Source organism: Arvicola amphibius, chromosome 12 (assembly GCF_903992535.2).
Source record: "Arvicola amphibius chromosome 12, mArvAmp1.2, whole genome shotgun sequence".
Lineage (NCBI taxonomy): Eukaryota > Metazoa > Chordata > Mammalia > Rodentia > Cricetidae > Arvicola > Arvicola amphibius.
This window is the reverse complement of record NC_052058.2, coordinates 74935027-75007115: the sequence shown is the minus strand read 5'-3', so window position 1 is coordinate 75007115 and position 72089 is coordinate 74935027. Positions and strand designations below refer to the sequence as shown.

At 35.7% G+C, this 72089-nt stretch overlaps 2 pseudogenes; one reads left to right on the top strand and one right to left on the bottom strand.

The window, feature by feature from the left end:
* The first annotated feature begins 31159 nt into the window (after positions 1-31159).
* Positions 31160-32330, top strand: LOC119827820 (annotated as a pseudogene).
* A 10742-nt stretch (positions 32331-43072) lies between these two features.
* On the bottom strand, positions 43073-43848 carry LOC119827976 (annotated as a pseudogene).
* Positions 43849-72089: the final 28241 nt, after the last annotated feature.

The following is a 72089-nucleotide window of genomic DNA, read 5'->3' as shown; positions in this document are numbered from 1 at the left end:
AACATATATGCCCTTTCCAAGTTGTGAGAGTATATTTATTTGCAGTCCTGATTCTTACTGACTATTTTTTTTTCTACATCAGATGATAGAAAAAGCTGGGTGGCTTTTAGCGGAAAGAATGTCTTTTTTTCCCCCAACTGAAATGTTTTTCAACATTTCCTGTTTGCATGAAGGTCTTTGCTATAAAGACATATTTTGGCATTGATGGTTCTCTTTCTGCAGAACTGTGAAGGGATTTTTTTTCTAATGCAGTTCCTGGGCAAAAAATAAATTAAATTAAATTTAAAATTTATAAAGGTGTAGAAAGGTTTCTCCATTCAAAGTCTATGAAAATCGTTTGTTTCTTATGCTTCATGGTAACATGCATAGAATCTGTACAATTTTGTCAAATTGTCTTTAAAATATTGCTAACAGCTAGTAGCTCCAAAAAATTCTGGTCTACTATGATGATCTAATGCGGCTGTTTAAGTATTCTAGTGTGAACTTTCTCTCAGTTTTCTATTTGCTAGTGGAAGTCACTGCATTTTAGTTTTCCCATAATTCTAGATGTTCCACTTAGGGATTGACAGAGAACAGATGCTTTTTCTTTCTACTTTGGTAAATATGATTTTCTAAATTAGCCAACCCTCTGTATACAAAGGAACTTCTCTGTTCCAGGCTGCGTATGTCTCTTGTCTATGATTTTAAAAATTAATATTCAGGAAGGGCAGCTAGGAAAATTTGTTCATTATAAAAACAACTGTTGTATGTTTTTCTCTTAGGCTAATGACCCTCCGCAGTCCTTGACTTTTGTAGTAACAGATACATCTTTCCTTCAGCAGAGCAGGCTTTCCATAATTACTAAGTGGTTGGTTACCAACAATGTAACTTTTTCACTATTCCACTAGTTGGCATGTGTTCCTGGAATCTCAGTATTATAGTGTATGGGGTCTATACTTAGATAATAAAGTTTATGAGGTTTCTACCCTAACAGTTTTGTAGCGTCCATGCACTGTGAACACTAGTCAGTAAGGAAAAATTTTTCAGCTCAGTTTTAACTGGATTTTTTTTGTGTGTGTGTGTCTTATAACCAAAGTGTCTAGTGTCTCCAGAAATAGTTCGTTACTATTAAGTTATTAAGTTATGTTTGAAAATCAATTGCAATGTCAAAATCCAGGTTACATTAGAAGTTTCTGGGACTTCACTGTATAACAACTTCTATGGAGTCATTCAAAATCTGGTAGTGACATTTTCTTTTCTTTTTTTTTTAATTAAAATTTTTAAATATAATCCTTTCTCATTTTACAAAGCTATCCCCATTCCAACTCCTTCCCCTCCTCCCGCTTCCTCCACATTCCCCTTACCTCACTAATGAGGAGCTCCACTCCTCAGAATAAGTAAGGCTTCCCATGGGGAGTCAACAAAGTCCGACACTTCAATTTGAGGCAAGACCAAAACCCTCTCCCCTGTATCTAGGCTGAGTATGGTATCCCTCCTAAAAGAATGTGCTCCTAGATGCCATTTCAAGCACCAGGGTTAAATCTTGGTCCCACTGCCAGTGACCCACACTGTTCAAGCCTCACAGCTGTCCTCCATATCCATCTCCCTGGGAAAGGGATACATAATAGAACTCAGAAAATTAGCAGCGGGAAGGAAGGGTGGAAGTGGAGGGGGGGGGAGGAAGAAGAACATGAGGGACTGGGATGCTCAAGAAGGAGAAGGACAATGAGGAGAGAGAAAGGAAGAGGCATCTTGATTGAGGGAGCCATTGTTCCATTAAAGGGCTATTGAGAAACTCAACACTAGGGATATTCCCAGGGAATCATCGAGGATGACCCCAGGTAAGACTCAGCAACAATAAAAGATGCCTAAATTGGCCTTCCCTGTAATTAGCCTGTGACTACCTTAACTGAAATACAAAACTTCAACCATAAAACTACAGAAATAGCTACAAAGATCTAGAATGAAGCACTGGGCCAAGCTACCTGAAATCAGCCCAAGAGAGGAGGAAACAATAATATGAGCAAAGGAGTCAAGACCATGATGGTGATACCCACAGAAACAGCTGATCTGAGCTAGTAGATCCTCACTGATTCTGGATGATAGCAGGGGAAACCTGCAAGGTACTTGAACATCTTTATTTAAAAAGTCCATGAGTTCTAGAAACAAAAATGTCAATCCACGAAAGATACTTTTGTTCCAAGCACTTTGTATTAGTGGCATTACTGTTATATACATTTGATTTGATTTAATTTTAGTGTGAAAAGTAGTGAAATGATATATACTTTTTCACATATCCTTAGTTGTCACTCTTCACTCATGACATTTATCACATCTGCCTACATAACCCTATTTACACAATTTCTTTCACTTTAAATTTTGTTAGCTAACGTTTTAAATCAATACATTATTTATTTATTTAACATCACAGCAGCACTTTGCTCTCCCTCCTCATTTCCCAGGTCCTCCCCCTCCCCCTACTTTGTTCCCACCCCACATCCATTGCTCCTCTATATTTCTGTTTAGAAAAGAGGGCAGGTTTCCCATGAGTATCAATGGAACATGACTTATAAAATTTCAGCGATACTAAGCATCTCCCATGTATTAACACTAGGCTAGGCAAATCAGTATTGGAGTAAGTTATCAGAAGCCAGTAAAGAGTTGGAGACAGCCCCAGTTCCCAGATTAGGAGTCTTCATTGAGGACCATGCTAGACAATTCTGATATATTTGCAAATGCCTAGTTCCGTTCTGTGTAGAGTCCCTGGTTGTAAGTTTGGTCTCTGTAAGACCCTTGAGTCCAGGTTAGTTGATTCTATGAGTTTTCTTGTGGTGTCCTTGAATCCTGTAGCCCCTTGAGAACAAGTGAGACAGGCACATTAAATGGGCCAGTTCTGGCTACCTATCTGCTATTACTAAGAGACTTAGCTGGGTCACTATTGTTGATTGCTGGGAGATTGATTACCTTTGTTCCAGGTTTTTTACCTGACACTGGAAATGCCTACCCTTTCCAGTAGTCTCTTTCAGTAATCTTCCCCTCCTACCCCCTCAGTCTGATTGCTTATGTTCCCATCCTGACATACTCTCAGTTCACTCAAAAAATCTCTTCTAGTTCTCTTTCCCAGAGAGGTCCAGATATCCCCATGAACCCTCTTTGTTACCTAGTCTTTCTGAGTCTGTGGCTTATACCATAGTTATTCTTTATACCATGTTATTCATGCTTTTCTTCTTCAGTCTGGGTACCTCAACCAGAATGATATTTTTCTAGTTCTATACACTTGTCTTTAAATTTCCTGAAGTTCTTATTTTTAATAGCTGAATAATACTCCATTGTGTAAATGTATCACACATTTTCTTTATCCATTCCTCTGCTGAGGAACATCTAGGTAGTTTCCAGATTCTGGTTATTATGAACAAAATTGCTATGAACATAGTTGAACAAATGTTCTGTGGTATGATAGAACATCATTTGGATATCTACCCAAGAACAGTATATCTAGGACTTGAAGTAGATATAGTCACATTTTTTTTTTCTGAGAAATTGCCATTTTGATTTCAACATGGCTGTGTAAATTTGTACCCCCATCATCAACGGAGGGCATTCCCCTTATTCCACATCCTGGTCAGAATCAGCTGTCACTTGTGTTTTTTATCTTAGTCATTCTGACAAGTTTAAGAGAGAACCTCATAGTTGTTTTGTTTTACATTCCCCTGATAGTTAAGAATGTTGAACATCTCCTTAAGTGTTTCCTGACCTTTGATATTCTTCTGTTGAGATAGTCTGTTGGTGAATGTACCCCATTTTTTAATTGTATTTTGTAATTTATTGATATATAATTTTTGAATTCTAGTAATAAAAGCCACATGGTATCGCCGGGCAGTGGTGGCGCACGCCTTTAATCCCAGCACTCGGGAGGCAGAGGCAGGTGGATCTCTGTGAGTTCGAGACCAGCCTGGTCTACAAGAGCTAGTTTCCAGGACAGGCTCCAAAGCCACAGAGAAACCCTGTCTCGAAAAACCAAAAAAAAAAAAAAAAAAAAAAAAAAAAAAAAAAAAAAAAGCCACATGGTATTGTAAGAAAAGCAGACAGGGGTAATGAATGGATTGAATAAAAGAATCAGACATAAATCCACACCTCCATGCACAATGGATTTTTGATATAGAAGCCAAAATTATACAATGGAAAAAAAGAGAACGTCTTTAACATATGGTACTGGTTTTACTATATGTTTACATGTGAAGAATGCAAATATATCCACCTCTATCTCCCTGCACAAGAAGTGGCTTAAAGCTCTTAACATATTTCAAGAATCTGATATAAGAAAAAAAAATGAAAATGACCTTGAACATATAGGCAGAGGGGACAACTTTCTTTTTCTTTTTTTATTGATTTTTATTGAGCTCTACATTTTCTCTGTTCCCTTTCCTGCCTCTCCCATCCCCATTTCATCCCTCCCCAAGGTGCACATGCTCCCAGTTTACTCAGGAGATCCAGAGAACTTAGAAAACAATAAGGACACTAAGAGAGATTTACATAGTTCTGATCTACATGGGAAGTAAAAAAAAAAAAAACAAGATCTCCTGAGACAACTTTCTTAAGAGAACCAATATCACTGACACTAAGACTGACAGTAATAAAATTAGACCTCAGGAAACAGAAAGGTATCTCTAAAGCAAGGAACACCATCAATTGGAAGCCTACGGAATGGAAAAGATTGTCACCACCTCACTTGGAACAGAGGACTGATTTCTAAACTTTTTAGACAATTTCATTCATATTTCTTGCTTCTTACTCTCTATTTTTAATTCTTGTCTTATCTGGCCCAATGTACCTACATTGGTGTTTCTAAGACTTATTTTCATCTGTAGAACCTTTCAAATGCCACTTAAAAATATCTACTCTTTCACTCACTAAGCATTTGTAAAACATTTTTGAGTAGTCACAACAAAGTTATCATATTAGTGTTTGGAGCTTGAAAGTAATATGGCAACGGCTTTTACTATCCTTAGGAATTACATTTTTGTACATCACAAAATTATAATTATTTAATTTATGCAAAAGAATTTGCTTTATTGATATACAAGTAAAAAGCAGCAAACTAACAAAGAGTTCAAGTCAAAGAACAAAGGAAACTTGAATCCAGAAGTAAATGATTCGGTAAGTAGTCCCGTAGCTAGGACTCTAATTTTCAATATCGTTGTCCTTGACCCAGACAGCATGTAGTAAAATGTATAAAAAGTCTTTCTCTAATGCAGATCATGGCAGAATAATTCTTTCTAGTGTAATTTCAAAGTGAAGAGTAAAAAGCAATAATCACAGTGGTTGGTAGATTGGAGACTGTGGGAATATAAGCACAAAGGAAAACTTTCCCTAAATGAAGAGAAATGAGGGATTCCACTGCAAACACACTTGCCCTTGTGTAGCTAGATCTGTTTTGACTCAGCTCATTTTCCCATCACTGAGAAGGGCAAGCTGGTCCATCATCATAGTCAGATCATTTTTCCCTGTGTTAAATGGACAACTTGTCAGGTAGGTAACTAAATATGTGCTATGCTCCAACAATGTCACTTAGGAACAGAATCAACACTCTGAGCATGACTTTCACAACACAACATTTCATTACCAAAACGGCAGCAGTTCCAATAAAGCTCTGAGGGCAATTTCCCAACAGCCAGTTCAGGGAAGTCAAAGTCAGTTGAACTTTACTAGAATGGAAAATGTTACTTGTGCAGAAAGTCAACCTGCTTGGAACAGTTTCTCTACTAGCTCATTTATTCGTGCAGAACTCTTAAGAGAGAGTAGTTTACATTGTTTTAGAAGCTAGAATTAAGTCTATACTTTAGACTTCTGATACTAAACAAGAAAATGATAATATAAACAAATAGATTTTCAAATGTGTACTGAATAGTAATTATATCATGCAAGCGGTGTGTTTGTATTCAAAGGTTCATATTAGAGTATCTACCGAGAAATGTCTTAAGAAATAACATCGGGACTTAATACTTTCAGAAGAAGAACATTCTGTATATTGTAATGATTAAGAAAACTCTTCAAGCCTGCTTCAAATAACGTTTTATAAATGATAGCATGAGATCATAGAGCAATCATATCTACAGTTCAGGAAACTGGATTAGATAGGAAAATATTATTATTATGAATTTATTATGAATCAAAATATATCTATTGTTATCAAAGGAGGATAAATATCTCCAAGAGGAATACACAAGATACTCCATCACTGTTAGAAACAACAAAAGGACTCAAACTATATTAGACAGCAGTAAATTAAAATGAACTTTCAACCAGAATAGTATGTTTTAGATGTTTTGTGTTTATGAAGTTATATGTGTTTGCTGGCCTTTGTTGAAACATTGTGTTGTAGTAACAGGCCTGATTTACTTCTTCAAGGTAAGAAAGCAGCTTTAAAACACATGTAAGCTATGATATGGCTTTATTTCTTTGTTTATGAGAAAAGTCTCTGCAGCCCAAGTTGGACTAGTGTTTTCTTTAGAGTCTAGTATAAGCTGAAACTTACAGTAATGCTCTTTTTTTAGTCTCAGAGCAAGGAGATTTTTAAGAAGAAGCCATCTCACCTCTTTGTGTTCCATGCAAAGGGTTTTGAAATCAGGGTTTTAAAATTAGGAGGTAGGCTCACTGTTTGTGTATGAACACAAAGCTTTACCTGTTGTGCTTTCCTTCTGTGTTTTCACATGGAAAGAGGGGAGACCCTTATTGAATGGGAGGTACAAAAAAACCATGGAGAAGTAGAAGGTGGAGAAATCATAATACAATAAAGAAATAAATCTAATTATCTGTAGTTATATTCTGAAAGCATATTCTCTCTCTCTCTCTCTCTCTCTCTCTCTCTCTCTCTCTCTCTCTCTCTTTCTCTCTCTCTCTCTGAGACAGGATTTCTTTATGTAGTCCCGGCTGTCATGGAAATGGCTCTTTATGTCAGTCTAGTCACAAACTCAGAGATCAACTTGCCTCTGTCTCCTTAGTGTTAGGACTAAAGGCACAAACCACCCTGCCCTGCTCCTAATAAAATTTTATATGATAGTGTACGTAAGCGACTCCAAAGACTCCACCAAAGAACTCCTACAGCTGATAAACTCCTTCAGTAATGTGGCAGGATACAAGATCAACTCCAAAAAATCAGTAGCTCTCCTATACAGAAAGGATAAGAAAGCAGAGAGGGAAATCAGAGAAGTATCACCTTTCACGATAGCCACAAATAGCATAAAATATCTTGGGGTAATTCTAACCAAGGAAGTGAAGGATTTATTTGACAAGAACTTTAAGTCTTTGAAGAAAGAAATTGAAGAGAATACCAGAAAATGGATGGATCTCCCTTGCTCATGGATTGGGAAGAGCAACATAGTAAAAATGGAAATTCTACCAAAAGCAATCTATAGATTCAGTGCAATCCCCATCAGGTCCCAACAAAATTCTTCACAGATCTTGAGAGGACAATAATCAACTTTATATGGAAAACAAGAAACCCAGGATAGCCAAAACAATCTTATACAATAAAGGAACTTCTGGAGGCATTACTATCCCTGACTTCAAACTCTATTACAGAGCTACAGTATTGAAAACAGCTTGGTATTGGCATAAAAACAGAGAAGTTGACCAATGGCATCCAATAGAAGACCTGGATCTTAACCCACAAACCTATGAACAACTGATTTTTGATAAAGGAGCCAAAAGTACACAATGGAAGAAAGAGAGCATCTTCAACAAATGGTGCTGGCATAACTGGATGTCAACCTGTAGAAGAATGAAAGTAGATCCATATATATCACCATGCACAAAACTCAAGTACAAATGGTTTAAAGACCTCAATATTATTCTGAACACACTGAGCCTGATAGAGGAGAAAGTGTGAAGTACTCTACAACATATGGGCACAGGAGACCATTTCCTACTTATAACCCCAGCAGCACAGACATTAAGGGCAACATTGAATAAATGGGACCTCCTGAAGCTGAGCAGCTTTTGTAAAGCAAACGACACTGTCACTAAGACACAAAGGCAGCCTACTGACTGGGAAATGATCTTCACTAACCCTGCAACTGACAAAGGTCTGTTCTCTAAAATATATTTTAATAAATGTTGATACTGAATGAAACATTGCAGAAGTCATATTTTACCATAATAATTTAAAGAGGATTAAAATATTTTTTAACATCTCAACAACATACTCAAGAATGGGATACCACACAAGGCAACTATTAATGAAGAAAAGGATGAACTGCCCACTTCAAAGAGTTTGTGCTGCAGTATTATACCAGTTTTGCCGTCATTATTATACTCCTAACATACGATCCTATTTAGCACGAGGGAACCTGTTTTCACAAAGGGCTCTTGTACTATGCAAGCTCAGAATACTGATGTAGAAAATTCTCATATCAACTTATTTGTCTTAAGAAACATAATTATTGTAATGGCCCAGAAAACTAAGAAGTATGATTAGCATATTCTTTTAAAGGCTGAAGCTGCAAGAGTCAAATAAGACAAGGGTTGTTTGATGAGTGTGAGATCATTAAAAACTTTGAATACTGAATCTCTTCAAGTTTATTCATGCTATGTTCATCTCTAGAGTGTGATACGAAATGCCAATGAACGGTGATTATCCAACCATAGCCTCCTCTGATTAGTTCCATGTTAGAATGCTAAATGTGTACACAATTTTCTAAACAGTCAAATCTCACTGTTTTTCTATTGTGATTTTACAAATCTCTCTTTTGCTTCTGAAAATCAATCAGACTAATTGTGAAGGGTTGACTTAGTAAGTTTGCAAATGTTAATTGAATTTAATGTGTTTGTCACTTTCTCTCTTGAAGTATAGGTAACCCTGACAGTTTTCAACTTGTCTTGGGTATTATCTGTTGTCAAACATCATTGTGAAACTAGATGAATAAAAACAAAACTTAGAGTAGAAGGCAAAGAAAATCAGTCAGTAAATGATATCAAGAATCTGCATATTCACAGCTAAGTAGCAATAGTCCTTTCAGTGATCTTCATTATCATAAAGGTAGTTAGTTCATAGAACAATGAATCAGAATAGAAAAGCCACAAATAATTTTAAGTATAAATGATCAGCTGATCTTAGAAAGAATTCCAAGGGTAAATAAGAGAAAAGAATATTCTCTTCAATAAACAACATATAAAACATTGAATATGAATATGCAAACAAAAATACAAATGATCAATTAGAAGCCTCACATATCATATTCAAAATAAATTTTTGAACAAAATGCATTGACTAGATTTATAAAATTTCTAGAGTTGGTCAAGCTATCTATGTAATGGTGTTTTGGATTCATCATACCAAAACAACAGGCAATAAATTAAAAATGATCAATCTGTAAAAATGAAGCTAATGTTTCTCATAGAACAGAAGACCAAATAGCAACCAGCATGTAACCAGTTATGTAGGAGAAAATATTTCTATGCCATATAATTGGTAAGATGTTAATTTGAAAAGCATCTTAAGAACTTCTCCAAATTAATAGTAAAAACAATGGCAAACACTCAGAAGTGTCCTTATAACTTGAGCAACTATTCCTCAGAAAAAATACATAAAATTCTTAACAGACATATAAAAAATGATCAACATCCTTTGGATAAATAACCAAAAGTGGTATTACTGGGTCTTGATGAAGGTTGTTTCCGAATTTTCCGATAAATCGCCACACTGAAATCCAAAGGGGCTGTACCAGCTTGCATTCTCACCAGCAATTCAGGAGTGTTCCCTTTACCCCACAACCTCTCCAGCATAAGTTGTCATCAGTGTTTTTGATATTCAACATCCTTCAGGTATAAGATGGAATCTGAGTTCTTTTGATTTACATTTCTCTGATGACTAAGGTTGTACCACATGACATGTGCTCAGCTATGTTCATAGCAGCATTGTTTGTCAGAGCAGAACCTAGAAACAACCCTCAACCAAAAAATGGATAAGGAAAATGTGTTGCACTTACACAGTGGAGTACAACACAGCAGAAAAAAATTATAACATCTTGAATTCTGCAGGCAAATCGATGGAGTTAGGAAACATTATTTTGAGTGAGGTAACCCAGTCCCAGAAAGAAAATTATCACATGTACTAACTCATAAGTGGTTTTTAAACATAAAGCAAAGAAAATCAGCCCACAAATTACAATCCCAGAGAAACTAGACAACGATGAGGACCCTAAGAGAGTCACCTTTGTATGTGTATGCTTTGGCAAAACAAAAGAGAAAGTAACTTGTCTAAATGAAATGTAACCCAAAAATGGAGTGTAGAAAGGAGTGAGCAGAACATAAGAGAAGGAAGAATTAACATTCTTCAAAAATATTGCAGCTTTTAAAAGTACTTTCCAGGTTTAACTTGCATAAATTTACATTAATTTGTAAGAAAAAATATTTTATTTATTACAAGATGACATTAAAATTAATATGTTAAATAGCTCTCTGATATTTGGAATGGGATTTAGTTATAATATCTATATTTCCTAAATAACTTACTAATAAAACTTCTCATTGTGTTCACTATGTTGTTTTGGTAATTTATTTTCCTGAAATTCTCTTAATTCTTTAGAGAGAATATTTTAATATATCATTCCTCAATGTTTTTATGACTTATATTACGAAAAAGTTTGGGCTTTGGTGTAATCATGTAGCATCTAGGAAAAATCTTGAATTAATGTAATGATGTATAAGATCAATTCTTGCATTAAAAAGTAATCTGACTTTGGGTAAATATCAGGAAATATAGACAAGATATATATGAATATATAATATATCCAAGAAATAATTTAAATGTATAGAGCATTAAATTGTATGGCATGAAGGACTCTCAGCAGTCTTTTACTTGTAATATGAAATAAATATTACTATTTAGACAAATAATCTTAGTACCATTTCAGAAATTGTAGAAATCATGAGGTTGAGGTTATAATTTGCTGGAAATGAGACTTTGAAAGAGTTGATGAAAGCAAGGCAAGTGACAACATGGTTATCACAAATCACTGAGGCTGCAGTGTTTCCACTCCTTTAAACATTTCTTTCCTCACAATATTTATCCAACTGTTCACACATTATTTTCAATCTCATGCTTGATGTGGAAATTCTTGCCAAATGTTTGGGCAGCATTTGTAAATGGAAGCTTTGGTACTGCCAAATCTTGCAACCATTTACTCCCAAAGAAACACACAGAGGATTCTATTAATTATAAACTGTTTAGCCTATAGTTCAGACTTATTATTAACCAGCTCTTCCAAGTTAAATTATTTCATAATTCCTGTCTATGCTTAGTCACATTGATTAGTAGCTTTCTTCAGTGCAGTATTCTGATTTTGCTTTTTCTGCATCTGACTGATGACTGACTGACTCCCGGCCTTTCTTTTTCCCAGAATTCTCCTAGCCTGGTTGTCCTGCCGATATTTCCTGCCTGACAACTGGCCAATCAGTGGTTTATTAAACCAATATGAATAACAAATCTTTAGTGTACAAGAGCATTCTCCACATTGTTGCAATATTGCTATGAATCTCATGGGGGTAACTAATCATTTTCGGATTGAATCCAAATACCAATCCACAAGATAAAATTCATACCGGCCACTACTATCAGACTAAGAACCTTATAGACATCTTATAAGACTTTAAAAAGTACTCTACTATTATGATGCTGCTTAATGGACATGATATTAAACTGACTCCTGATGGCATTATACCCATTGATTATTGCATCTCTCATACTTCATCTATGAAAGTTCTGATTGAAATAAATTGTGATTTATTTTACAGTAACACATAACTTGTCCACATAAAAAGAATAGGAGACTGTGATTGTGAAATGCTTACTTGTAAAAAGAACATATATACCACAACACTCTCAGAGATCTTTGTAGAAAAGGAGATAGAAAGAGTGAAGGAACCTCAGTTGGTGGAAGAAGATCATATTTATGCTTCAAAGGCAACAAATTTTACTGACTATATGTCTGAATTTTCATGTGTGTTAATGGTATACAAATTATATACATATGCACCAATAATTCCCCTTTGTTTGTGAATATATATGTTAGTTTCAGTATTTATGTATTATAAATATATCTCAAGATTTATGTATTAAAATAATGAATAAAATTGTGCAATTGTTTCCATAGGTAAGCATTTTCATCCTATATTGGATAGTGACATGATCCTTTATAATTAAGTATAAAACATGAGATATGAATAGGTACATGTTATCTGCTCAGTCAGAAAGAACTTGGAAAGAACTAATAATTTTTTAAATAATGTAACAAAACGCTGTCCAACTATTTCTACATTCATTAAAAGATTCCAACAAAATAAAGCTGAAAATTACCTGAAATTTAGAAAGCATTTTGGAGTGTGTGAATAACAGCTAGTTACGTTTGTTATTTTTTAAACTATGATTTATAAAATGGGAAGATTTATAAAGTGCATTTAGAACATTTGTTGGGTCTTTTAAAAGAGGTAATTTCTCTAATGCAAATAATGTTTTATAGACATGTAAACTGAGACTTTAACATGGTAAAGATTATAAGTTGAAAGTTACTCATACTGAGAGAAAAATCAAACTTCCATTATTGCGTTTGTGAGAAAATAGCAATTGATATATGTAAATTATTTGCATAATTTTTGGCCAAAGAATACATTTTAAAAAGTTCAAATTATTTTTCTGAGAAAATCCATTTTAAACATATTGATAGATTTTTTTTGTATCTATAAACAATGTCTGAGATTCCTATAATATCAAGCCAGTCAAAATCATGAACTGACTGAAGGAGAAGCTCATGAATTCCAGTTATATCTTAGGAGCTCCTAGCAATTCATAGCTATTAGACAGGAGACATCAATTTTCTTTAAGCATGCAGACTCTGAGAGGCTACCATGCTACTCTACTAGATCGTCCCCCATCCATGAACATATGGACATATTAAATTGACTTAGTGGGTATTGCATTAGAGAAGGAAAGAGAGAGAGTAGAAAGGGAAAGCTGGGATTAGTATAACAGCAGAATTAGAAAAAATACAAAATGAAAAATATGATAAATGATGGATTAGATGCAAATAGCATAGATTAATGTATCAACATTTGATAAAATATTCACTTTTTAAATAAAGATGTCCCACCCCATAATATTATCCATTTTTAATTTTGACGTATACATTTTATGAAGTTTACATTGTTTGCATATATGTAATTTCTCAGCACTCCTTTTTATTATAACTTTTAATGTGTCTATACAAGTTATTTTATTTGTGTTATATATTAAGAAAAGATAAAAGGTTTCTTAAATGACCCAATGAACCATATAAATAGAAAACAGAATCCATGAAGGGGCTGTGCTTTGAGTTACTAAACTTAAAGTTTCTATTTTTCCCCACAGCATCAAAATTTAGAAAGTGTTATTTAACAAAGTGACTTTGGTGTGCACGACTGTCCTTTCAACATGCTCTGGTAATGTGGCTTAGCAGCAGGAAATTTTTGCCACTGACTCTTACTACAGCAAAGCACTCTCAAAAGGGCAATTGTTCTGTGCAAGTCCTCAGTGGGAAATAGAAATGAACAATGTGTTGAAATGTAAATTTCCTTCAGATTTCTTATAAATCCTGTTCTACAGGGATTTCATGTTTCAAAGGAATATTCTATATTTACTACTTCACTTGTTAAATTGTAACTCCCTGGGCCAAGATTTGTCAAATGATCAGAGAACTGTCACCACAGGGCTAATTCAGGCATGTCTCTACTCTTGTTACATGGTACTACTTTCAACCTAAGCCTAAAAGAGTATATCTCAAAAAGTGTAAAAATCACTGCAATATGCAACTCTTAAAGTGTTCCCCAAGTCTTTTTCATCTTAAAAATATAATAACCAATGCCTTTCTTAAGAAAGATAGCAGTCAAGTATGCATTCTTTTCAAAGCTTTACCTCTACAACTCAATCCAATGTATTCATAAAGATGCTATAAAAACACATGAAGGTTGAACTAGGACAGCCATATGTTCAGAATCTGCCTAAGTTGTAGACTAAGATCAAGGCTAGCCAGGGCAACTTAATAGAATTATCTTTAAACAAGAAATTAGAAATGTAAAAATAAAGCTGAGGGTAATATTATATACTCTACTATAAAAAGGCTTTGTTCAATAGATAGTTATTTTAAATTAAAAAAATATGACAAAATAAATATCTTAAACAATTTTAATTTTGATATAATTTACATTCTAAGTTTCTAAAAAATATAAATTTTCTCATCCAAATTGATGACATATCAGTAAAACATAGATTGTTTTTTAGATTTGTATGAGCTTCACAGAAATTGCCATTTTGAGAATTTGATGGTTTCAATGTGTTTATCACATACTATATATATTCATCAATTACTATGCATATTTGTTGCAGTTTAAGTAAGGACTCCATTGCATTGCATGAGATATTCTGTTCAAGAAGAATTGGAGGTTTCTTCCTTCTATATGATCTCCATTCACTATAACTAGTGATGTCTTTTTAGATCTCAAATTTTTTTAAAACTTTACAGAAGGAAAAGAACATGAGGGCAAAACATAAAATGTATGAATTGAGTGTGTAAGTTTGCCATTGATGTTTCAACAACATATGTGAAATATTTGGTCACATTCATACTGCATTATATACTTAAGAAGCACACAATAATATTTATAATGATATTTATAAGTGTGAATCTTGACAAAAATATTTTATTTATAGATAATTATAGTTATCATTGAATTTGATAAAATATATAGGCTACTAGTGTTATCTATAATTGCACAAGATTATAGTAAGAAGACTTTTTATGTTGTGTACAGCACAAGAAAAGGAAAATTAAACAGACAAAATGTGCTATATGGACTAAAGGTAAAAATTTTGCCATTGTGCTATAAATGGAATATTGGATGCCAATTGCATATGTATAAGAAATTCATAACCAAACTATACTAGGAGCATGGATAGGAATAAAATAAGTTTACACTTGATCTTAGCCAAAATACCAAGAAGCAATATAATATAAGCTTATATAGTCAACAAGTATTTGAAATGATGAGCAAATATTTCAGTTCTGCATTTATTTTAAATGAAATTAAACTAGATTCCCAACAGATTAAACAAAACACAATGCTGCAGCACTTATATGATAGGCTGAATGGTATGGTCTGTTTATTGCACACTGAATAAACATGACTTGTGTGTATGGTGAGGGGGTAAATAATATAATATGGCAAGAGTATCTCAGTGGATTTATGTGGGATTCCTTTCTGTATGCTGTGGTTAATATTAATGAATAAAGAAACTGCTTTGGACCTATAGTAGGACAGAACTACCATATATATATATATATATATATATATATATATATATATATATATATATATATATATATTATAGCTAGGTGACGAAAACTAAACTGAGTGCTGGGAGGAAGAAGGCAGATTCAGGAGGAAGCCATGAAACCTCCACCAGAGACAGACATGCTGAAATTTTGTTGTTAGGGGCCACGACCTATTGGTGATTCATAGATTAATGGAGATGGGTTAAGATGTAAGAGTTAGCAAATAAGAAACTAGAGCTAATGGAGCAAGCAGTAATTTAACTGATACAGTTTGGGGTGATTATTCTGGTAGTCTGAGCAGCCAGAAAATGAACAATCAGCCTTCCTACAACAAATTGGCACACCAATGTGGTCGACTATATCCAAAATAAACCTGAGAAAGCTAGACACAAACCAACAAAGTTTCACCACATTTTTTCACCTGGCAGCTTGCTGCAGCTCTCTTATGAGAGGCCTTCCTGATTAAGTAGCAGTAGGAAAAAAAAAGCCATGTGGTTTTGAAATGGCTGCAGCTTCAGGGGCCTTGCAGCTAGTATGAACTTTGATGAGGTCCAGCTACCAAACATTTAAATGGGGTTTGTGAGCTGACTGCTACAACTTACTTAATAGCTACATAGATGTGCTAAATGCCTGAAAACGAGGCTGTGAGCATGGCTCATGCTAAACAGACATCTGCCCCACCATGTTTGACTGGGCAGAGCTAAAAGATATAGCAGCCTTAGTTCCTGCTTAATATTTTAAAAAATGCTCCTGGACAAAAAAGAATTACAGATACAAAATAGGACAGATACAGACATAAAAAATTTCTAAATAAGACACAGTGTATTTAAAAACTTTACAGAGACTTGGGAGAGAGAAGAAAAAGAATAAAGGAATAAAGATAATAAAATAAATATTAAACTTGCAGAAAAGTAAAAGTTATATAAAGATGGAATATACATAGAGAGTATGGATTGTGTATATTATTGTGTTTTCTTTGATTTTTTTTTGACTGTGAAGGAGCTAAGTAACCAACATATATACTTTAAAAGTATCTTATCTTCAAAATTTGGGTCTAAGGATATGTTGCTTTGAAAAGGAGGGTTTGTTTTGTTTCCACAGTGGATGAGAACCTGTGGAATCCTTCCAGACTAATGTGGTTTGATGGACCAAGATCCACTGAAAGGTCACTGTGAACACCCCCAAAAAATTACATCACCCAGCAAACAGCAGAAAGCAGTTTGGAGAGAACTATGTCCAAAGTACCAAATATTGTTTACATATGTTTGTTTACATTTGAAGAGGGATATGATATAGAAATGAATGGTTTGTGTTAGTATGTATCTTGGTCTATTGATGCATATTTCTGCTCTTGATTAAGGTATTATGTTTTTCTAGCTCATTTAAAGTGTAATGTATAATTAAAAATATATGTTAATAAATAATCATCTATAATAGTCAAGCTCGTACTCAGGTTTCTAGATGTTCAGAGATATATTTCAGTTAAATAGGTATTCTTCAAATCTTTCAGAGATATTCAGAACATGGCATTTAAAATGTTTTAAGAACAAAGGGCTTTTTATGACAGTGAGACATATATGCTCCTAGCAGCACCAGTCTACTTCAAGAGGATGGTGGACATCCAAGAGGCTCCTTATGCAGTTTGCTGGTCATTTGGACAAGAAACTGCTTTTGTCTGGATTGCTTAACTGGACATGCATAACCCACAGAGAAATAATTGCTGAACTTGCCTAAAGGTGAGACAATCCTTCAGCTTCCTGCTTCATGAAAGAGTCTGTGAAACATTCTGCAGGATACAGAAGAAAGTAACTGGCAAACTGTCCTGTCTTTGAAATTTCCTGCTTCTTTGAAAGTCTGCTGGATACTATGGACCAGTAGACTGAATAAAGAAGTCCCAATGATACAGAAGAACTTTGAGTGCCAGTCAAGACAGTGAGATATCTCTGTCAATTCTAGAGTTTTGGATGTTGCTTGCAATGCACTGCCTGTTTACTTAGGTAATATTATATCCTCCTGGAGTCCTTGATGGAGTTGAAGAATTTATAGTTGTAGTTATAGTTTTCCTTAGTTATGATAAAAGATAAAGTAGATATAAATATTGTAACTGTAATTCTGGTTTGATACCTGTTTTGTTATATGTAATTTTACTATGTTAAAGTTAAAACATCCTTTTTATTTTTTTTTTTAATTTTTTTTCTTTTTTTGGTTTTTCGAGACAGGGTTTCTCTGCAGCTTTTTTTTAGAGCCTGTCCTGCAACTAGCTCTTGTAGATCAGGCTGGCCTCAAACTCACAGAGATCCGCCTGCCTCTGCCTCCCGAGTGCTGGGATTAAAGGCATGCGCCACCACCGCCCGGCAAAACATCCTTTTTATTTTAAAAGAAAGGGGGAGATGATATGAGATTCCCCTCTGTATGCTGTGATTACCATTAATGAATAAAGAAACTGCTTTAAACCTATAGCTTTGAACCTACAGCAGGGCAGAACTTAGCTAGGCAGGGATAACTAAACTGAATGCTTGGAGGAAGAAAGCAGAGTCAGGAAGAAGCCATAGAACCTCCACTGGAGACAGACACACTGAAATTTTGCTGGTAGGCCACTGACCTTATGATGATTCACAGATTAATGGAGATGGGTTAAATTAAGATATAAGAGTTAGGAAATAAGAGCCGGGCGGAGGTGGCGCATGTCTTTAATCCCAGCACTCGGGAGGCAGAGGTAGGCGGATCTCTGTGAGTTCAAGGCCAGCCTGGTCTACAAGAGCTAGTTCCAGGACAGGCTCTAAAAAAGCTGCAGAGAAACCCTGTCTCGAAAAACCAAAAAAAGAAAAAAGAAAAAAAAAGAGTTAGGAAATAAGAAGCTAGATCTAATGGGCTAAGCAGTAATTTAATTAATACAGTTTCTGTGTGATTACTTTGGGAGTATGGGCAGCTGGGAAATGAACAAAAGGCTTTCCTACAATAGTGGATGGTGTCACCATTGACTGAAAGTGTATAAATATAAAAAAGATATTCTCTCTCTTTTTCTTTCTCACTCTCTCTTTCTCTCTCTCTCCCATACACACATACACACACACATATCTGCATACTCACTCACTTTGCACTCTTTATGTATTTTTTTCTTCTGCCTTCCTTCCATAGTGTTGAGGGTTGAACCCTAGACCTGGTACATCTTAAACACTCTATCACTGTATTAGTGAACCATATGTCTAATTAAACCAAATAATTTTTATTTTAGTATTTATTTATTTATTTATTTAAACAGAAAACAAACAATCTTTTATTTTACATACCAATCCCAGTTTCTACTTACCTCTTCCTCTTCCTTCCACCTAACACCTCACCCCAGCTCCCATTCACTCCACAGAGAGGCACATTGATTTGGGTTCATAGGTTTGTGGATTAATATCCAGGTCTTTGATTCAATTCCATTGGTCAATGTCTCTCTTTTTATGTCAATATCAAGCTGTTTTCATTACTGTAGCTCTGTAATAGAGTTTGATGTTAGGGATGGTAATGCCTCCAGAAGTTCCTTTATTGTATAGAATTGCTTTGTCTATCCTGGGTTTTTTTGCTTTTCCATATAAAGTTGATTATTGTTCTCAAAGTCTGTGAAGAATTTTGTTGGGAATTTGATGGGGATTGCATTGAATCTATAGAACACCTTATTTTTGTCAAAGAAGCTAAAATTATACAATGGAAAAAAGAAAGCATCTTTAACAAATGGTGCTGGCATAACTGGATGTCAACCTGTAGAAGAATGAAAATAGATCCATATCTATCACCATGTACAAAACTCAAGTCCAAATGGATTATAGACCTCAATATACATCTTACCACACTGAACATGATAGAAGATAAAGTGGGAAATAGCCTGCAATACATGAGCACAGGAGGCTGCTTCATATTTATAACCCCAGTAGTACAGACAATAAGTGCAACAATGAATAAATGAGACCTCCTGAAACTGAGAAGCTTCTGTAAAGCAAAGGACACAATCATTAACACAAAAAGGCAACTTACTAAATGGAAGAAGATCTTCACCAATCCCACATCAGACAAAGGTTGGATCTCTAAAATACATAAAGAACTCAAAAAACTAGATATTAAAATTCTAAATAACCCAATTAAAATTGGGGTACTGAACTGAACAGAGAATTCTCAAGAGAAGAATTTCAAAGGGCCAAAAGATACTTAAGGACATGTTCAACTTTCTTAGCTATCCGGGAAGTGCAAATCTTTGAGATACCATCTCATACCTGTCAGAATGGCTAAAATCAAAAATACCAATGATATCTTATGCTGGAGAGGATGCAGAGTAAGGAGAATACTCTTCCATTGCTGTTGGGAATACAAACTTGTGCAACCACTTTGGAAATAAGTGTGCTGGTTTCTCAGAAAATTGGGAGTCAACCTACCTCAGTATCTAGCAATACCACTCTTGGGAATATACCCAAGAGATGTCCAATCATAGTACAAAATTATTTGTTCAACTATTTTCATAGCAGAATTATTTGTAATAGCCAGAACCATGAAACAACCTAGATGCCCCTCAATAGAAGAATGGATAAATAAAGTGTGGCACATCTACACATTAGAGTACTACTCAGTGGTACAAAAAACAATAACATCTTGAATTTGCATGCAAAAAGATGGAAATAGAAAACACTATCTTGAGTAAGATAACCCAGACCCAAAAATATGAACGTGGTATGTACTCACTCATTAGTGTATTCTAGCCAAAAACAAAGGACATTGAGCCTTTAGTTTGTGATCCTAAAGAAGCTAAGTAATAAGGTGAATCCAGAATAAAACATATATAGATCCTCCTGGAAATTGGAATCAGACAAGATCTCCAGGCAAAAGTTGGGAGCATGGGAGTGGGGTGTGGTAGGGGAAGGGGAGAAGGGGAGAGAGAGGGGAGAAGAGGAGGGTTGGGGAGAGTTTGGGGAAGTGGAATGGTTGACTCTGGAGGGGTTCCCAAGAGTCCACGGGTATGCCCAGCTAGCACCCTGGGCAGTGGAAGAGAGGGTGCCTGAACTGTCCTTGTCCCATAGTCAGACTGATGACGACCTTGAATACCACCATAGAACCTTCATCCAGCTACAGATGGAGATAGAGACAGAGACCCACGCTGGAGAACTGGACTTAGCTCCCAAGGTTCAGTTGAAAAGCAGAAGGAGGGAGAATATGAGCAAGGAAGTCAGGACCACTCACTGAGACAGTGAGACAGTGCGCCTGAGCTAATGGGAGCTCACCAAATCCAGCTCACCTGGGAATGAACGAGCATGGGATCAAACTGGACCCTCTGAATGGGGCTGATAATTGGGTCAGACTGAGAAGCCATTGATAATGGCACTGAGATTTGTCTCTACTACATGTACTGGCTTTTTGGTAATCCTATTCTATTTGGATGCATACCTTGCTAAGCCTGGAGGAGGACCTTGGGCTTCCCACAGTGCAGGGTACCTTGCTCTCTCTCAGGACTGGAGGGGGTGTGGAGGAGCAGGAGGGAAGTGGGAAGAGGGGAGGAAGTGGAAATTTTGATTGGTATTATTTATAAAGTAATAAAAAAGAAAAAAATTACTTCTTCCATGAACTCATCAGTAATCAATACTATAGAATGGAGGAGTAGAGCCTCTTGACTTTTTCTCAGATCTATGATATATTGTTTGTGGACTTGGTTTTGTGTTTGTCTTTTGCAGACAAGTACCGTTGTTGTGAGATCATAACTGCTTTGGATATGGAATGCCTAGAAAGTAACATTTCAAAGAGTTTGCTTTATCTTTCAGCTCTTAAATAATTTCCATCCTTTTCCCTTGATGATTACCTCTTCTTTAGACTCACTATGATTTCCCTAAAAGAGAAAGTTGTTTTTATTAATTCTTAGAATAGCATAGCTCTTTGAGTATAGACAAATAATTAGAAAGCAACTTGGATCCATGATGAATTAGCTAAGCAAGTAAATTCCTCCCTAGGGACTGTAATTTCCTCAGCTATGGATGTTGTTCAGGTTTACAATGCTGGGTATTAAAACTCAAGTCTTCTTGTGGAGCAGAATCAAGTACAATCAAAGATAGATTGATTATATCAAAGCAATAACTACCCTCTTTTTTAAAAAATATAAATTTAATGACTTGAAGATAAAATTTCTAAACAGTACAATAAGAATAGCAGCTAGGCTTATATTAACTAAATTTATTCATATATATGTGAGTTATTGTTTTAAACTCATGTTGAAAGTAGCATCTTAGTTTGTGGTAGTGAAGAATGATCAAAGTAAAAAAGTTGATCAAGAAATTAAAAAAATAAAGCAAAAAATAAAACTACTGATATTACAGAATATAAAGCAATGCTTGCTTAATATACAGTATATACAATATACAAAACATACAGAATAAAGAACAGATATTAAGAGCTGCAAAGGAAAATGGTCAAGTAACATATAAAGGGAAACCTATCAGAATTACACCTGATTTCTCAATGGAAACCATGAAAGCCAGAAGAGCTTGGATAGATGTGCTACAGACACTTAGGGAACATGGATGCAAGCCTAGACTATTATACCCAGCAAAGCTTGCATTCACCATTGATGGAGAAAACAAGATATTCCAGGACAAAAACAGATTTAAACAATACGCAGCCACAAATCCAGCCTTGCAGAAAGTAATAGAAGGAAAATCACAAACCAAGGAGTCCAACAATGCCCACAATAACTCAGGCATCTAGCGACCCTTCACCAGCACAACTAGAAGAAGGGAAACACACAAACTCTACTACTAAAAATGACTGAAGTTAACAACCACTGGTCATTAATATCACTTAATATCAATGGACTCAATTCACCTATAAAAAGGCACAGGCTAAGAGACTGGATACGAAAACAGAATCCAACATTTTGCTGTTTACAAGAAACACACCTCAACCACAAAGACAGACACCTACTCAGAGTAAAGGGTTGGGAAAAGGTTTATCAAGCAAATGGCCCTAAGAAACAAGCGGGTGTGGCCATACTAATTTCCAACAAAGTTGACTTCAAACTAAAATCAATCAGAAGAGATGGAAAGGGACACTTTATACTCATAACAGGAAAAATCCATCAGAATGAAGTCTCAATCCTGAATATCTATGCCCCTAATATAAAAGCTCCCACTTATGTAAAAGAAACACTTCTAGAACTCAAGGCAGCCATCAAACCACACACACTAATAGTTGGAGACTTCAACACTCCTCTCTCACCAATGGACAGGTCAATCAGACAGAAACCTAACAGAGAATTGAAAGACTTAATGGAGGTAATGAACCAAATGGACTTAACAGACATCTATAGAACATTCCACCCAAATAGGAAAGAATATACCTTCTTCTCCGCGGCTCATGGAACCTTTTCGAAAATTGACCATATACTTGGTAACAAAGCAAACTTCCACAGTTACAAAAAAATATTAGTAACCACCTGTGTCTTATCGGATCACCATGGATTAAAATTAGAATTCAACAACAATGCTACCCCCAGAAAGCCCACAAACTCATGGAAACTGAACAGTCAACTACTGACCCACACCTGGGTCAAGGAAGAAATAAAGAAAGAAATTAAAGTCTTTCTTGAATTTAATGAAAACAAAGACACAACATACTCAAACCTATGGGACACAATGAAAGCAGTGCTAAGAGGAAAGTTCATAGCCCTAAGTGCCCACTTAAAGAAAACGGAGAAAGCGCTCATTGGTGACTTAACAGCACACCTGAAAGCTCTGGAAAAAAAAGAAGCAGACTCACCTAGGAGAAGTAGAAGACTGGAAATAATCAAATTGAGGGCAGAAATTAACAAAATAGAAACACAGAAAACAATCCAAAGAATCAATGAAACAAGAAGCTGGTTCTTGGAGAAAATCAACAAGATTGACAAACCCTTAGCCAAACTAATCAAACAGCAGAGGGAGAACACGCAAATTAATAAGATCAGAAATGAAAAGGGGGACATAACCACAGACACAGAGGAAATTCAGAGAATCATTAGATCTTACTACAAAAGCCTGTATGCCACAAAATTGGAAAATGTAAAAGAAATGGACAGTTTTTTAGATAAATACCATATACCAAAGTTAAACCAGGACCAGGTAAATGCTCTAAATCGTCCTGTTAGTCGCGAAGAATTAGAAACTGTTATCAGAAACCTCCCTACCAAAAAGAGCCCAGGACCAGATGGTTTCAATGCGGAATTCTACCAGAACTTCCAAGAAGACCTAATACCTATACTCCTTAAGGTATTTCATAATATAGAAACGCAAGAGTCACTGCCAAATTCCTTCTATGAAGCTACAGTTACCCTGATACCTAAACCACACAAAGACTCAACCAAGAAAGAGAATTACAGGCCAATCTCACTCATGAACATTGATGCAAAAATTCTCAATAAAATACTGGCAAACCGAATCCAAGAACACATTAGAAAAATTATCCATTACGATCAAGTAGGCTTCATCCCAGAGATGCAGGGCTGGTTCAACATACGAAAATCTATCAATGTAATCCATCATATAAATAAACTGAAGGAAAAAAACCATATGGTCATCTCATTAGATGCTGAAAAAGCATTTGACAAAATTCAGCACCCTTTTATGATAAAGGTCTTGGAGAGATTAGGGATACAAGGGTCATTCCTAAATATAATAAAAGCTATTTACAGCAAGCCGACAGCTAACATCAAACTAAATGGAGAGAAACTCAAGGCTATCCCACTAAATTCAGGAACACGACAAGGCTGTCCACTCTCTCCTTATCTCTTCAATATAGTGCTTGAAGTTCTAGCAATAGCAATAAGACAACATAAGGGAATCAAGGGGATTCAATTTGGAAAGGAAGAAGTTAAACTTTCATTATTTGCAGATGATATGATAGTATACATAAGCGACCCCAAAAACTCCACCAAAGAACTCCTACAGCTGATAAACTCCTTCAGTAACGTGGCAGGTTACAAGATCAACTCCAAAAAATCAGTCGCCCTTTTATACACAAAGGATAAGGAAGCAGAGAGGGAAATCAGAGAAGTATCACCTTTCACAATAGCCACAAATAGCATAAGATATCTGGGAGTATCGCTAACCAAGGAACTGAAGGATTTATTTGACAAGAACTTTAAGTCTTTGAAGAAAGAAATTGAAGAGGATACCAGAAAATGGAAGGATCTCCCCTGCTCGTGGATTGGGAGGATCAACATAGTAAAAATGGCAATTCTTCCAAAAGCAATCTATAGATTCAATGCAATCCCAATCAAGGTCCCATTAAAATTCTTCACAGAGATTGAGAGGACAATAATCAACTTTATATGGAAAAACAAGAAACCCAGGATAGCCAAAAAAATCTTATACAATAAAGGTTCTTCTGGAGGCATTACCATCCCTGACTTCAAACTCTATTACAAAGCTACAGTATTGAAAACAGCTTGGTATTGGCATAAAAACAGAGAAGTTGACCAATGGAATCGTATAGAAGACCCGGATCTTAAACCACAAACCTATGAACACCTGATTTTTGATAAAGGAGCCAAAAGTACACAATGGAAGAAAGAGGGCATCTTCAACAAATGGTGCTGGCATAACTGGATGTCAACCTGTAGAAGAATGAAAGTAGATCCATATCTATCACCATGCACAAAACTCAAGTCCAAATGGATTAAAGACCTCAATATTAATTTGAACACATTGAGCTTGATAGAGGAGAAAGTGGGAAGTACTCTACAACAAATGGGCACAGGGAACCGTTTCCTACGCATAACCCCAGCTGCACAGACTTTAAGGGCAACATTGAATAAATGGGACCTCCTGAAGTTGAGCAGCTTCTGTAAAGCAAAGGACATTGTCACTAAGACACAAAGGCAGCCTACTGACTGGGAAAAGATCTTCACCAACCCTGCAACTGACAAAGGTCTGATCTCTAAAATATATAAGGAACTCAAGAGACTAGACGGCAAAATGCCAATTAACCCAATTAAAAAATGGGGTGCTGAATTGAACAGAGAATTCTCAACAGAAGAAGTTCGAATGGCCAAAAGACACTTAAGGTCATGCTCAACCTCCCTAGCTATCAGGGAAATGCAAATCAAAACAACTTTGAGATATCATCTTACACCTGTCAGATTGGCTAAAATCCAAAACACCAATAATAACCTTTGCTGGAGAGGTTGTGGGGTAAGGGGTACACTCATCCATTGCTGGTGGGAATGCAAACTTGTGCAACCACTTTGGAAAGCAGTGTGGCGGTTTCTCAGGAAATTCGGGATCAACCTACCCCAGGATCCAGCAATTCCACTCTTGGGAATCTACCCAAGAGATGCCCAATCATACAACAAAAGCATATGCTCATCTATCTTCATAGCAGCATTATTTGTAATAGCCAGATCCTGGAAACAACCTAGATGCCCTTCAGTGGAAGAATGGATGAAGAAACTGTGGAATATATACATGCTAGAATACTACTCAGCGGTAAAAAACAATGACATCTTGAATTTTGCATGCAAATGGATGGAAATAGAAAACACTATTCTGAGTGAGGTAACCCAGACCCATAAAGATGAACATGGGATGTACTCACTCATAGTCGGTTTCTAGCCATAATTAAAGGACATTGAGCCTATAAATTTGGGATCCTTGAGAAGATAATAAGAAGGTGAACTCCTAAAAAAAGATATAGTAATCCTCCTGGATATTGGAAGTAGACACGATCGCCAGGCAAAATTGGGAACTTGAGGGTTGGGCAAGACTGGGCCAAGGGAAGATGGGGAGAGAAAAGTGTGAAGGGGAGAACCGGGGGAGCTCAGAGGAATGGGGTGCTTGGGATATAGGAAGGGTAGATATGGGAGCAGGGAAGCATATATCTTAATTTAAGGAGCTACCTGAGGGTTGTCAAGAGACTTGACCCTAGTGGGGATCCCAGGTTTCCAGGGAGACGCCCCCAGCTAGTTCCTTGGGCAGCTGAGGAGAGGGAGCCTGAAAAGGCCAGTTCCTATAGCCATACTGATGAATTTCTTGCATATCACCATAGAACCTCCATCTGACGATAGATGAAGAAAATGACAGAGCCCCACATGGGAGCACCGGACTGAGCCCCCAAGGTCCGGATGAGGAGCAGAAGGAGAGAGAACATGAGAAAGAAAGTCAGGACCGTGAGGGAACCTCCATCTGGCGACAGATGGGGAAGGTGACTGAGCCCCACATTGGCGCACTGGACTGAGCTCCCAAGGTCCTGATGAGGAGCAGAAGGAGCGAGAACATGAGGGAGAAAGTCAGGAACGAGAGGGGAAAGAAGAAGAAGCAATGAAGCCAACGAGATTTCACTTGGCTATTGGAAGGTTGAGAATGTTGCTGAATTTCCCAGGAGTCTGTGCACACGACCAAGTTGCCAGTGTCTTAACTACTGGAATTGTCAGGTTCACCCCAGTCGTGTTCATTGTGAAGGCACCAGGCTATTGGTGAATCTCAGCATCAGCATCATTTGTTGACAGAGTTCCTACTGATTGTGCCACGTATTTGAAGAACCTCCACCTGACGATAGATGAAGAAAATGACAGAGCCCCACATTGGAGCACTGAACTGAGCTCCCAAGGTCCTGATGAGGAGCAGAAGGAGAGAGAACATGAGAAAGAAAGTCAGGACCGTGAGGGGTGCGTTCACTCATGGAGACGGTGGGACAGAACTAATGGGAGATCACCAACTCCAGTTGGAATTGGACTGATGGAACATGCGACCAAACCCGTCCTTCTGAATGTGGCCAACAGCGGGGGCTGACTGAGAAGCAAAGGACAATGGCTCTGGGCTCTGATTCTTCTGCATGGACGGGCTCTGTGGGAGCCTTCTCAGCTTGGCCGATCACCTTCCTGGACCTGGTGGGAGTTGGGAGGACCTTGGTCTTAGCATAGAGTGGGGAACCCTGATGGCTCCTTGGACTTGAGAGGGAGGGAGGGGAGGTATGGGTGGAGGGGAGGGGAGGGAAGGGGGAGAAGGAGGGGAGGGAAGGGGGAGGAGGAGGGGAGGGAAGGGGGAGGAGGAGGGCAGGAGATGGAAATTTTTAAATATAAAAAAAATAAACCATGAGGAAAAAAAAAAAAAAAAAAAAAAAAAAAAAAATAAAGCAAAAAATAAAACTACTGATATTACAGAATATAAAGCAATGCTTGCTTAATATACAGTTATTTAAAATTTAGATTAAGGTGATTAAAATATGTGAAGCATTATTTTCAATAAAAATTGTGTTACTTATAGTTTATATAATTAATAATCAAAAGTAGCTCACTTGTATAAAATATAGCTTCTGGGAAATAAACTAAATAAAAAATACATCATACAAATTACCCAGGAGACCAAGAAGAGTTTATGTTATTTCTCTACTCCAAGCAAAAATATTGTTGAAATCTTCAATAAACTGTGAATTCTCAATATACAGCAACACACATATTGCCCAACAAAAATTTGTCTCACTTCTTATGACACAAGTTAACTAAAACAACAGACTATACAAGGTTAAAATATTGTAATTCATAAATATTTTGAAGTTATAATCCCTTCTATAAGTAGAAGAGAGGCTTCATCATTTGCTAACAAAGAATAGTTGAGTATTTATCCCATTAATAAATTCGCCTACTAATATCTTCCTCAAAATTTGCACATAAAATCATTATTTACATAACCCATCATTTTCTCAGATTTTTTTAGTTTTGCCTTGGGTCGAGGATATTATTAATCTTGTTTTTGAGAAAGAGTTCTCTATATCCATGGAAAGGAGTAGGCAATAAGCTGAGCATCTTGGCTAGCAGGTGAAAAAGCTTTTCTCTCATTGTTTTCTCTCAGTCTCTAATATAGAGAGTTCCTGGTTGGTTCTCAGGGATAAACCAAGACTGATGTAAGAAACAAGTAACAATACAAGCACACGTGGCCCAAACATCTGAAGACCCAGGCTTAAATCTAATATACCACCCTATACCATAGAAAACTATTAGTATAGCTAGGTCATACATGTTGACTAGGTAAAAACTGCAAACTTCATGGTAGGGAGTGCATATGAAGTCCAACTGCATACCCAGAAATTATTTGTCCACGTAAGGAATAAATTATAATATAGAAAAGTCATATGGACTCTACTCTCTACATTTGACTTTGATTTTGCAAGAAACATTGGAGAAATTGAAGATGAGATGTCACTGTTGGGATGGAATTTCTTTTTCTTTTTTTGTTTTTTTGAGACAGGGTTTCTCTGTAGCTTTGGAGCCTGTCCTGGAACTAGCTCTTGTAGACCGAGCTGGTCTCGAACTCACAGAGATCCGCCTGCCTCTGCTTCCCAAGTGCTGGTATTAAAGGCGTGCGCCTCCACTGCCCGGCTTGGGATGGAATTTCTTAAACGTGGTGGGACACAAAGAAAAGAGAACAAAATGTAGACCTGAGCTCCAGGGCTCTTCTTGGGATCAAAAACATGGAAGCTAAAGTGTAAATCTGATGCTGCTGAAAAGAAAGAGTCCAAAGCAGACAGAAAGATAGAAGTTATCTCTTGGACCAAATCTTCTTTCTTCTTCTTCTTCTTCTTCTTCTTCTTCTTCTTCTTCTTCTTCTTCTTCTTCTTCTTCTTCTTCTTCTTCTTCTCCTCCTCCTCCTCCTCCTCCTCCTCCTCCTCCTCCTCATCCTCCTTCTCCTTCTCCTCCTTTTTCTATTTTGCAGACAAGTTTCTTGGTAGCTTTGGTGTCCATCCCAGAACTAGCTCTTGTAGACAAGGTTGGCCTCGAACTCCCAGAGATTTGCCTGCCTCTGCCTCCTGAGTGCTAGGATTAAAGGACCAAATCTTCTTTAATATAAAGGAAAAGAAAACCAATATTTGAGCCTATAGATTGGAGTCTTAAAAGGGCCCAGAGCAGAAAAAAATATAATGAGTATGGAAGTGAAGTCCTAAATTAAGAACCAATTTTGGAAAAGGAATGTAAAAAACATAATCACAATGTAATTTACAAAACTGTGTGACATGTGGATGAATGACAATCTATCAAAACTAAGCAGACAGAGAAGTCAAGAGTTATAGCCAGCCATTTTTCAGTATTTGAAATGAAACTGAGATTTGAGTTATGAGGGAGATCAGCCTTTGATGAATTGTCACATAAGATGCATTCCTCTACTAGTTTGTTACCAGCAGAGATCTTGTGGCTATTAAGAAGTAGATGAGAACATAAGAAATACACTCCTTGCTGAGGAAAGGGGAATGTGCATAGACATGTTTGATGCTTAGTTTTCTTCGCCTAATAAAACTGTTCACAAAATAATTCAAAGAGAACTCACCAAACATGGATCTCAGGAAAATAATGGGGGCTTCCATGGCTTTATCATGCCCCACAATGGAATCTAACACACCTGAATTACTTAGATTAGCATGAAAATCATGTTATTAAATTACTAAATCAATAAAAGGTGGATTACAAAAGCAACAAAGTATGCCCAAGGATTTTGTCAGAACTATTCATGACCAAATATGACAAGATTTGAGGAAAAATAGACCTACTGGATTTTTTTATATTTTTATTTATTTGTTTATTATGTATACAGTATTCTTCCTACAGGCCTCATTACAGATAGTTGTGAGCCACCATGTGATTGCTGGGAATTGAACTCAGGACCTTTGGAAGAGCAGGCAATGCTCTTAACCACTGAGCCATCTCTCCAGCCCCCCCCTACTGGATTTTTTTAAAAAGGCGTAATTCTGTGATTTAAAATCTGGAAAACTGTTCATCAAAAGGTTAAAGGAATGGGAAATAAAAGTACAACAAGTAAAAATGATGCAGTTTGCCAAAGGAATATATATATTGTTGTGAGTATGCTATGTATATTTCTATACTATAACAATGTTTTCTGTGACTATGGGACATTTGCCTGGCATGGAGCCTTCTAGTAGTTTTGTGAGGCTGATGGAATGAAGGAAGTTATTGCATAGTTTATAAGAATAGTAGTTACTGTTCCAGAGGCATGCTCGGTAGGTTAACATTTCTCACTTGTCTCTTATGATCACTTCAATCAAGTGATTGTGTACAGAAACCATGAAGGGCTTCCTAAGGATGAGGATATGGGAGAGCTCTGAGAGAACAACAGAACTACAACACCAAATAACGTAGTAACTACCATTCGTCTTGCTATAACCAATATCACTTTTTGATGAAATAATAAACACAAATATTTTTCATCTTATATTAGATCTTCCTAACTTTTAAATTACTGAATGTTAAGATTAACTGACCCTTACTGAAGTAGAAAGCAGGTAGACCTCCATAAGATTAAATTATGTAAATCTACAAGTGCTCACAAATTTATAAATACATCTGTATGAACAGTAGAAATTATAACTAATGGATTTGAAGGAGAGTATCCAGCATATATGTGAAATAAAACACTGTTACAAATCGTAATGCTGTTGAGTCAAATTCCAATGTTTATTGTAGTCATAGTCTTAGTGGGAAAACTTGTCAGCAGTAGACAGTAGTTATTGTAGAGATTCATAACTAATTAAACTGCTGAGATAAGTGATTTGTTGTTTTGATATAGTAGTTCAGTATTCAGTTATACATCAAATAACTTTCTCAGACATATAAAATCCTCTACAGTGTTCAGAGAACATTGTAGAATATGGGAAAGAAAAACTCAAATGCCAGAGAAAAGAATGGAATGTTTTATATTTATTTCTACCAAACTGAAACACTCCATTTTAAAGTAGACAAACAGATTATAAGATTTAGAAAGCTAAAGAAATGTATCAACCCAGAGTCCAGGAGTCAAAGCCGGTTGTCAAGCTAGTCCCGTTCCGTGCTCCTCTGCCTTTTCTTTCTCTTTCAACATGACAGATGCCGCTGTGTCCTTCGCCAAGGACTTCTTGGCAGGTGGAGTGGCCGCGGCCATCTCCAAGACGGCGGTAGCGCACATCGAGCGGGTCAAGCTGCTGCTGGTGCAGCATGCCAGCAAGCAAATCACGGCAGATAAGCAATACAAGGGCATTATAGACTGCGTGGTTCGTATCCCCAAGGAACAGGGAGTCCTGTCCTTCTGGCGTGCTAACCTGGCCAATGTCATCAGATACTTCCCCACCCAGGCTCTCAGCTTTGCCTTCAAAGATAAATACAAGCAGATCTTTTTGGGTGGTATGGACAAGAGGACCCAGTTTTGGCGCTACTTTGCAGGGAACCTGGCATCAGGTGGTGCCGCTGGGGCCAATCCTTGTGCTTTGTGTACCCCCTTGATTTTGCCCGTACCCGTCTAGCAGCTGATGTGGGCAAAGCTGGAGCTGAAAGGGAATTCAAAGGCCTTGGTGACTGCCTGGTTAAGATCTACAAATCTGATGGGATTAGGGGCCTGTACCAAGGCTTTAATGTGTCAGTCCAGGGCATTATCATCTACCGAGCTGCCTACTTTGGCATCTATGACACTGCAAAGGGAATGCTTCCAGATCCCAAGAACACTCATATCTTCATCAGCTGGATGATTGCACAGTCTGTCACTGCTGTCGCTGGCTTGACTTCCTATCCCTTTGACACTGTTCACCATCGTATGATGATGCAGTCAGGACGCAAAGGAACTGACATCATGTATACAGGCACGATCGACTGCTGGAGGAAGATTGCTCGTGATGAAGGAAGCAAGGCCTTTTTCAAGGGTGCATGGTCCAACGTCCTCAGGGGCATGGGTGGTGCCTTTGTGCTTGTCTTGTATGATGAGATCAAGAAGTACACATAATTATGTCGTAGGTGTTCTCCCCGAGAACAGGCACGTTGTATACTACACCATATCTTGAACATTCTGGACAGATTCTCTGGTGGGCTTGTCTGTTTTATCAGTGGCAACTATTTACCAGTTGAAAAAGTGGGAAGCAATAATATTCATCTGACCAGTTTTCTCTTAAAGCCATTTCCATAATGACAATAATGATGGGACTCAATTATATTTTTTATTTCAGTCATTCCTGGTAATAAAAATTGAAGAAATAAAAAAAAAATATCAAAGGCAAAAAAAAAAAAAAGAAATGTATCAATATGGGAGTCTCTTGATTCTCATTTGAGTCTTCATATAAGTATATGAATAAACATAGAGATCAAGGTATTAGTAAGGGTTTATAAAAGTTGTCTTTTAAGAGAGGAGAGATAAAATGCAGAGGTATAAGAGTGTTAAGGGGGAATATTAGAGTAGGAAGAATTAAATAGTGGGAGAAAAGGAAGGGTACAGGATGGAAAATGGAGACAGTTAAAGAGCTATAGACCATTTGAAAAACAATGATATGGAAAACAAGGACTATAGAATATTTCTAAAGTTCTACCCAAACACACATATAGAGAGATTGTGTGTGTGTGTGAGAGAGAGAGAGAGAGAGAGAGAGAGAGAGAGAGAGATGGTTTGAGATAAATTGAAAAAATAGGGTTGCTTTACAATGGGGGTAACAATGCACTTACTAGACCTGACAGGATAACAAATGAAATGTCCAATGCCAGGGTTATATTAGCTCTTTTAGAATAATAAGATCCCTTAATTGGAACATTACTGGCTATAGACAATTCTATTTTTTATACACTATAACTTTCAAGTAAGACCCTATTTCGGAAGGTAACATATACTCAGACCATACTACATGGAGAAACAAACCTAATTATATAAAAGCTTCATTTTTTAACTTTTATATTGAATTTTTTATTACTTTATAAATAATACCAATAAAATTTTTCACTTTTTCGTATGTACTATGTTGATCCTACCAATCCAAGAGCATGGAAGATCTTTCTATTTTCTGGTATCCTTTTCAATTTCTTTCTTTAAAGACTTAAAGTTCTTGTCAAATAGAACTTTCACTTCCTTGGTTAGTGCTTCCCCGATATATTTTTTATGTTATTTCTGATTATTGTGAAAGGTGATGTTTCCTGATTTCTTTTTTAGCTTCTTTATCATTTGTATATAGGAGGGCTACTGACTTTTTGAGAGTTGATCTTATATCCTGCCACATTACTGAAGGCATTTATCAACTGTTGGAGTTTTCTAGTAGACGTTTGGGCATCTCTTCCATATATACTATTCTATCATCTGCAAATAATAAAAGCTTAATTTTTTACTTTCAAATTTGATTCTCCTTGATCTCCTTTTGTATTCTTATTGATATATCAAGAACTTCAAGAACGATGTTGAAGAGATATGGAGAGTGTGGACAGGCTTGTCTTGTTCCTGATTTTAGTGGAATTGCTTTGGATTTCTCTCCATTTAATTTTATGTTGGCTGTTGGCTTGTTGTATATTGCTTTTAATATGTTTAGATATGTTCCTCACATCCCTGATCTCTCCAAGACCTTTATCATGAAGGAGAGTTGGATTTTTAAAAATGTTTTTCAGCATTTAATGAAATTACCATATTTTTTTTGTTTTCAGTTTATTTATATGATAGATTACATTGATAGATTTTCACATCTTGAACCATCCCTGCATCTCTGGGATGAAGCTGACTTGATTATGATGGATGATTTTTGTGATGTGTTCTGTAGAATTCTGCACTAAAACTATCCAGCACTGGGCTTTTTTTAGTGACAGATTCTATTTCCTTGCATTTTATATGTCCATTTAAATTGTTCAACTGGTCTTGATTTAATTTTGGTATGTGGTATCTATCTAAAACATCATCCATTTCTTTTACACTTTCAAATTTTGTGGAGTACAGGTTTTTGCAGTATGACCTAATGATTCTCTGAATTTCCTCAGTGTCTGTTGTTATGGCCCTCTTTTCACTTCTGAATTTGTTAATTTGGATGTTCTTTCTCTGCCTTTTGATTAGTTTGGATAAGGGTTTGTCTATTCTGTTGATCTTCTCAAAGAACCAGCTATTTGTTTCATTGATTCTTTGTATTGTTTCTTTTGTTTCTATTTTATTGATTTCAGCCCTCAATTTGATAATTTCCTGTCTTCTATTCCTCCTGGTTGCATCTGCTTCTTTTTGTTCTAGCACTTTCAGGTGTGTTATTAAGTCACTAATGTGTGCTCTTGTATTAGGAACATATGTGGTCAGGATTGAGACTTCATCTTGATGGATTGTTCCTGTTATGAGTATAAAGTGCCCTCCATCTCTTCTGATTGGTTTTAATTTGAAATCTATTTTATAAGATATTAGGATAGTGATACCACTTGTTTCTTAGGTCCTAGTAGAGTGTTTTCAGTGCTCAACATTTTCTCGGGAATAGATCAGTGCTGCCAGAAGCAATTGTGTCTCACTTCAACAGAATGCTAAGTCATTTAAAGGCCATTTTTTACAGCTCTTTGAAGTGGTTGAAGATTATCTGTCTATGCAGAATATAATTTCTATGTATCTAAAGAACCTGATTAGTCTAACTATAAGTATGACAAACAGATGACTATCGATCTATAATTCTTAATACCTATATAATTTAAAGATGAAGACAATAAACAACTGTGTAATAAAATGGGTTACAGTGTTGAATAAATGTATGTAAGCTTGAGAGAGAGAAGAAAGAGAATATACAGAGTTATAAAATGAAGTTAATGCTTTAAAAAGGGGTAAAGTCTTTATAGTGACAGAGTACAGATAGATAGTAATAGATTAAAGAAATAAAAATAATAAAATAAATATTAAAAAGTAATACATTAGAAACAAGCCACATAAAAATGTAAAATTCACAGAGAGTCTGGATTATGCATATTATTGTGGTTTCTTTGAAATTTTGACTGTGAAGAAGCTAAGCACAGAGAGAAATTTCATTGTATGGGCTGCTAAGCTAATCCAGCATGTATGTTGTAAAGGTATCTTGATTTTAGAATTTGGGTCTAGAATAAGTTGCTTTATAAAAGAGGTTCTTCTTTTGTTTTCACAGAAGATGAGAACCTGTTGATTGTTTCTATACCAAAATGGTATGATAAACCACGACCCCTTGAAATGTCGCTATGAACACCCTCAAAAAATTACTTCACCCAACTGCTGACTGAGATGAACCCAGATCACAGTATACACCAGGAAAGAACTGATTAATAGTGCCACCAAACAGTGTGATTCAGTATGGACAAAACTACACCTATATTCCCATATATTGTCTATAAATGTTTATTTACATTTAAAGGGATATGATATAGGAATGAATGATTTGCATTGATATGGATCTTGGTTTATTGATGCAAATTTAAGGTCAATTTTGTTATATGTATATGTATTTCTGATCTTGATTAAGGTATTGTGATTGTGCCGCTCATTTATAATTAAGAAATATAAATTAATAAAGAGTCATCTTTAATAGTCAGGTTTTTAGTCGTCTTGGATTTTCTAGATGTATAAAGGTATATTTCAGTTAGATAGGTATTATTCAAATCTTTCAGAGACCTTCAGAATATGGCATTTAAAATGTTTTAATAACTTAGTACTTTTCATCACAATGAGACACGTCTGCTCCCGGCAGCACCAAGCTACTTAGAAAAGATGATGGACATTGAAGAGGCTCCTTATGGAGTTGGTTAGCCATTTGGGCAAGATACTGCTCTTGTCTGAACTGCTGAACTGGACATGCAGCACCCACAGAAAAATGACTGCTGAACTTGACTAAAGGTGAGATGATCCTTCAGGGCTGCTGTTTTATGAAAGAGTGTGGGAGACATGCTGCAGGATACAAGAGAAAGTGATTGAACTGTCTTTGAAATCTCCTGCTTCATGGAAAATTCTTCTGGATATATAGGTCTGTGGGCTGAAGATTGGATGCCCCAATGTTTCAGAAGAACTTCGGGTGACTGTCCAGGCAATGAGATGTCTCTGTCATTTCTAGAATTTTGGAAGTTGCTTACAATGAACTTCCTGTTTACTTAGGTAATATTAGAACCTTCTGGAGTCTTTGATGAAGTTGAAGTATTTATAGTTATAGTTTTCCTTAGTTATGATAAGAAATAAAGTACATTAATTAATTAATTAATCAGAATGGGTTAATATAAGTTATAAGAGCTAATAAGCCTAAATGGTCTGCCAAGTATTCAGTAATTAATCTAAGCTTTTGTGTGATTATTTATGACCAGGTAATCAGAACAAAAGAAAAGCTCTGCCTCCATTTACAAAACAGTTCAAACTGAAATTGAATTTAAGTTCTCCAATATGGAGATTAGTATAGTAGATTCTGTGTTTTAGATTATAAAGAAGTTATTTTTCATATTTATGTGGGACATGGCATATTTATTAATTCCATGTTTGTACTTGATCGGACTATATGACAGCAAAATAGCTTAAAATATTATTTTTGACTGTATCTATGACAATGTTTCTCAATATCTTAACATTTTAATCAGTAAATAGAACTACCTTCAATTTCAACAACATAGTAATGATTATGAAATCTGTTAAGGGTCTGAACTAAACAAAAAGTCAGAAAGGGTTATTATTATTTTTTATTAACCAAGATTTGCCTAAGATGTATATTGGAATTGAGGGCTTCTGACTGCCAACCTTAGATTTCAAACAAGAAATTGTCTCGCTGGTTCTTACATTTCTCAGTTCTTCTATTTTGTAATGTATGCATGGAAAGAGCTTTCTGAAAAATGAACATTGTTAGCATCCTCTCGGATTGTATGCTCATTCTGTTCTTCCATTTCAAAATGGTGGCCCAATTTACCTTTGTGGCTAATCCAGTGGAAGAAAATGAACTTACCAAGAAATCTAATACAGAGAGCAAGAAAATGTGATGGGTTAATTATATCTGAGGTGCAGAAAAAGTGACTATATTTACATACAACTTTACTTGTTAGGAGAATCACAGGGGACTATTCCGGTTTTCAACCTCATAAAGAAAACTAAAGCAACTGAAAAAATAAACACATGGGGAAATTAATGGAAATTTACTAGATTTAAATGGGGAATTTTAGGAAAAGATAGGGGAAATATGGGCAAATAGGGAAATAAAAATATTGTGGGGGGAGAGAGAACCTTGAAGGTATGAAATCATCAAAGTTCTCTGTCTCTTCAGTTTAAGTGAAGAGAAAAAATAGGATGAAGGTAGATAATCATGATTTCTAAAGAAAAAAATTCATAAATGAACAAGGCAGGTAACTAACTGATTTCAACTTTCTAATGGATGGGATGTTAGATGATAGATACTGGAAAATATAATAGAGGAAGTTATTCCTTCAATATCCTTATATTCTTAAGCATGTTGCTCTTCTATCCGCATTTTGCCTTATACTAGTCTCTTTTAAGTTTTAGAACAGTATTTCCTTTGTAATATAAGAGGGATTTTACATTAAATGAGATTCACAACTCTGTCTGTACATCAGCAGTGTCCACTCTCTACATCAAATTGTTAGAGAGATAGATATTAGCAGTAGACAATTTGAAGGTCATTTAGGGTAGGTCACTTTCTCATTCTATGGAACTTATAAAAGGCAAGAATTTAAATTGAAGGACTGTGGTAGCTGGTGAAAAGAATGTATGATGAGTGATGTCTCTTGACCCTGGGTGGAGATTTGACATTTTGAACTGCCCTAAAAATAATAAGATTGCTATATAGCTGTAGGTTTTCTGATTAAAAAGAAAAGACACATCATCTCCTCTTCCATTATATTTAATTCAAATGAGTTTCAATGCCCTATTTGCTGAAGATGCTGCCCTTTCTCAAATGTATATTTCTGGCATCTTTGTCAAAAATCAGATAGTAGGAGTTATATGAAATTATATCTGAGCCACTATTCTACTGTATCAATATACCTGTCAGTCTTTGTGTTAGGCCATGCTATTTTTATAACTATGTCTCTGCAGAACAACTAAAAATAGGATGTGATACTGTCTAACTCATTTGCTCAGGTCTGTTTGTCTGTCCTTCACCTTTCATACCATGCTTTTATATAAATTTTAGTATTTTTTCAATTTCTGCAAGAAGCAGCTCTGGAATTCTGATGAGTTTACTTAGAATCTATAGGATGATTTTGATAACAAGGTAATTTTTTTGTAGAAGGAGCTGCGTCCTGCCACCCGGCTAGCTTTATACCTGAAATAACACACAAACTGTATTCATTTAAACACTGCCTGGCCCATTAGTTTCAGCCTCTTACTGGCTAATTCTCACATCTTGCTTTAACCCATATTTAGTAATCTGTAGCACCACGAGGTGTTCGCTTACCAGGAGAGATCTTAACCTGCTGTTTCGGAGAGGAGAGGCATGGCGACTGCCTGAGGCGTCGGCCTGACTCTGCTTTCTTTCTCTCATAGTTCTGTTCTGTCTACTCCTCCTACCTAATTTTCTGTCCTATCAAAGGACCAAGGCAGTTTCTTTATTAACCAATAAAAGTAACACATAGACAAATGACCCTCCTCCATCAATTTTTTACAATATTAGTTCTTCTTTTTCTTATATTATTCTTCTTTCATATATTGCATATATTACATCACATACCATCCACAGTTTCCCCTCCTTCCGACTCCCAGTCTTTTCCTCCACCTCCCCTCTTTTGCAGATTCAGGCCCCTTTGTCTTCCATCAGAAAAGACCAGGCCTCCCAGGTACATCAACCAAATGCAGCATAACATACTACAATAAAACTTGGCATATGCCATTACATCATATGGACGAGGAAACCAAGTAGGAAGAAAAGGGTTCCACAAGTGGGAAAAGAGTCAGGAAATGCCCCATTTTACTATTTTGAATTCCACAGAAACACAAAGTTACTCAGCCATAATAAATATGCAGAGGACCTCAATTAGATCTTTACAGGCTCACTGATCTCTTCAAGCCCCACTGAGTCCCTGCCTATTGATTTTATGGTCCCTATTTTCTTTTTTTTTTTCTTGGGAGCAGAGGTCTTTTTTTTTTTTTTCTCATGGTTTATTTTTTTATATTTAAAAAATTTCCATCTCCTCCCCTCCTCCTCCCCCTTCCCTCCCCTCCCCTCCACCCATACCTCCCCTCCCTCCCTCTCAAGGCCAAGGAGCCATCAGGGTTCCCTACTCTATGCTAAGACCAAGGTCCTCCCAACTCCCCCCAGGTCCAGGAAGGTGATCGACCAAGCTGAGAAGGCTCCCACAGAGCCCGTCCATGCAGAAGAATCAGAGCCCAGCGCCATTGTCCTTTGCTTCTCAGTCAGCCCCCGCTGTTGGCCACATTCAGAGAGACGGGTTTGGTCGCATGATCCATCAGTCCCATTCCATCTGGAGTTGGTGATCTCCCATTAGTTCTGTCCCACCGTCTCCATGAGTGAATGCACCCCTCACGTTCCTGACTTTCTTTCTCATGTTCTCTCTCCTTCTGCTCCTCGGGTGTCCCTGAACTCTCAGATTCCTTCAATGCTTCCTTTCCCCTTTCCTGCTGGACTCTTCAAGCTCAGTCTAATGTTTTACTGTGAGACTCTGCATGTGCTCTCATCAGGTGTTGTGTTAAGTTTTCCTATTTTGTTGAGAATTCTGCTCAGCTTCTTTCCCAGAACACTCTGTAGGTAGGTCGAACAGTAGATCAAACATATTGTGGCTTAGATGGTGTCCCAGTGTCTCCACTTTAGGACTTGCGTGGTTGTAAAAAGTGGCTTTCAGGCTCCTTTTTCCCCATTCCTAAGAGTCTTTGCTAGTGTTACTATCATAGATTCCATGGAGTTTACATTGTACTGTTTCCACCTTTCCCCTAAATGCCTCCCCATTTAGTCTTTTCTCCCAGTATTTGTTTTTTCCCCTGATTGATCCATCTTGTTCCCAACCAACCCCCACCTGCCTCCAGCCCAACAGAAAAATCAATTTCACCTATCCAGGGAGGGCACTACATCTCCACTTTGGCCCTGCTTGTTGTTACTTAACCTTCCTTGGTCTGTGGACCATTACATGATTATGTTTTATTTTGCAGCTATTTTCCACTTATAAGTGAGTACCTAACATATGTTTCTTTCTGTGTCTAGATTAATTTACTCTGGATGATCTTTTTCAAGTTCCATAGATTTAGCTACAAATTTCATAATGCCATTGCTTTTAGCAACTGTTTAATACCCCCTTAAGTAAATATACATCTTGGTTGTCTCCAGTTATGTTTATTATGAAGAAAGCTGCTATGAACATAGTTGAACAAGTATCCATGGGAGAGTTCTTCGGGTATATGCCAAGAGTGGGATAGCTGCATCTTGAGATAGATAAATTCCCAATTTTCTGAGAAATCATCATTTTTATTTTCAAAGTGCCTGTATAGGGTGTGGTTAATTAGTATTTTGTGAACAGAGGTGGAGCTGCTCATCCTGGACTAAAGGTTGTAGAATTCAAGTCTATTCCTTATATCATGTTAATGAAGTCTGTTGCTAACCTCCTCCCCTTTTGGAGTGAAGTATATTTCATATCTACCAGGGAACTTCTATAGCTGAAAAACACTTTCAGAGATGTGGCAGGTTACAAGATTTTAAAAAAAGAAAAAAAAAGTTTAGCATTTATCATTTGCGATTATGCAAATCAAAATCAGGAAACCAACACCCTTATAATAGTCACAATTAATATAAAATATCTTGTAAAACACCTGTGTGATGAAAACTTCAAGTCTTAGAGAAGTAAATTGAAGAAGATACCAGAAGATGCAAAAATCTCCCATGTTCATGACTTGGTAAAATTAACATAGAAAGAACATATATCTTACCAAAGCAATCTACAGAGTCAAAGAAATTCCCATCAAATTTCTAATACAATTATTTTTAGGTACTACTCAGCTTCATATGGAAAAACAAAAATTCCTGGATAGCTAACATTTTTTTTTTTACAATAAAAGAACTTCCAGGGGTATCACCAACTCTGATTTCAATCTCTACCATAGAGCTACAGTCATAAAAACTTAATTGTATTGGCATGAATACAGACAAGTGGATCAATGTAATCAAATCTATTGAAGACCAGCCTCAAAAAAAATCATACGCTCCAGGGTAGAAACATGAGGATTAGAATTATTAAGCAAAAGGAACCTATTCCTTACATCATGTTAGTGATGTCTGTTGCTAAACTTCTCCCCTTTTGGAGTGAAGTATGGCTCATATCTCTGTTTCTTTTGCTTAATAATTTTGTAAGGGAGATAGATATAGAACTATGTGCATTCTTCTACACATCCACACCCAGTTATAACAGAACCTTTTGTTGAAGATGTTTTCTTTTTTCCATTTTTTTATTTTTGGCTTCTTGAAAATTAGGTGTACATAGGTGTGTGGATTTATATCTGGTTATTTATAAAATTCCATTGATCCATCTGTCTGTTTTTATGACAATACCTTGTTGTTTATGTGATTTTAATTACTATACCTCTATAGCATAGAATAAAAGCAGGGATGGTGATAACTTTGCAATTTTTTTATTTGTACAGGATTTTCTTTAGTTATCTGGGTTTTTCTGTTTCCATATAAAGTTGAGAATTATTGTTTTAAAGTCTTTAAAGAACCGTGTTGGGATTTTAATGGGGGGTGATTTGACTATGTGGACTACTTTGGTAAAATGGCCATTTTTAGTATGTTAATCCTACAAATCCATGAGCATGGGAGATCTTTCCATTTTCTGATATTTTCTTCAACTTCTTACTTCAAAACGTTGATGTTCTTAAAATACAGCCTTTTATTTAATTGGTTAGATTAACACCAAGATATTTTATATTATCTGAGTATATTTTAAAGGATGTTCTGAAGCATGATTAATGAAAACTCAGAGAGAGAAAAGGGATTCAACCTGCAGATCTTAAAAGCAAAACACACAGCCACTGATCTCGATCTCAGTCCAAAATGGCTTTCTAGCCTCCAGGAATCTCAGAATGAGACTGTGAGTTGTTTTTCCCATTTTATATTTCTGACTAGGGTGGGGAATAACTGTTTGCACCACTAGAATTAAAGGCATGTAAAATCTGGTTCCTAAAGCACATTAATGTGGTTACTGGGATTACAGGTGTGTTACAAGGGTCTGTAAGGCTGACCCTTGGGACTGTATTACTCTCTGATCTTAGGCAAATTTTCTTTATGAAAATACAAATGAAATGCCACTACAGTGTTCATTCTTTGCTTTTTCTTCCCTCAGTCAGATTTGTATATATGAGAGGTATTGAGTTTTTTATTTAACCTTGTATCTAGCCACTTTAATAATGGTGTTTATCAGTTTTAGGAATTCCCAGTAGTGACGTTGCTATCATATGCGAATAATTTGCATATGCTATCATATGCGAATAATTTGTGAATCTGTGAATAATGATAATTTGACTTCTGTTTTGTTGACATTCATAGAAGGACTTCTATTTTCTGAATAGAAATGGAGGAAGATTGGATGAGGGGTTAGAAAGAAGATAAGGGAAGAAATTGAGAGTAGAGAGGCGAAACTGAGATTGATATGCTAAATAAATTTATAGATAAATACATGTACTAAAAAGAAAAAGTCTACCTAGATAGGCTTAAGATGAATGGATAATTGGAAACAGAGATAAATGAAAGCTAGATGTTAAGAAGGCAAATAAGTAGGCAGACAAGAAGGTAGGTAGATAAGCAGACTACAGAATATTTAATGGAGAACCAGTTTGTTTCGAATAGGACTGTTGTCAAGTTTGAGTAACAGGTAACATATTTGTCTAAAAATATTTATGTTAGTACTCTTTATCCATAAGAAATTTTCATGTTATTCCATATTATTGCTTCCCTTTAGTGTTTTAATCATCCATTTCATTCCATCCCATCTTTATCACTGTGTTCTTTTTTTTTCAAGGTCTGATCATTCATTTGTTATCCTTATAGACTTATTTTTGACTGGACTCAGGCTTAGAAGTAGAAGCTCTCAGCGAGGACAGCCTTCACCTCTCAGCAATCTGTTCCTGGCGCTTTTCCTTGGCTTCCTTCATTCTCTTGGCCAAAATTTTAGCATATTCTGCAGCCTCCTCCTTGTTTTTCTTTGTTCGTTGCTTCTTCAGAGCAATACACCAGCGTTTGTGTTGCAGGACATGTGAAGTCACAAGACGCTGAATCTTGGGTGCCTTGGTCCTGGGCTTCTTACCTTCATTATTTAAAGGCTTTCTGACAACGTACTGGCAGACGTCATCTTCTTTAGAAAGATTAAAAAGCTTCCGGATTCTGCTAACTCTTTTAGGTCCTAACCGACGAGGCACAGTAGTATCTGTCAGTCCAGGAATATCCTTCTCTCCTTTTTTTTTTTTCTTTTTTTTCTTTTCTCTTTTACAATAACCAAGTTGAGAACACTCCGATTGGCATCCACAATGCATCCTCGGACAGATTTGCACTTCCTCTTTCCAGTTCTCCTTGGTCTATAACAAGAATGCCCCTTACTCAACAGCAGGCGCACTCTGCCATGGGTCAGGGCACCTTGTTTCATGGGAAAACCTTGTTTGTCATTGTCGCCCCTGATTCAGACCACGTAACCCTTCCACTCTTCACCCAGGGCATTGGCAGCCACTTCCGTGGCCATGCGCTTCTCATAGAAGGTCGAAAGCTTGCGTTCATCGTCGACTTCGATGAGCTTCTGGCAGCTGGTGGCAGGGAAGGAGATATTCAGCTTCATCTTCACACAGCCGACAGCCTAGGAGGCGCCACTAAAAAGAGGATCACTGTGTTCTTAAATTGCATCATAAAGTTTCATCAAAATTTGAGGCTCTCGATTTCTCTGTGAGACCCATGGAGTAACGTATTCATTTACATTTCAAGATCTGTCTTTCCTGAACACCATGCTTGAGGCTGCTGCCTGTACTTGAATAATACTTTATATTCTCAGCACAAGCATGAATTAGAATACATTTACATGGAAATAGAGTAAAAATTCAGCAGCACCTCTTTTCATTAGAATCCATGCACAGACACTGATTTCTGATGAATTTTTATTAGAGTTTTTGGCATATTTTAATTAGATTTGTTGAAAAACTTAGATGGACATCTAACATACTAAATTCCTAGAGTAAATTCTTATAATTTTTTGACAAATTATAGCTTTAGTAAAGTAGAACGAAAATACATACAACTCCTATTATTTACCATTGATGAAAAATAGGAATTAAATTATTTCTCAAAATAAAGGAATTCTGATAAATATGTTTTTCATAAAATTCTAAATTTATTTCCTTGTAATAATTTATATAGAAATTAAAATGTAACATGTTTGTTTATTTGATAATAATGTTTTTTACTTTAAATATAATTTCTTTTAAAGTAACATATCCATTCAAGCGAAAATTTTCTCTTTGGAATTCCTGTTCTTTAAAAATGTTTAGCATAGTACCATCAGTATTTTTGTGATTGGAGTTATTTTTAAAATATATATTTCACACATCAGTTCCTTAATCTGTTCCACATTGATGTAAATGCCCTCTGAAATCCATATCTCCATAATCTTCATTTCCTATCTACTTATTCAAGTTTCATGTTTTAACTAAATGCCTAACATGATATATCTATTAATATCATTTTTGTTAATATAATTGCAAGTTTATCTTTCATGAAACACCCACCATTTTCCACTCCATGAACAATAGAGAGATTAAACTGTGGGTGTCCTACTCATTCTTTTTTTTTTTTTTTTTTTTTTTTTTTTTTTTTTTTTTGAGACAGGGTTTCTCTGTAGCTTTGGACCCTGTTCTTGAACTAGCTCTTGTGGTCCAGGCTAGCCTCTAACTCAGAGATCTCCCTGTGTCTGTCCCCCAAATGCTGGGATTAAAGGCCTGTGTCACCACCACCACCTGTTCACCCTGTTCATTCTTAATTATGTATAATAAAAACTATAAATAGAAGGAGAAATATTTTTTAAATCACTAAAAATATATCTGGATTTTATGATGTTCTTGGGTATAAAACATTTAACAGGAATAAAGACATAAACTCAAGGAAATGAAAACTTATTTACTTGATATTATAACTTCATAAATCATCAAAAATTCTATATAAATTATCATGTGATAATGACTAGTTCCATGTACCTGAATATCTCTTCAGAGATAAAACCAACATTTATTTCATGCTTTAACTTAATTTTTTATAGTATTTTGATCTTAAGGGATTAAAGAGGGGGTAAAACTAATTTAGTCCTCAAATCAGGACTTACATTTTCATGAATTTTCAGGAAATTAAACAAAGCAATAAAGTTGATTTTTTTTCTGACATCATGGACACGCTAATTAACATATTTTTTAATCTGTGGTCTACTCATTTCTGTGGCTCTTTGACAATCATTTCCTTGTTTAAATATTCAGCTTCATTACAAATTTTACCTTATATGTTTTCTTGTCTGATTTGTATGGTTCAAAAACTGTGTGATTCCCACTCTATCACAAAAATAAATACAAAGCTGAAAATAACAACAAGTCAGCAACACTGAAATATATGAAAAGAATGAGGTCATGGAAAGGGCTATCTTTATAAATGGATAGAAACAAGGGAATACAGTGAGCAACACTACACCGGGTATTTCCCAGTAGAAACATGCTCCATGGTAAGAAACACAAATCACAGTTCACTTGAAACATCTCTGAGAAGTTAATCTTCAGTAGGAAGGCTATTTAAGTTGTACCCACAATTTTCTAAATTTTATACTAAAGAGATTGACTTGGTTATTTTAACGAATAAAATTGCAAACACTTTGAAATACATTAAGTCATTTGTTGCTTCCTAACAACACCTATATTAAAAAAAAAAAAACATGATAAGGGAAATCTAACAAAGTAAAACAGGAGGTTTTAAATATAGCATTTCTTATTGGGCATCTATCAAAACATAATTGATATGAGAGAAGGGCTACTTTATCTATCCTGTCTTATATTTCTGGACCTAAAGAAAACTGAAAAGGATTTGTGAAGCTTAAACAAAGGTGCTTTAAAATTACTAACTGAATCACGGGGCTGTAGGAGGCTTCCTCTTGCTCCATGTCATTTTAATGCACTTTAGGCCTCTAGACAGAAGCTTCTTTTTCTCAGGAACAGTCACCTGCTAACAAGAAAAATGTATAAGACACACTAACATGCAGAAAATAGATGGAAGATAGCAAGTCAGAACCAGAGCCAGACTCACATATTTCAGTGTTTGTCAGGCTAGAGAAATACTTTACACAGATGTGAAAAATGATAAAGGATGGAATAGACAGAGTACACAGTCTGTAAGGTCAGGTGAAAAGTGTCATCAAGAAAATGAAATTGTAGGAAAAAGTACAAAGAAATTTTAGAGACTAAACATATCACTAGGTAAGACTGAATATAATAATCTTGGTATACCAGACATGGCAGAATAAAAATTCAGTCTTCAGGTGTGTCTGCCTTTCCTATGGCTTCCATTACTGTGATCAAACATCATGACCAAAAGCAAGTTGGGAGGAAAGGGTTTATTTGGCTTAGACTTCCACATAATGGTTCATCACTGAGGAAACTCACACTGGGTAGGAAACAGGATGTAGTAGGAGATAATGAAGAGGCCATGGAGAAGTGGTTGCTGGCTTGCTCCTCATGACGTGGTCAGTGTGCTTTCTTATTGCACCAAGGACCACCAGCCCAGGGGTGGTATTGTCCAAAGCTGTGTGGACCCTGCCACATTAACCATTAATATCTGGGTTTGTCTTGTCCTACGTGGATGTGGTAGTTTTTGTTTAATCTTATTATATTTTACTTTGTTATATTTTTAAAAATGAATGAATAAATAAATAAAAACATAGCCACTAAGTTAAAGATTATGACTTCTATTGGCATCTAAACATGTAGGGGAGGGAAAGGTCAGTTTTCTCCAATGGAGTGACGCTGGATATATCAGTAAGTCTGGGAAAGGCATCATGATCAGGAGTAGTTGACTACCATACAATGGACTCTACTGTTTTATTATATGGTTTTATTTTGTAACAGTTTGGTGGATTTTTGAGAGTCTGTTTGATTTTATGTTAGGTGTAGCTATGTTTTTATTGATTTAAGGAGGGCTTGTTGTTGCATTGTGGTTTTTTTTTTCTGTTTTGAGTAAACTTAAAGTTCGGTTGGTAGGGAAGATAAGAAGATCTGGAAGGACTTGGGGGAGGGAAGGAATATGAACAAATATATTTAAATTTAAATTTTGTTTTAAACAAAAATGTCATAAAATATCAAATGAAAGAAGGAAAGAAGGAAGAAAAGAGAAAGAAAGAAAGTAAAAAGAAAGAAAAGGTAAGACTGAATATAATAGTCTTGGTATATCAAACATGGCAGAATAAAAATTCTGTCTTGAAGGTTTGTCTGCCTTTCATATGGTTTGATCAATACAGTGCAGTCATTTTCTTGATTGAGGTTCCTCTTCCAAAATGACTCTAGCCTGTGTCAAATCAACATTAAAACTTGCTATCACAGTTTTAATAGAATATCCTGAAAGATCAAAGCAATGAAATGTGCTGTCAAACAGACACATATATATGCATATATACATTATCCCTTCCCCTAGAATACCCAATTTCTCCATAAAAGTCAATCTTATAATATTGTGACAAAAAACTGAGAAAAAATAACTTTTTAAAAACAGGTCATCATGGTTATAATTTTGTCAATCTGACACAAGCTAGAAAGGATGTCTCAGTTTAAGAAAATGCCTCCATTCAATTGCTTGTAATGAAGTATGTTGGCATTTTCTTCATTATTAATTAATATAGGTAGGTCCATCCCACTGAGAGAGATGTTATTCCTGACATTTGATCTAGGAAAACAGCCTGTAGAGCATGGAGACCAAAGCAGGAACCATGGTGAGTTGATGTGATGCTACAGACCAAACCCAGGGTTTTTTGCATCGTTGACAAGCAGGTGATCAGATGATCCATGTTTCCAGCCCCGATATATCCCTCTTAAGAAGAAAAGTTTCATTTTATATCATGGCTTCAGAATTTAATCCATGATCATTTAGAATCATTCCATTTGGATGTAAAGCTGAACATTCCAGCACAAAATAAGTACATGATGGTGGGGGCTCCACTAACATAACCTAATAGCTAAAAAACAAAGGGAAAATAGTGATGGAATCCTAATATTCTCTTCAAGTCACACCATCCATTAACCTTACTCATCTGACCTCCAACTCCTAAGGTTTCTATTACACCAGAGACATGAGATTGAGCTTTTAGGAAATGCATGGTCATGTAAAAGTCAAGAACAAAACTGCAGTATGTAACTCAACAACATAAGATATAATGTCTCTGTAACAGCAATACAAGAAGACAACTGAATAAAGAAATACTAGAAGCAACACTGACATAAAATATCTCCAACTTGGTATCAGAAATCACAAAACAGATTTATAAAGCTCAAAGAACATTAACCAGGATGAATGTCAAAACTAAAACAAAACCTAAACAAACAAAACACACTCACCACTCAAAATACCACACTATACAGGTAGCTATCAAATGCTAATTGTACGTTAACCAAAATTTAATATGATGGAACAAATATAGAAAAAGCAGAGGAAGTGAAAGAAAAAAACCAATCTCTTCTCTTGAGAACGTATGAATGTGAAGAGTGTGGAAGGAAGCTTACGATGACAGCACAGACAGGGAAACAATTACAGAAAATCACTATGAAATTGTCCATCTGAACAAGACTCGGGTTAACAATATTTAAAATTTGATTGTGTATTTCCATCTGTGTCCACTTTGTGATAAAGTTGTTCATCCTTTTATTGTTTATATCATTTAAAATTTTCTTCTTTATATTGTGACTTTTGCTTTTATTTTTCAGGCATGGTTATACTTCGCAATAAAAGAAGCGAGACATGTACTGTTTGGGATGGTAAGTATAGAAAGTTCTGATAAACTTCAGTTTATTAAAACATTATGTTTTAGCTATGGTAATTTACATTAATTGCTTTTTTAGTTATGCATGCTAACGTGGTGTGTGTGTGTGTCTGTGTGTGTGTGTGTGTGTGTGTATGCCATTGCCGGCTTGTAAGATCTTCCAGAATCCACGTCCATAACTCTCTGTATATTTTTCTTAGACTTCTTTTTCTCTTTAAATCTGACACTCACATTACAACTTGCATGGAAGCTATCAAGCCCCAGGGATCTTCCTTTCTCTGCCTGCTCCATAGCTAGTATGACAGACATTTGCAGATATTCCTGACTTTTTATAGGTGTGTTGACATATGAACTCTTGTAGAAAAAATGATCTTAACAGCTGAGACTTTTCTCCAGCCATTTCTTAATAATTCACCTAAGCTAGAATTTATAGAAAAACATTTATATTATTTAGATTCAAATTTATTGTTATCTACACAACTATTTATTTGTGTATTCATATTCTTAATATCAAGAGGTATATTAACATATATTATTTTATATGTCACTCATGTAACAGATAGACTCATATACTTGGCCATATTATGTGCAATGTTTACTTCATATTTTACAAAGTCTTTAAGCTTTATATTGTGTTTTTAGCCTACTACTCAATTACAAAAAAAGAAAGAAATGGTAATAGTAGCACATTTATATATTTCTTATTTTTTTATTTCATTGGGTAGGATGAAGCTCAGCCTTCTTCACATTCTAAGCAAGGGCTTTACTACTGCACTGCTAAAACTCTATCCCCTCATTTAAAAAGATAAATACTATTTTCCAATGCTTCCAGCTTTGTTTGTTTTGCTAAGATTGCTTTAGCTATTCAGGACCTTTTGTAATTCTGAATGAATTTTAAATTGTTCTCTCCTCATTATGTAAAGTATGACATTTTGTTGTGAACCCACTGAATCTGTAGAATGCTTTGGGAGATGCAGGTATTATCACACTTTAGCAGTTCAGAAATTCTAATCCATGAACATGAGCAGGCTTGTGTGTGTGTGTGTGTGTGTGTGTGTGTGTGTGTGTGTGTGTATGTATGTTCTTCATTAGTATTTAAGCATTGTACTATAAACTGTGCAGGGCTAGCATGCACCTTTAATCTTAGCACTCTGGAGGCAGGGGCAGGCATATCTCTGTGAGTTTTAGGCTAGGCTGGACTAAAAATAGATCTAGGTGAAGGAGAGTCAAGAACACACACACACACACACACACACACACACAAATCCTTGTCTCTAAACACAAAATTAAACAAAATGTATTACAGAGTTCTTTAGCTGTCTTAGTTGAGTTCTGGTGTAGAATTTCTTTGGGGAGGTACATTAAACAGAATTTTTTAAAAATTATTTTTGCTATATAAAAAGAATAGTGATTTTGAAGACTGATGTTGTATCCTCCGTTACTCTATAATCCTCATTGTTCTAGCAGCAATTTGTTGGTACATCTGGGTTTTTCTTTGTATTAATTTTTTTCTTTATTAGGGGGTTTCTATGTATAGAACATTATTAAAAATTATAGGAGTCACTTGATTTTCTATTGCATGACATTTCCTGGAAAGTATGAAGTAGAACATATTCACTTCTGATAGGACAGTGCTATGCATACATAGCATGCAAAATCATCTTGGTGTATTTCAATAAAGTTATGAATGTTGCTTGCTAAATCACTTTCACCTTCCAGTATTCCCATCCCAAGATAAATGAGAATTCATGAAAGCTACACCCTGCTATCCTCATAGTCAGTTTATCTTCTACTTTCTACACATGATCCACTTTCACTTCTGCCAACAGAACAGATTCTAAAGTAATCTCTCATAGATCAATATCTTTCCTCTAACATAAACTAAAGCACAGATAAACCATGTCTCCATCAATTTACTCAGTTAAAAGAAATGTCTGTGGAAGGATATCTCCTTCTGGGTTTGATAGACAGGATATGGTATTGGTAATTAAATAAGACAGGAGTTATGGCAAAAATTCAAATACACAGTACCACAACATGAATCTATTTTTATTTTGACATCTGTCAAGTCTCTTAGTCAAGGTATTTGTTTTTTTTTTAAATAAACAGTTTATGTTTTAATAATAATGAACCGGTAGCTATTCATTCTGGCAAAAGAAGAAGAGTGACTTGGGAAATTTTATAGTGAGGTTTCTTTGGGTAACAATTGCAGAAAAAAAATTAATGAAAGCAAAGTTGAGTAGAAATGTTTTACTTGTATTCTGAAAATCTGTGAAGGTTCTGATCTTGCAGGGAACTCTGAAGCTTGAACAAACTTTTAGACTGTTTTTGTACTGGTTCACTTCCTAGTAATTGTGATCCAGAAGCCTCCTAAAAATGGGAGCATTTAGTGCAAGGTTATCGCCAGCCTCAGAGGGTTATGTCCTGTGAGAGACACAGCTGTGAACCTTCATCATTATTGGGCGATGCAAGACTTACGTCTGTTACATTTTCCTCACAGAACATGATTAAATATTTTTCATAAAATACGAACTAGTTTGAACTTTGGTTTAAAAGTATTTAAACTTTTCCTCTGTTGAAATATTGTGACTCTGGGAGTTTTGTGAACACAAAATTAATTTCGGAATTCAAGCAACTATTGCCACGTTTCTCTTGCACAACAATGATGCAGAATGAATATGCATAACATATAGGGATTCTTAGCATCCTCTGTGTTGCTAGTGTGGATAACCCTAAAAGAGCATCAGTGGAACTGCAGTGGTCGGACAGGTCAGCATATGTGAGTTCCAGCACTATTCTCCAGGAGGGCTCGGGCTAGAATGAAATGTATTCTGCAGATGGAAGCTGCAGGTGCTGATACATTTCATTACCGTTCTCTGGGCAATGAGGCACCTGGCCTGCTTCCCATTAGTGGTTCATCTGAGGATCACAGCTCAACCCTTCCCCATTGTAGCTGTTTTGCAGGAAGTCCAGCATAGGATGAAAATGCTTCATCTGTTGTAAGCTTTTTCCTACATCACTAAGATAACTGAGCACATGTGGAGGCTCCAAAATGTGAGCCTATTTGAACCTTGTCTGAAGGTCAGAGAGTTTCAGGTTGCTCAAAGTTGTGGCCATTCCAAGCTGACAAAAGTTCAGAGAGTTGAAACTTCTGTTCCTTCAAGATTATTTCTGTTTCTACCTCATACAAAGGTGCCACCTAGATTTAGATCAGAGAATTCTGCTCTCTTAAGGTTATTGTCAACAGGTGTGGCTAATATCCAGACCTTGTATTTCAGGAATATAGACGTAGATCTGTTTCTACTCAAAACAAAAATCTAAGAATCCAAATAAGTTCCTACTCCCATAAGGAGATAACAATGGATTCCACCCAGGCAGTTGTTTTTCTACAGAATGTTTTGGTCTTGGGTGTAAGCCTTGCTTGTCTTGTTCTAGCAACAGAATGTTTAACTATGAGTGTTGCCCCCACCTTCAACTAGTATGTTCATTTTCTTGTATCATATTAATAAAGTTTTTTTTTTAATCCTATTCCAACCTTTTGGGGTCAGGGTATTTTAAGCAAATGGAAATTAAACCTGGGTAACTTCAGTACTCACTGGAGTTCCCTCCTGTTACTACCCTATGTTTTCTGTTTTATTATTTTCACTTACATCTTCTTTCTCTTTACAATTTTTCTAATCCCCATGCCCCTACCCTGGTAAGTCATATTTTTGGTGAAGTTTGTCTCTGACAAACACATAAATAGAGGAATAGAGTTTGGAAACATTCTGTATTATAGCCTTACTCTATGACAACATTTTAAATTATAAATGTATGATACACATTTTTTATTTCTTCAAAGTAGTTTTTACCTATTCTTCAACAACATTGCATACATATACAAGCATATATATGTTTGTTAAACCTACGGGCAACTCTCCTCTCCTATTCATCTTATAATGTTATAGACAGTCTATACACATCTTCCTCTCATATGCTATGTCCTCTTATGATTTCAGTAACTCCTGGATCCAATTAGTATGTCAGATGGAATATAATCAGGTTAAACCCGTGCAGATCTTGTGTGTATAACCACAGTTGCAGTGATGTCATGAAAGTAACTACTATGTCATGCTCGCAAAACATTTTATCACAAACCATCCCATCCTTCAGTTCTTCTATTGTTTCCACTCCCTCTATGATGTTACCAGAGCCTTGGGTGGCATATAGGAGAGGTGTATGTATGTATGTATGTATGTATGTATGTATGTATGTATACACACACACACATATATATATATTATAATGTATATAATGTATATTTATTACATAGGGCCAAACAGTCATTAATGGCATATACTCAGGATTCTGAAGAGTTATAGATACCCATATTAACTACTGACCACTTCCAAAAGAAAGCTTCAGTGCCAATGCTGGAAGATTTTAACTTTAACTTTAAAGAAATAATGACTTAACTGAACATAGAAAATTCCATCTAAGAAAAAAGATATTTTTCCATAGAAATTTTGGAGATTTTACATAATCTGTAGATATAAGTATTTCAAATATTTTAGTAGAATATTAGAATTGCAGCAATAATCTTAATTGGTTATTTTATCATTAAATTTACATCACCAATTATTATTTTGAATATTTACTTGTTAAACATTAGAGAATTTCTGTGAAATAAATGGTATTTAAAGAAATATTTGTTATAAAATAAGCTAGGAAATACCAAGGTGAAATGTCAATGTTCCCCGAGGCTTTGAGCCCCAAACTGTACCTCACCAAAGCATTCTGAGAGTAAAGAGGTCACCTCTTCAGCTCTCTTCTAATGCCTACACAACTTTTACCAAGAAAGCACGCTTGAAACTAATGTATATCTGAGTGAAAAGTGGCTTTATTTCCTGCTGTCCAGGGAGGTTTCACTGTGTTCTTAGAGATAAAGGTCAGAAGACAGAGAATCCAGCAATAGAGGCAACTCCAGACAAAGCGTAGGCTTTAGAAAGCCAAACTAGTCAAGCAAACATTTATAAAAGAAACTAATACTTAGTGTGCTATAAATATAAATAACTTCCTTTAGCATTTCCATGTTTTTTGTTAGTTAAGTCACAGTGATATTGTCAGTTACGATTTTGAAATACAAATCTAAACCATGAAAATTTTATTAAAGTGGCTCATGGGGAAAAATCTAACAAAAACGTTGGCAAACATTCTTCTCAGTAAAACCAATATTCACTGCAATTATTCACTGTTGCCTGTATTTAACTAAAAGGATATTTTTAAAGCATATAATGCAAAGTGTGATTCCTTGTGAGCTGCATTCTTACTTCTCAAATGATATAATCAAAATAAAACCATTATCCAGAAGAAAAGTTTCAATTATGATACAGCACTTCTAATATTAGAAATCAGCAAAATTTCTGGAATGTAAAATTAATGAATAAAGTAATTTACCTTAATGGCAATCATCTCATTTTCTGTAAAAGAAATTGGGCCCAATTTTTTACATGCAAAAATTTATTTTGTAGAAAAGTGATTGAAACTCAAATAAATTAGACTTGAACAGAGGATTCTATTTTTCTCCCTCCATCCCCTCCTCGTGCTCCTCTCCAACAGTGGATTCTGATGGAATGTTTTAGTCATTGTTTGCTGGTCTTTTATTTACCCTAATATTTTATTCTAAATTACTGTACTAAATGTTTTTAAAATTTGTGGATGCTATATGACTTGGGATGTTTATAACCATTTTCATAAGTGAGTGTGCTTGCACAATTAATCATCTGTTTATCATAATTTTATTGTTTTAGATGTAAGCGGCCTCATTTAAATATGGCAGATCCTTAAAATATAGTATCTGATATACTGAATTATGCTAATGAAGAAAATAGAAATGTTTGTTTTCTTTTCCAAAAGAATAGTGATAATGAAGTAAAAGATCAAAGCAATTTTAAAAGGGATTTTATTTTGCTTTTTAACATTAAAAATCAAGAACTGGGGTTTTATTCTGGAGAAATAAAGAACTGTAAATGTATTTGTGTATACACATATTAAAATAATTTTACATGTTATGAAACAGATCTGAAACTATTGAAATATTATTTAATGGTTTAATGGTTAAATAGAGTGTGATTCTCTAACTTTAACATAATAGACTACTATGAGAGGCTATTGATACAGGAAGAAATCTCAATGAACTTTCACAGAATTACACTAAGCATAAATGGTCAATCCTCAAAAGTTACATTTTAGATAATTCTACTAGAGTTCTTGGAACAACAAGCTTAGAAATGGAGAAGGACTTAGTTGTTTCCAGAGAATATTTAGAATGTAAGGTGGAAGCCAAGTGGGGGATGGAAATGACCGTGTCTTCCTTGTCAGTATATTGTGTAAATGTGTAATAATATGCTACAGCTCTATAATATGTCACAGAGTACAGGAGATCTGGCCATTGTATTTCAAATGGAATCATCTCTAAAATTATTAAAATGTAGTAAGTTACCTTAATAATGTTTTATCAGTATATATATATATATATATAGTTATAGATATATGTATGTATAGATATAGTTATAGATACATGTACAAATGCAAATGCTTGCCTTGCAAGCATAAGAACCTCAGATTGGCGATTCCTAGTCTATCAGGAGTGGTATATGCTTGCAATCCCAGTTCTGGGAGGCAGAGATAGGAGGACCTCTAAGACTCACTGGTCAGTCTAGTGTTAGGCTAGTTTAATTTGTGAGATCCAAGATAATGTGAGACACTACCTTAAAAGAGGGGAGGTGGATGCCATTCCTGAGTACAACCCTTGAGGATATCCTTCAGTCATTTGTGCACTGATATACATTTTCATGCTTCTACACACACAGATATACCCATATACATACAAATATGTATAGTTGATGATTGAAGAAGGGAAAAGGGGAAAGTGGGAAGTAGCTAGGAGGAGTGGAGAGCAGGGAAACTAGTTTGGATATATTTATGAGAGAACACTATTTTCAATAAAATAGTAAATAATTAAGAGTAAATAAAAGAAACAATAATTTAATTAAAAGAAGTAAAAATTTAAAAAGTGATAAAAAAGAAAGGGGGAAGTTTTATTCTCCTCAAATGATATGTTCATTAAGGTATGTAATAAAGAATTTGAATGGATTGTGTTCTTTAAACACCAAAATACATATTCATTTTTTTCTTATTTTGTTAACTTTATTTTTTTATTTTATTTAATTTTTTGGTTTATTTTTTATATTTAAAAATTTCCATCTCCTCCCATTTTCCTCCCCCTTCCCTCCCCTTCCCTTCACCCATACCCCCCCTCCTTCCCTCTTCAGGCCAAGGAGCTATCAGGGTTCCCTACTCTATGTTAAGACTAAGGTCCTCCCAACTCCCCCCAGGTCCAGGAAGGTGATCAACCAAGCTGAGAAGGCTCCCACAGAGCCTGTCCATGCAGAAGAGCCAAAATACATATTTTTAACTAGCGAGAACCCCTTCATTCTGGACTATTCTTTTCAGTATATCAATAACAGAGAACAAAATATTCTGTGTCAATTGCCTAGTTTTACAATCTCGTTGATTTCACCCATATACTGAAGAGCATGCTATTTTAAATATTATTTTAAATATTTGAGGATGAATATAATTTGAGACAGTTTATTGTTTCCACTCTAGAGGAGTGGGCCTTCAGAGAATGGAGCTGACACATGATGCAAACTAAAGTCTTGTGCAGTAACCATCTTAATGCAGAGCCTCAGACAACTTTTCATTTGAGTGTTTAGAAAGATCACATGATTAAAGTTCTTATAAGTTCAAGCTGTATATAATAGCAAATACACACAAATAATATTTTTAACATTTTTTAAATATCAATAGCACACAATGACTAATCTGAAGTAATCTCATGTCTACCTGGGAGGAGCACAAAAACACATTTCCAAAACTATTGTGTGATTTGAGGAAGCTGAGGTCCCAAGATTTTCTCTCTCTCTTGGAGTGTGCTCAAATATACTCAGAATTCTCTTTACTTGACTTTTTTTCAAGGATGGTATGCCAACACCTTCTAACTACTTATATCAAGATAATGCCTCTCTAGTTCTCCAAAAGTGTCAAGGCAGGGTGTTGTATCACTAGGAACTGGAGTTACAAAAAGCAGTAAGTAATGTGAATGTACTGAGAACTAAGTTTGGGTACAATTCCAGAAAAAATTATCTTAAACAGAGTCTTTTATCCAGTCCCACTGGTGTCTTTTAAATTACAAGCAAACCAAAAAGAAAATGTTTCTGAAGCTTTATACATGTCATATGTATTATTTTTTAAAAATAAATGTATATGCTTTAGGGGATGGCACTGCAATGATTACTGCTATTTCTAAACAAAATTTAGGATAAGAAGTATATTTATTGATCACTGATGTAAGACAAATTGTGTGCGGTGAGCTAGCACTTACTCTTAAATACTATTAACTTGATAAGCTGTTCCATGCGTTAGTTTAAATGATATTTGAAACTAAAATTAGGTATTATAATGACATTAGTCTATTACCTGAGATCTATTGTATCTGAGAAGAAAATTTCAACATGGAATTACCTGATAATGCCAGAAATCAAATGTCCTCATTTATTTTACTGGCTCATTTTGTTTAAAATATGTAATCCTTGGGATTCTCATCCTTTCGCTCATTTCCTCAGATATATTCACTTACTAATACCATACCCATGATAACAGTCACTTAATCTAGTTAATACTTATTCATCATGATAGCACCAGGTCTAAATAGCTAAACCATACACATTATGTCCATTTCTCATCTATCCTATTAAGATTTATCCTTATTTTTCAAATGACAAACTGGCAACTTTCTTGTCAAGGTAGAGCCCCTGGCAAAGAAGAAAGTCAGATTAGTACAAGCTACACTGTAGTTTCTTTTACTCTACCAAACTGTGCACTTGAGATTAGAAGCTATGCGATTTACATCTGTCAAATAGTATTTGTTATATTTTTATTCAAAAATGGTTTGTAATGTTAAACTTGAAAACACAATCAAAGAGTATGAGTAAAAATATCACCTCTGCACCATCCAGTGATGATGTTTATTATTTCTTATCACATCAATTAAATATTGGCAGGAGTAACTTACAGTGAGAGAATAAAGCAGTATTTGGAAGAAGTCCACTCATCTATTTGTGAGGTCATTAAAGCTAAGATTCTGTTTTCATTTCCTGATGTGTATTGTCAACATTTTAACAGAATTTAATTATATTACTCTTGCATCTATTCTTGTACTGGCTGTTATATACATGGCTATAGAAACCTAGATTTTTCTCTCTGCTAATACAGATAAACTTAACATGTGGTTCCAAAACACCTGAAAAAACCCACTTTAGTAGAGTCACACACATGGTTGATGAGGAAGGGGCAAAACTACAGTTCTGCCTGAATCATGACCCAGTCGATCCACCTAGACCTGAGCAGGATTATGTCCCACGCTATCTCTACCTGTGGTATTGGCAATGTAGGTATAAACTTTCAGTGACACACATATTGATATTGTTAAGTAAGACTTCTATGAACAAGTAAAAAGTAGATGTGACTATATTGCTGAATATCATCATGAAAATATGGTTACAGTGATTTAGACTTTTCTGAAAAGTTGGAAGACAAGGTTTCCCGTGTATCTTCACAGATCTATTTGAAAATTAGGTATTTGGGGATTGTATACCTATTTGCATCCTATTGTGATACACTTTTATCTTGAATAATTATTTATTTATCTATTTAATTTGAATGGGTACAGTATTTACATTATTTCCCTTTTTTCTCCTTGATTTAAGCCCCTTTGTGTTCCACCCATTGATGCCCTATCAAATTCATGGTTTCTTTCTGTTTAATTATTATTCTCTCACAATCCACAATCTGTTCTACAAATTACATATACATGTAAACAATGCTAAGTAGACTTACTGCAATACAGATATTTACCTCAGAGTACACATGAAAATCTCAGCAATATTATTGTCTAAAAAAGACCTGAACAGTGACAATCCTAATACCAGTGTCAACATAGATGCTCACATTGGCATGTTACCATGTTACCAATGTCAACATGGATTAGACAAAAAAATCTCATTAAGAGTCCAAACGTTGATGAAGAACTATAGACAAAAATGACTGCTAAGAGAAGAGAAATAAGTATTTCTTAGTGATGAGGCCCATAATGAGTTATCCAACACTAGTCACATTTTCTTAGCTAATATTCTTCTATTGCATATATATTTATTGCTAAACTTTAGTGATTATTATTTGTAAGAACCTAATGAATCACAGAGTACTAGAGAGGAGCCCATAGCTGGACAAAGACAGATTTATTGAATTGATAATGCAAGAAAAAGTGTTCCATGGGTAGCATAAAATATCACTCTATACAAACGATTAGGAAACCATTTCCTCTAAGGTTGAGCATCTGTTGCCATATTTTCAAGGTGATCGTAATGGCCTTATGAGTCAGTTCTGATTAGTCTCCATCTCAAAAGTAGGTTTAGGAAAGAGAATAACAAGAAATGAGGCTTTGTTCCCGTGCAAAGGCAGCTTACTGATTAGGCATCACTAGTAAATAGATGAATAGGCAAAATGTCTCTAGGGTGTCACTGACAAAAGAAGCAATAATCATTAAAGAAAGGGACACTTCACAGCTGTTGTGTAGCATTGAGACAAATGGAATGAAATTGCAGCAGGCTTTATCTGAGAGTGCTCCTGTTTTGTGATTAATAGTGGAGCTGCCTTCCTTCTAACATTCCGTGTTGACTTTTAGTCTTTTAGTTCTACAAAGGATGTATTATATAAAACAGTCTTCATTGTTTTATAAAATAAACTTGTCACTTAACATGATTTATCTTTCTTTTTATTATCTTAATAATGCTTAAACCAAAGTCATTATTTATTCAGTGTGTTCATCATTTCTTGTTGAGATTTTGTGTGATGTATTCTTTTAAAGAATGCCCATATAAAGCAATGAGGAATTCTCTGATATCTCCCATTTTAACATTCATGTTGTCTTAAATTCATTTAGATCTGGCTTTTTAATACAAGATAAGGTAGTGCATTAGTGGGTTATCTGGAGAAACAGAACCAATACAATAGATGTGTGTGAAGGAATTCATTTCAATAGCTTACCGAGGAAAAGACTGGGTAGTTCCACGGTGGTTATCTGTACATGTGGTGTTTGATATGTGAATACATAGTACAACTTTTATACGAGCTTAAAACAGCAGTCTCCTCAAGTATTTATAGTTTCTTTGTGATTAAAGATTTTCAAATTCCTTTCTTCCATCCGTCAGAAAAGTAGTGTGCATTTAATCTGTGATCATTTTTCTGGTACAGTAACATACTAGAAGGTATTTCTAATGTAATAACTTTTGCACAACTCCTTTCCATCTCCTCAGCCCCATCCTACCCCAGTGTCCAGGAGCCACGGTTTATATGTGATCACTTTTTTATACATAGATATAATGCGGCATTTTTCTTTGTATACCTGTCCTTTTTATGACATCAGCATTACCAAGCCATTTTAATATGATCACAGATAAAAGTTGCAGCCTTGATTCCCTGCCTGTCTTCCTTGATATGTGATGTGGAGCTCTAATCTGAAACAGTCCCTTTCCTCACCAAGTTACAACTGAACATGCTTTTTATTACAGCAATAGAAATCCAAACTAAGACAGAAACTGATTAAGAATATACAAGCCCCACGGAGACAAAATCTGAGGAGTGATTCAGGATCAGCACACACAAGGTGTACCACAGCTAGGTCAGAAGCTGACCCTTGTGCTGGCAATGTAACTGAGTATTGTGTAGAATTTACTGAGGTTGTGCTGGTTTTGAAGACATGAAGGGGTCATAGAGAGCACATGAGACTTTGTGCTGAGAGAGCTCAGGAGAGGCCAATGATGAAGTTCGAGCATCAATTGCAGCAGAAGTCCCAGGATTAATGGCATAATGGTGAAAGGTTGAAATTAAAAACGTTGTGGAAGAGTTACAGTCTCTGAAGCGAACCCTGGAGAGGCGACCGGTGAAGGTTTCACCCATTTGTGGAAGAGAACCCAGCATTTTAGAGATGCCAGTACCTACCATGGGATGCCCAGGAAGGACAGGGACACAGTAGAGAGGAGCTTGTGTGACTCTAAGAGATAAGCTATGTACAAGGCCAAGGACAGAGCTAAAGAAATGGAACTCACTGGAGGAGTACAGAAGATGGTGGGTAAATCCCAACATCCTGCCTTGATTGTTTTTACATGACTAGACTGGTTTTGCTTTGATTTTCCTGTACTCGTGCCCTCGCTCTTCCTATGTCATATAAGGATTATATAGCTTATTTTTTAATTTACTGGAGCCTACCTTTTAGAGAGTTTTGGAAGTTTTTTTGAGTCTTTGAATTTTAAAGAAATTGTGGATATTTTAGAAAGTCCTTGGATATTTCAGAGACTGAACTTTTTAAAGTCTTTGAGTTGTTAAAGTCCGTGGGACTGTTATAGTTCAGAGTGTGATTGATATTGGAATATTACTGTAGTGGCATTTCATTTGTAATTTAATAAATAAACCTGCCTGGAGATCAGAGAGTAAAACAGCTCCACTAGTTAGCACTACAGACCAGGCAGTGGTAACACACACTTTTAGTCGAGTAGCCACATTAGTTTGCCATAGAAATCAGGTGGGGCTTGTCTTTAATACCAATGGTGCATGTCTCAAATCTCAGCACTAGAGAGGATTATAAAATGGGAAGAAACAAATCTCAGTCTCAGTCACATTCTGAGATTATTGGAGGCAGGATCACCATTTCAGACTGAGGCAGAGGTAAGAATTAGTGGCTGGCTTCTTTGTTTTTCTGACCTTCAAGTTGGACCCCAGTTTTTGTCTCTGAGATTTTATTAATTGTGCATCATATGGCACCCAACTTTTGGGGCATAAATTTGCAAAAAAGCCATTTGCCTGAGGCTCTTTAACTACCAGCCCATGTCAGAGCTGGGACTGGAATTTCAGCTCTAGGAATTGGAACTCAGTTCTCCTGGGTTCAGGAGAAGCACTATCACTCCCAGGCCCAATTCACCCTGGCTTAACTTCCATGTAAAGATGGAAAATACACAGATAATCTGAATACTGTATGTTATTGTGTTGTCTTTGAATTGGTTGTTGAGAAAGGAACAACAGCTTCTAAAATACATTTGATTATGCATGCTGGTGGATTAATTCATCCTATATATTAATTGAAAATGCCTTGACTTCAAAATTTCAGTCAAAAAATGTCACTTTGGAGAAGAGGTTTTGCTTTTGTTTCCACAAAAAAAGAGGCTGTGGATTCATTCTGTGTTAAGAAAAATAATGTTTCCTCAAGGAAGACTCCCTGAAAAATCTCTAATAAGTAGGGATGGTCCCATATGATCAAATGCCTTAGAGCCCTTCTGTTGAAGTTTTGTTTGACTTCTATATTCAGAACAGCTTCAAGGCTGCTCACTGAGGTGTTCTAACCTCACAGAATACTCCAATCAGAACTTGATCATAATCCTAAATTCTTTGGGTCCCCAAAAGATTATCAGTGCCCCCAATCAGCAGAAAGCAACCTAGAAAACTGTGCTTACATTCCCCACAAATGGATTATAGATGTTTGTCATTCTTTAGAGTGTTGTTTACAAGTTAATAGGAATAATGATCAAGAAGAAAGCTAAACAAAATGAATTAGATTCAAGGTTTTTGTTTTGAAAATAAAATGGGGAGTTATAGATATGATAGAATTACAGGGTAGATTATTGAATCTACTCTAAAAAGAATAAAAAGGATATAGATATGATCTTGTTTTGAAAAGGGAAGATATAGGTATGTTAAGATAAAAGGTAGATTATTGAATCTACTTTTAAAAAGCAACTACTAATTTTCAGTGTTTACAACAGATTGGACTTTGTATTGTATACAAATTTTGTACATTGATATAAATTTGAGATTATTTTTGTTAAAATACACTGTATATATGTTTCTAATCTTGATCAATGTATTTTACATATACAGTTCATTTAACAATATAATGCAAATATGCAGTCCTTGAAAATTATTATTACCAACTGTCTAGAATAATAGGGAAATATAGGTTAGTATTAGTCACATTATAATCAAACTTGTAGTCATATTAGATATGTTTTCAAGGTCAGACGAAGATATATTTTAGATAGACAGGTCATCATCAAGCACTCAGACATCTACAGAATATGGCATTTAAGATGTTTTTATAACCTAGGTTCTTATTTTTTATGACATGAGACATTCTGCTCCTAGCAACATGTCTACTTCAGAGGAGATAATAGGCATCGACGAAACTTCACATGGAGCTTACTTTCTTTGTGACAAAGGTAAACCACTGGGCACAAAAATGCCCCTGCCTTGACTGTTGAGAATATGCTTTCCTAATTAGACAAGCAGGACACAAAATATCCTGCTTCACAGAAAAGTCTGGCAGATATGCAAGGCCTATATACCATAGATGAGTGTCTCAAGATTGCAGCAGAAATTTGGGTGACTGTCCAGACAGACACCTGTTTCTGTTATCACATTTTTTTTGGAAGTTGCCTGCTTACACTTCCTGCTTACTTGGTTAACATAATTTCCTTTTGGGTCGCTGATGTAGTTGAAGAGTAGACAGTTATAGTCATAGTCTCCCATCCTTACTACACTCAGAAAAGAAATTTGCTAAAAAAATGTAAACCATATAAAGTTGAGAAATATCAAAAGATAGTTTTTGATGGTAATGCAAGCTATGATAGAAAGTAAGTTAAGTACAAGACTTTGGACTCATCAAGACGGGATAGATATGGAATATTTTCTCTGAATTTGTCAAATGCAAATGGACTAGACATCATTGATATATTTATTTATTAAATATTTATTTATTATGTATACAATATTCTGTCTGTGTGTATGCCTGCAGGCCAGAAGAGGGCACCAGACCCCTTTACAGATGGTTGTGAGCCACCATGTGGTTGCTGGGAATTGAACTCCGTACCTTCGGAAGAGCAGGCAATGCTCTTAACCTCTGAGCCATGTCTCCAGCCCCTATATTTATTGCCTGTGCTTATTGATTATAGTTTTCTTATACTTCTTATAGTCTTCTTTTATATTTTAGACAAAAGGGAAAATGTAGAGACATTTCATTTGTATTTTATTAAATAAATCCTGCCTGAATACCAGATAGTTAAACAGCCCCACTGGTCAGCCTTACAGACGAGGCAATGGTAACTGACATCTTTAATCCCAGCCCTAGAGATAAATATAAAAAGGGGCAGAAAGAGCAGTCAGTCACAGTCTCAATCTGAGAATCTTGGAGGTAGGATCACCATTTTGGACTGAGGTAGATGTAAAAGCCAGTGGCTGAGTTCTTTGCTTTCCTGATCTCCAGGTTGAATTCCAATTTTTCTCTCTGAGTTTTTATTAATTGTGTTTCGTATTACTATTAATATCAGAGTTTAGGGATGAAAACAAAAGAAAGGCTGTTGTTGAAGAGGTATGTTTATGTGTGTTTCAAATTAAGAAGGATTCAGCTCTCTTTTGCTGTTGTTTTGTAATTTGACATAAGCTAGAGTTATCTGAGAAGAGGGAACCATAATTGAAAAAAATTCCTCCATAAGATTGGTCCTGTGTGCTATTTTTTAATAGATTATTGATGAGAGATGTCAGAGCCCATTTTTTCATGGGGGGGGATTGCACTAAGAAACCATACTATTAAGGCCAAACACTCAGGTCCCCCCCACGGCTTCTGCTATGCTTCCTGCCTACAGGTACCCATCTTGTGTTTGTACTCTGATTTCCTTTAATGATAGACTGCAGTGTGGAATTTTAAACTGAAGCAAACCTTTCCCTCTCCAAATTTGTTCGGGTTGCGGTGATTTATACCAGCAATGTAAACCTTATCTATGAAAATTACCTTCTGTTATCTGAAACCAGAATAATACCAAAGAAGTTTTTGTTCGGTTTAGTTTTGTTTTGCTTTTATGTGATAATTCAGCATGTTCTAGTCATTGCTGCCTGGGTTTTATACCCACATCCGCATAGGCATGGAATGTTTGGTTGCAGTGATACCTCAACACTGCATGTAGCATAACAGCTGCAGTTACTTAAAACAACTTCAGGCTCCAGTATTTGTACCAAATTATATATATTGAGAAATGATATTCTCCCCTGTTCTAAGTCTGATAGTTATATAACAAAACTGGAAACATCTTTTTATTTTATACCAACTATTTTCTTCTTTTCTTTTTCAAGAAAGTGGTGTGTGCATATGTGTGTGTGCACATGCATGTGTGCTCATGCATGCTCTAAAGTGAGTATCCATATCAGTGTGCACGTGTTCTTGCCTGTGTCTGTATATGTAAAGGCCAAAGACTAACAACAGGTTTCTCATTCCATCATTTTCTATATTAGTTATTAGGATGGATTCTCTCACTGAATCCAGACATTACCATTTTCACTATCCTGATGGGCCAGTGAGTTTCCAGGACCCTCCTCAATCCATCTCCCATAATAAGGTCACAGATGCATGGGACAATATTTAATTTTACATGGCTTTGGGTACCCGAAAATAGAAACTAACCATTGCACAAGCAGGTACTTTTACCAAAAAACTCTCTCCAAAGCCTCAAACAACCATTTTCTCCAATTCTCCAATATTTTGTTCTCTTTAGACCCTGAATACTTTATTTAACACAAATTTTGAATTTATTTTATTCCTTTGTGTTATTAACTTTCAAGTTTTATCCTATATCTTTGATGCTTTTCTGTATATAAATGCATGGCAAAATACTATGACTAAGGTTACTTGAGGGGAAAAAAAGAAGGTTGTGTATTTTGGGTTATACTGCCGGAAGGATTAAGAATCCATAATGGTGGGGAAATATGGCAGCAAGTTGTGGCAATAAGAGCAGGAAGCAGAGAACTTACATCATATACATCAAACATGAAGTAGAGAGAGAAAACTGAAAGTGTGTCATGGCTTTTAATCTCATGGCACTACCCCAGTAACCTACTTTCTCATCCAGTACTGCGTCACTTTAACTGCCAAGAGCATCAGCATCTGGAACCAAGTATTCAAGTGCCTGCGACTAAGGAGGGCATTTCTCATTCAAACTACCACAAACGGCCATCCATTTCTAAACCAGTATTAAATCCTAGGACACAGGATTTTACCAGAAAAAAAAATCTAGTGATAAGACTCAGGTTTTTAATTTCTAACCCAGTCCAATTAACTAGCTGCCAAGCATATATTTTAGAGAGATCATATCAATGACCATGTAAGAATGTACTGTGTCACAGAGGTTTAAAGGCATTTGCTAAACATTCTAACTTTTTAAAAATGATTTATTGGGTTCAAGTAAAGGAAAAGAGAAAAAGGGATTAAAAAACTCAGACCATTTTCCTACCCATCATTCTCGGAGCCTACATTCTTTCAATTGCTCTTTACACTAGGATTTGTAAACTCAATAATTTATTTAATGCCCCATTTAATTTTTAAACCATATACGAGAACACCAAAGATGAAAACCTCATTTATTTTCTATGCTACATGATCTTTTATAGGAGGGTGGGGGGTATTTTGATTTTCAAATAAATGTTGAATTCATGCAGTGCTTTTATTTTTATGTCTGATTTTTTTCACTCAGAATATTTCTTCTGGCTTCATTTTTGATTTCAAACATCAGAAAGCGATTTTCTCCCGTTTTCTTCAACCATGTAAACAGGGATTTTTTTAAAAAAAAAAATCTATTAATATGTAACAAAATCCATTATTTTCTCCACTAAATATGAATCAGTATTACTGTCATGATATCCCTGAAAGTAATTAAAATATCCCATAAACTAATATAATTCCATTACCTGAAAGAATTTTATATATATAAATATTGTAAATAATTAGTTTTGAATCTGTTTATCCTGTGTTGATAATAAATTGGTGAAAATGTGCAATAATTATCATGTTTACTTTGCTATGTAATCACTGTACAGATGAAACAGAAACTTTGCCTCTGTGTTTATTATATTTTTCATTAAAGTCACAACCCATCATTGAAACCTAAATATACAAATCTTCTTACTTTTAAAAAAGTTCCACTTTAGTGAAAAATGAATTTTTTAAAACAAAGTATATACATACAGTTGTATGAAAATCATACTGTTGGCATTTGTGCATTTGTATTTACCAAGTTTTCCAATTTTAACAAAAATATTAACAAAACTGTTAAAATGTGGATGTAATAACAAAAATCAGACATGGGCCAGGATTGACAGAAGTCCTTTGAGATATAATGATGCCTTCTTTATGCTTCACAGCCAGAGCTACCTGATACCAGCAAGAGCTTAGAGCTGGAAAAGAAAATGAGTCAACATCTGTGCTTTAAAATTACTGACTTGGTTACAGTACACAACAAATCAATTACATTACCGATCTGTTGTGTAAATAAAAAACGAAAGACTGCAATGTTTATAGGACTAACACAAAGTAATTCTTTTAATCATCTACAGGTAATGATAATCCACTTATTATTTTTTCAGAATACTAACAACATGTTGAATGCTTCTTTTCTAAAGAAAAAATAAAAACTTAGGAGATATATAAATATATGAGTCAAGCATCTTATAATGTATGCTTGCATCAGCACTTCCTAAATTAAAATCAGCAAAGGAGAGAGCTTTTAATGAGGAATTGTCTTCATCAGGTTGGTATGCAGGTACACCTGTGGCTACCTGTCTTAGTTGAGAGGAATGATTCATCCTAAATATGGGCACCACTTATGACAATTTTTAGCAGCTCAAATTAAAAAGGACCCAGATAAAGGAAACAAGTTGCTTCCTGCTCAGTTGTCCCTTTGCTGTCCAGATTGCTACCCCAGTTACTGCTGCTGCTTCCTTTTAGTGACAGCAATGTCAACTTTTCGAGATACCCAACAATAACAGAGAGCCAGTTGTTCTCCAGAAGTCACCCAGGTCTTCAGTGTAAGATCAGGACTTCTGAGTTCCCCATCCTTTTGAATTTAGCAACTACAAGGTTCCCAACATCTGAAGTGTGCAAAGATAGACTCAGTTCTTCTTTAGTGTACAGAAATTCCTTCTATGGCTTACCCCTCTGGAGAACTCTGAGTAAGCCACTAAACTAATCAATTAGTGAACTCGTGTCATATGAATTATATTTAAATATTCATGTCTGATACTTAAAGGAAAATTATTTTTTCATTTTGTTTATTGTAAATATGGTTTCTAATAAATTTTATGACCTATTTTATCAGAAACTCTTTTCCTAAAGATAGCAATACAATTTTAAATGTGAGGGGGGAAGTACTAATTGAATACCATTACAATGTCTAAAAACTACTTGAAAATGTACTTTAAAGGCCTTTTTGGACCCAGAGAAAGTGAAGCATCAATAACATAGTCATTTCACACGGACACCCACATAGGCTTTGTGCCGGTCCAAATCAAAGGCGTCAGAGGACGGCCACACTCCTGCTGCTGCTCTTCAGCCAATGGCAATTATTTCCACTCTAGGTGAATAGGGCACCATTGCTCTGTGTATTTTGACAACTGAAATTTTGCCATTTAAAGGTTAGAGTCTTTGCTGGGAGAAAAATAGAGAAGCCCTTCCATCTTATGAGACATTTTGTAACTTTCAAAAATATGTGAAAATATGTCAAAAAATATGGTTAATAGTACAACCATTAAATTTAAGTTAATGTGCCTTTTTTATTTCTGTATGAACCTAGTCATCTACATCACTTGTCTAACCATAGTTTAGAGTACTCATTTAAAAAATGTAAATCAGATAAAATTCAAAATCTTAATAAATACATCTTGAAATAAGGCCAAATCTTTAGTACCAACAGAGAAAAATAAAAATCAATTCAATACCAAGTTTTTTATTGTTGGACTAATAACAATTAAAAAGCAGAAAAGTACTAAATATTTCTATGAATATATATGTACAAAATTATCCATGAAAAAGAAGTTATTGGTAGTTTCTACAAATCAATAATAAATGTATTTAAAAGATGATCCCAAATTTAATTTTTACTATTTAATATTCTAGAAAAAAATATTTAGCATTATAAGAAAAAATACTAAAAACTATTATAAAATGAATTATCAGCTATATATATTCACATATCTCAAAAATTTAAAGATAAATCTCCATATAGTGTAAATAATTTTACTTCTAAATTTGTATATAAAACTTTATGTGTTTTAGTTTAATCTATTTTTCATTACATTTTTATAACTTCCCATACATAATAACATTACATACATAATCATCAAGGCAACATTCATCCATATTGGGATAGGCTTAGTAGAATTACGTTTTCTTTAGTAATGGCATACTTTGTTAATTTGTGGGAAGCCATAACAGTCAAGATGCTTAGTCATCTTAGTAAGAGCGTAAAGAAACTCGTGCCATTGCTTAGAAAAACATCATGAATTATAGACTTATTGTCCTCCATTTATGACTAGAATCCACTAATGAGTGATTACATACCGTATTCATCCTTTTGGGTCTGGGTTACCTCACTCAGGATAGTGTTCTCTATTTTTATCAATTTGCATGCAAAATTCAAGATGTCATTGTTTTTTTTACCGCTGAGTAGTACTCTAATGGATATATATATATTCCACACTTTATCTGTTCTTCCATTTAGGGGCGTCTAGGTTGTTTCCAGGTTCTGGCTATTACAAATAATGCTGTTATGAACATAGAACAAATGCTTTTTTAGTATGATAGGGCATCTCTTGGGTATATTCCCAGGAATGGTATTGCTGGATCCTGGGGTAGGTTGATCCTGAATTTCCTGAGAGACCACCACACTGATTTCCAAAGTGGTTGCACAAGTTTGCACTCCCACCAGCAATGGATGAGTGTTCCCCTTACTCCACATCCTCTCCAGAAAAGGCTACCCTTGGTGTTTTTGATTTTAGACATTCTGACAGGTATAAGATGGTATCTCAAAGTTGTTTTGATTTGCATTTCCCTGATCTCTAAGGAGGTTGATTATAGCTATAAATGAAGGACATTGAGTCTATAATTCATGATCCTAGAGAAGCTAAATAGGAAGGTGAACCCCCCCCAAAAAAAAAATAAACATGTAGTTATCCTCCTGGATATTAGAAGTAGACAAGATTTCCAGGCAAAAAATGAAGAGCTTGGGGGTGGGGGTGGGATGGGGTAAGGGGAGATGGGAAGAGAGAAGTGAGAAGGGGAGAATGGGGAGAACTTGGGGGAATTGGAACAGTTGGGATGGAGGAGGAGTAAATATGGGAACAGAGAAGTATATATCTTAATTAAGGTAGCCATTTGAGGGTTGGAAAAAGACTGGACTCTACAGGGGTTCCCAGGTGTCCAAGGAGATGTCCCCAGCTTCTTCCTTGAGCAGCTGAGGAGAGGGCACCTGAACTGGCCTATACTACAGCCACTCTGATGAATATCTTGTATACCACCATAGAACCTTCATCTGGCAATGGATGGAGATAGAGACAGAGACCCACATTGAAGCACTGGACTGAGCTCCCAACTCCAAATGAGGAACAGAAAGAGAGACAACGTGAGCAAGGAAGTCAGGTCCTTGAGGGATGCGCCCACCCACTGTGATGGTGGGTGGGGCCATTCTAATGGGAACTCACCAAGGCCAACTAGACTGAGTCTGATAGAGCATGTGATCAAACCGGAATCTCTGAATGTGGCTTGACTGAGAAGTCAAGGACAATGGCACTGGGTTTTGATTCTACTCCATGTACTGGGTTTATGGGAGCCTAGTCTGTTTGGATGCTCACCTTCCAAGACCTGGATGGAGGGGGAGGACCTTGGACTTCCCACAGGGCAGGGAACCCTGACTGCTCTTTGGACTGGAGATGGAAGGGAAGTGGGTGAGGGAGGGGGAGGGAAATGGGAGGAGGTGAAAATTTGTAATAATAATAACAATAATAATAATAGAAAAATATAAAAAGATCAATACTGAGGGAATCTTGCCTAATCTTTAGCATCTCCCTTATTGCAATATTAAAGTACGTACCATTATACACTAAACCTGATATGTTTCCATATCAAACTTCTAAGTGATAAATTAGTTGGAAAATTAGTTGGAAATTAATTGTAAAAGCCGGGCGGTGGTGGGGCACTTATTTAACACAGTACTCAGAAGGCAGACGCAGGTGCATCTCTGTGAGATGGAGACCTGCCTGGTCCACAGAGCAAGTTCCAGGTAAGGCACCAAAGCTACAGAGAAACCCTGTCTGGAACTCCCCACTGCAAAAATAGAAGAAGAAAAAAATGATTAGTTGAACAGGGATGAAACAATCAATTGGCATGCCAAACTAGATGGAAAAAAAGCCCCTGAGGGCTGAGAAATACACAAAGAACCATAAATGGCTGAAAAAAGCTGGGGAGAGAGTGGTTGCCTTCTCCAGGAAGGAGCACAATAACTTATAGTCTGGCAACCAAAGGTTAGACCTGAAATCATGCATACTGGTTGCATCATATGAACTGCACAGTTTGTGCAAGAAACATATGTATTTTGCATATAAATATATAGAAGGAATAACAGCTAGCAGGAAAAATGACACACGAATTTGAAAGATAGTTGTGGGGGTTTGGAGGAAGGAAATGTAAGGGGGAAATATTATAATTAAATTATAAGTTCAAAAATAAAATAAATGAACAGAATCGGAAGCATCATTTAAGAATCTTTGTGAGATTTGGAAAGATAATTAGTGCAAACCTTCTTTAGTAATAAATACTATAATTTTGGTGCTTGGAGAGGTAATTCAGTGATTAATAAAAATTGTTCTTGCAGAAGATTTAGGTCCTGTCCCTAGTATTCACTTGGTATCTTCTACTATATGTAACTTCAGTTTCACAGTAGCCAATGTACTCTTCTGGCCTCCATTGGTAGCAGGTATGCTCAGAGTTTACATCCATACATATAGGCAAACAGACATAAATATTAAAGAAATGAAATACAATGAATAAATTTTAAAAACTATTA